General features: G+C 37.1%; 3 protein-coding genes across 8 annotated transcripts; 2 read left to right on the top strand and 1 right to left on the bottom strand.

The window, feature by feature from the left end:
* Window positions 1-44,480: 44,480 nt before the first annotated feature.
* LOC132170594 (exonuclease 1-like) lies at window positions 44,481-49,381 on the top strand. Of its 3 annotated transcripts, none has more exons than XR_009438975.1 (7): window positions 44,481-44,729; window positions 46,244-46,363; window positions 47,422-47,545; window positions 47,712-47,849; window positions 48,000-48,209; window positions 48,456-48,802; window positions 49,321-49,381. XR_009438975.1 is itself a non-coding variant. In XM_059581621.1 (7 exons), the coding sequence occupies exons 1-7, from the start codon at window positions 44,569-44,571 to the stop codon at window positions 48,863-48,865; spliced, it is 1,065 nt and encodes a 354-aa protein (XP_059437604.1). In that variant the 5' UTR covers window positions 44,481-44,568; the 3' UTR covers window positions 48,866-49,116. The 3 variants fall into 3 exon arrangements, 1 of the variants encoding a protein (XP_059437604.1); XR_009438974.1 differs by lacking the exon at window positions 49,321-49,381 and adding an exon at window positions 48,900-49,116; XM_059581621.1 differs by lacking the exon at window positions 49,321-49,381 and having other exon boundaries at window positions 48,456-48,633; window positions 48,732-49,116.
* Window positions 49,382-53,830: 4,449 nt separating this feature from the next.
* Window positions 53,831-59,716, bottom strand: LOC132169656 (probable rhamnogalacturonate lyase B). Its single transcript, XM_059580655.1, has 14 exons — window positions 59,684-59,716; window positions 58,173-58,294; window positions 58,019-58,075; window positions 57,633-57,755; window positions 57,416-57,535; window positions 57,013-57,319; window positions 56,556-56,711; window positions 56,372-56,478; window positions 56,044-56,134; window positions 55,805-55,946; window positions 55,128-55,281; window positions 54,925-55,041; window positions 54,672-54,798; window positions 53,831-54,409 (listed from the first exon to the last, which is right to left on the bottom strand). The coding sequence occupies exons 1-14, from the start codon at window positions 59,714-59,716 to the stop codon at window positions 54,170-54,172; spliced, it is 1,896 nt and encodes a 631-aa protein (XP_059436638.1). The 3' UTR covers window positions 53,831-54,169.
* Window positions 59,717-59,824: 108 nt separating this feature from the next.
* LOC132171341 (pentatricopeptide repeat-containing protein At4g19890-like) lies at window positions 59,825-67,301 on the top strand. 4 transcript variants are annotated; one of them, XM_059582636.1, is made up of 5 exons: window positions 59,825-59,912; window positions 60,545-61,050; window positions 62,306-64,732; window positions 65,421-65,494; window positions 66,972-67,301. In XM_059582636.1, the coding sequence occupies exons 2-3, from the start codon at window positions 60,760-60,762 to the stop codon at window positions 64,403-64,405; spliced, it is 2,391 nt and encodes a 796-aa protein (XP_059438619.1). In that variant the 5' UTR covers window positions 59,825-59,912; window positions 60,545-60,759; the 3' UTR covers window positions 64,406-64,732; window positions 65,421-65,494; window positions 66,972-67,301. The 4 variants fall into 4 exon arrangements, with proteins under 4 accessions (XP_059438619.1, XP_059438620.1, XP_059438618.1 ...); XM_059582637.1 differs by having other exon boundaries at window positions 62,306-64,820; XM_059582635.1 differs by having other exon boundaries at window positions 62,306-65,494; window positions 67,102-67,301.
* Window positions 67,302-72,089: the final 4,788 nt, after the last annotated feature.

Below are 72,089 nucleotides of genomic sequence, written 5' to 3'. Positions count from 1 at the left end.
AGCCATCGTTCTGGTTTTTTTTTTTTTTTTTTTTTTTGACATGTCCACACAAGGGAAGGTGGAGGGGGATTCAAACTAGTGACCTCCACTTCATGAAGCGCGGTTCACAGCCGATTGAGCTACCCCTTGGGGACCACCGTTCTGTTTTTTCCTGCTTCATAGAAAGGAATAATTCATGGGCAAGGATAGTGTTTTCATGAATGGACCTTCCCTTTAGAAAAGCCGATTGAGAAGGAGAAACAATTTTATGCAAAAGAGGCTTAAAGCGATTGGAAAGAATCTTAGAAATGATCTTGTAATTAAAATTGGTAAGGCTAATAGGGCGAAAGTGATTCACCAGAGAAGGATTATCAACCTTAAGAATAAGAGCAATGTTGGTATGATTGACCTCTTTGAGAAGAAAGCCTCCTCTTTCCTTTTAAAGCACTGATGAGCGTCAAATGTTGCACATTCAAGCCCCTTAACTCGCATATGTTAATTCCTTAGCGTTGTTATTTGTTTGAATTTGTTTTAGTTTTGTGTTTCAGGGTCTTAAGTGACAGATGCAATAATTCCAGTGGAAATTAGGCTTAAAAGGACAATTTGGGAGCATTCTGGAGACCTAGGATCGAGCACCCATCAGCAAAGTGTGTGCTAGAGCGCATCATGGCCTAAGCTCAAGCGCACCTGCGCTCGAGCACAATACACTTGGGATCGAGCGCACTTGCGCTCGAGAGCAAGTCCCTTACGATCAAGCGCACGCAGCTTTCCAGATTGTGGCAGGAGACTTTTTCCAGCTTGGATTAGGTCTTCAGTCTCCCACTTGGATTGGGAGAGAAACCTACGGTTTTCCTAGGGTTTCTAGGGTTTTGAGGGTTTTGAGGGTTCTCCTGATCCCTATAAATAGGCCTCTAAACATAGAAGAAACAACCACTGTGACCTAGGGAAAAAATTCATTGGAGCGTAGCAGAGTCATGAACGGCTAAAAACCCTTTGTGGGGGTATCAAGCTAACCCTATCCAAGCATAATGGTTTGATTGTGTTTTATTTTATAGATTTTCAGTTTATGCATGTGGTTGTATAATTATGAGAATTGCTACATATTGACTTTGTTCTTAATGTTTTAATGCAATTGTTCTTAAATTCCAAATTCAATTTTAGTGATTATCTTATCTTAGAAAGTCTTTTACTTTTATTGAACTCAAATCATCCTTATTTTCTGTGATTATGGGGGTGATGATTATACAACAATTTTAATTGACATATAATCAATAGGTTTAGATAGGCCATACCTAGGGAAGACGGATCGTACTACACCCTAGTTTAGTGTAATTTAGGTAGACGGTCTGTGCCAACCAAAGATGGGGTATACTATTCCATTGATTGTATGTATCCTATTAAAGAAGTAGATAATCCATACCTAGGGAAGATGGGTCGTACTGCATCTTAGTGGTTAGGTAGACGATCCGTGCCAACCAAAGATGAATTATACTTATTCTTTAATATGGTATTTTCTTGTTTATTATAACATGCATAGAATGAATTTATGTGATTAAATACGATTAACCATTGATGTGCAGATAGTAGTGAAGTCAATAGTACCCTACACTCTCTCTCTCTCTCTCTTATATTTTAAATCTCTTTACTTTTATGCACTTTAGTTACAAAACCAATCAATCCTCTTTTATTAAGTTACTTTTAATCTTCATAAATTTGATAATAGTGCCCATGCAGTCCTTGAGGTTTGACACCCTCTCTATAGCCTTATCCTACAAGAATTCATCCTATTGGGAGTGGACTTAAATATTTTACTCTGTCCAATTTGCTTTTTATTTAAATCCATCCCTGGCTCTACCTCTCAACCCTCACAATGGCCTCTACTTAAACCAAGTAAGCATATAAATGAGCATGTGTTATATATTGTTTACTTAAAGCCCAAACCAGAACCCAAGAGACATGTCAACTTTCTTTTACCATAAGAAAATGAGTCCATAATATTATAGTAAAATTTTAATGATAATATAACTTTTACTATAAATTCTTTTCAAACTGAATTAATAGTCCATACATCATTAAATGGCTAAGCAAAAAAAATATGAGTTGTCACATCAGTTTGAAAAGAGATTATTGTAAAATACATAGAATTCCAAACATTTTTCAAGTGCTGAACTAATGGCTGATTTTCATTGTCACATCATCAAGTATATCGTAGTAATATAATAGTCTACTAAATAAAGTTGCTTTATTTGAGTAGGTCGCATCGTTAAATAACATGTGGCATATGGTTCATACTTTAAATATTGTCATAGAATACCTTACACCCAATCAATACTAACTAATTTGACTCAATCAAGAGAGAAGTGTACAAGCTTTCCATGCAACTTGGTGATTGATATAGATTTATTGACATCCAATGTAGGTTTGGAAGTCAAATTGGGAGCCCTTGTGTATGAGCCTCCGAGACATGGTCCAACCCTATGGGAAATTGGCATCCCTAATCGCACCGCCACAGAGTTCTATGTACCAAACCCATATCCAACGCTCACTAATCGACTGAACAACCACTCAGAAAAGTTAGTCACATGCATTAACATCACAAATTATTGTTGCAATCTTAATTAAATTTTATTGCTTAGTTTTGAATAATTTATATTTGCAAGTTCAGGCAATATGGTTTGTGGGATCGATATACAAATTTATATCATGACCAAGATCTCGTCTACACCATTAATGTTAGCGATTATCGTAAAGATTGGTTCTTTGCTCATGTTAACAGGTATATATATTTCTTTCACCTTTCTAAACATGCTTTTTTATTTATTTGTTTTTAATGAAGTGTAAATCCTTCAAGGTAGATGTATTTCTGTTGAGTAAACCTTGGATACATGACACCACTCACAAGAACCTGTGTATCAATTGAGTGAGGACTTAAACAGTCGATCTTGTGATATTAACCAAAACGAGTCGACCATTAAGCTAACCCTAGTGGGCATGCCCTTCTTTATTTTCTTTATCATAATTCTTGGTTCTAATAATTGATTACAGGAATATAAATAATGGGACATGTGTGAATCAACAACATGGCAGATCATATTTGAACTTGTTATTGTGAACAAGAACGGAAATTATACATTCCAATTGGCCTTGGCATCAGCCCATTATGCGGTAGTACAGATACAAACACATGTCAGAGCACGTTATCTCATTTACAGAGTCCATCAAATGAGATAACTTTTTTTTTTTTTGGTTAATATTTTGCTTATGATTTGATGATTGGATTGTAAGGTTCGACTCAACGACACATAAGCCAGACCTGCTCACTTTTCAACAAGATCTATTAGAAGGGACAACGCCATCGCGAGGCATGGAATCCATGGGTTGTATTGGCTTTGCAGCATTGATGTAAAAGGCAATCTACTCCATGAAGGAAACAACACAATCTATCTTAGACAGGCAAAAAGTGAAAACTATTTTCAAGGAGTCACGTACGACCACCTACATCTAGAAGGTCCTTTAGAAGCCTGATCATTAATTTACAAGATTCTAGATCTTGCTTCCCCACTTGGAAACGTATAGTCACATATGGTTATCACGTGCAATTGTATGTAGCTATAAGAACAAATTTATTTGCTGTGTTTTAAGGTTAATTAAGCATCTACCTTGATCTCTTAGTTCAAAAATGAAATGAAATTTGTGTGGTTATACTAGTTTTCCACCTGACTTCATATATGCCCCCTACATCTTTTACACCTTTTAAATACTTAATTTCCTTATCATTTGTAACGAACTCATAATAAATCGTGTGATGCGATACAAGAAAATTTTTTTGGGTCATATAATTTCATTTGAGTTCTATTAGTTAGTAGTATTTAATTTTTAAGATTTTTTTTTTTTTGGTGTAATTCAATAATGGATTTACCCCAAAGACAATTAAATTAGAGTTAGATTTAGTCATTGAGTTTATTTAAGTGAACTATTATACTCCAATGGAGACATATTAGAATTGATGAAACATTAGATGGAACAACAAAAGATGAAGGACACAGAGGAATGAGCACATCCAAACCCACAACTCAGATTTCACACATTTCACAATACACACCACCACAGTACAAATATTGGCTTTGATGTAGACAGAAACAACACAAACAAGCTCAACAATGGAAACAAATAAAGAGGAAAGCAACCCACCTTCAACCGAGCAAGCCGATGGAGACCCCAACTCCACCTTCAATCAAACAAGCCTGAGAGAAGAAGGGAGTTTTATGAGAGACATAGAGGAATGAGCTTGCAAGAGAGAGAGAGACAGAGAGAGAGAGAGAGAGTTTCAGACAACAAAAGAGAGATAGTGAGAAGCTATTAAACAAAGGAGAACAGAAGCAACAATGGTAGTTTAGATTTGTTGAATCACTGTAACTTGTGGATTATTCCCAGCCCAAAAGCTATATGATGAAGTAATAAGTGCACATGCTAGTATGTGGAGAGTTAGGATTCTCCATCTTGACTGAGCAGTTTATAAAGGGCATAAGACAAAGAAACATAGATACTTCAGATGGCACATATTGCTAACATTGAAATAACTTTGGCCTTCATTCAACATATCATATTCAACCCAAGTAAGATGTAATCAAATTTCTATAAGAGTCAAAAGAACCAGCATATTTACAATTAACAATCAAAAAATCAATAAATACTGAACACTGATTCTGACACTTCCCCAGTTCAGTACCCACATATCATGGATGTATATGTCCGCTTAGTTGGAACTAGGCCAAGCATTACAACGTGTTCAAAAAGCTTCTCACTCTCTTTCAATCTCTTCTGCCTACAAAAGACAGCAATCAGTGGGGTATCTGTATGAATATTAGGTTGAATCCCACCTTCGACCATCTTATTGAAAAACACCAAGGAGTGCATAGTATCCACCCGTTTACAGTGCTCAGATATGAGGATAGAATACGTGACTCTATCTGCTCGCAATCCACAACGAAAACCCTTCTTAAGCAATTTATAAGCCTCATGAACCCTTCCCCTTTTGCAAAGGCCATCAATAATTGCATTATATGTACATATATTAGGTGTGAAACCTTCATTATTCATTACTTTCATCAACTCATATGCTCTTCCGAAATTACTTGCTTTACAGTGCCCATCAATGAGAGTAGTATATGTGTTGGCGTTGGGGGCCAATCCCTATTCTTTCAATCTCATTAATAACATCTTAGCACGGTTCAACTTGTCCTCTTTGCAATACCCACTAATCATTGTTGTATATGTATGAACATTTGGCTTGTTATTGTCACTCCGGACAAGTTTCAGAAATAGTCTAAAAGCCTTCTCGATCCATCCCTTCTTGTAGAGCCCATCAATCAATGATGTATGAGTACACACATTTGGTTTCCAACCTTTCCTAACCATTTCCTCCAACATTTCAAATGCTTGCTTAATGCTGCCCCTCTTGCACAACCCATGAATCAAAGACGTGAAATTAATCACATTTGGTATCAAACCCATCTCAATCATCTTATCAAAATACCAAGAAGCTCTATTCACAAAAACCTTCTCAGAAAATGCACTGATAACTAATGTAAAAGTCATATTATCTAGAACAAAGCCTCTTTTAAGCATTTCACTCAACCACCAATCTGCCTCCAAAATTCTGCCCATCCTACAATAACCAATAACCATCAACTTATAACTGCAATGATCAGGAGACACCCCTCTTACACACATTTCCTTGAACATGTTCTCGACATATTCAACCAGACCCATTTCACACCCAATGTGAATCACACAATTTAAAGTACAAGTACTTGGTGCCAAACCTTGATTTCGCATCTCAATAACCATATCAACAGCCTCCCTTAACCTCCCAATTTCAACAAAACTCCTTACCATACATTGCATCACTTCATCAGTCCTCTCCATATTCCCATTACCAATCAATGATGTGGTGCATACTATATAAAGCTGCATAAAATGGCGAAACTTGGCAATCCAATTGCCCAGTAAAAGAAACTCAATGCCACCATTGACCCTGCCTCAGCGGTTAGTGAAGCAACGACTATAATGGCATGTTCTTGGGTCAATAAATCAGCATCCTGCTGAAGATTAAGCTTGGGAGGCGATATTCTCACATGGGGTTGTTGGTAGAAAGTAGGGGTGTCAAAAATTACCGGGGAACCAGAACTGGAACCGGGAAACCGAAAAACCGGGGAACCGAAAACCGGGAAACCGGGAACCCAGTTCAGGTTTGGAAAAACCAAAAACTGGGTACCCTGGTTCCAGAACCCGGTTTTTGGGACCCGGTTTTTGGGACCCGGTTTTTACCGGGTTACCGAAACTGGGTGTATATATATATATATAATAATTTTTTTTTTAATATTTTATATATATATATTAAATTAATATATATAAAAACCGGTTACCGGACCGAGTACAAACTGGAACCGGCCAGTAACCCGGGGTCCCGGTTCCTAGTTCTGGTTTTCCAAAACCAAGAACCGGGTACCCCGATTCTAGTTCTTGGTTTTGGCAAAAAACCGAGAAACCGGACAGGGTTGACACTTCTAGTAGAAAGAGTCACAGACCAATGAACAGATTACTCTGACAAGAGAATTGGATTGTGCTGATAATGACGGCGATGAAGAAGTGGGGAGTGCTGGAGTGGTGCCAGGGTCATGAGTAGGGCTGAAATTTAAGACCGCCTAACCGCAACCGCTATAACCGCTAACCGCTAGCCGCCTAACCACTTTGAAAGCGGTTAGTAAAAACCGCTAACCGCCTAGGCGGTTGCGGTTAGCGGTTAGTGGGTTTTGGAAACCCGCTAACCGCTAACCACTAACCGCTTTTTTTTTAAATATAATATATATTTATATTATATATATATTTCATATAATAAATTGCAATGAGGCGTTGTAGCGTAGTGGTACATGTGCAAGTTTTTCAACAAAAGTTCCGGGGTTCGATTCCCCCTAACATCAATTTTAATGTTTTATTATTATTAATTTTTTATTATATAGAAGTGTAAAATGACGTCGTTTTGCACTTCTATATATTCCCTCTTTTCTAACCCTAAAATCCGAAGCTCCTTGCCTCCTTCTCCCTGCATCTGCAATTCTAAATCCGAAGCCTTGCATTTGCAAGCCGCAGCCTCTCAAGTTCTCAACTCTCAAGCCTGCCTCGCCTGCCTCACTCTCACATATTGACTCCGTCTCGCGTCGCTCTCTCTCTCTCTCTCAACTCGCTGTCTCCGACTCTCCGTCGCTCCCTCTCTCAACTCGCCGTCTCCGTCGCTCCCTCTCTCAACTCGCCGTCTCTCGTTGCCAAGCAAGGTAAGTTTAGTAACTTGATTTTGATTTTTACACCATTTACACAAGATTATTAGAGGCTTAGGCCCAAGTAGCTAGGGTTTCGGCCAAAGCAGGTTCTCTTGTATTTTTTATTTATTTATTTTTTTTTTTCTGTTCAATAAAGGGAAAAGGGTACTTGTGCATGTTTGTGTTAATCGAAAGTTTGTTTATTACAATGTGCAAGCAACATTAGATGTATCAGAATTTTGGGATAATGAGAGTTTCAAGTGTGTGAGCTGAGATCGATCGAGAGTTTAGGTTGAATATACTTATATACCAAAAGATCTGGTTTGGGGTGTGAGAGTTTTATGAGTGTAGTTTTTAAAACCATTCATAATTCATTAATAATTATTAAGAGAGAAAATGTTGGGTCTAATGATATAATGTCATAAATCAGAGAGATAGATTCAATACCTAAAGGCTGTTTGCTTCTTTGTCCGAGAGAGAGAGAGAGAAAGGAATGGGAGCTGAAACGAAAACAAGGGAATTGAAAAGGAAAAAAAAAAAACAAAAACAAAAAAAAAAGGTTCAAAATGAGCAAAAAAAATGATTAAAGTGAGCCCAAAACCGGTCCAAATTTGGCCCAAAACCGGTCCAAAAAAAAGCCAAAAAAAAAAGCCCAAAAAAGCGGTTAGAAAAAAGCAGTTATCACAAAGCAGTTAACCGCTAACCGGATAGCGGTTAACCGCTATCCGATTAGCGGAGGCGGTTAGTAATTTTTACTAACCGCCTAGGCGGTTGCGGTTAGCGGTTTTAGCCACTAACCGCTAACCGCAACTGCTATTTCAGCCCTAAGTCATGAGCATGGTGGTAGGAACATAGTGCCCTAAAAGGGGTGTAGAAGAGAGAAATGGGGATTTGTATGGCACACTGTACACCTCTAGGCCCCTACCACAAATATCAAAAAGGTACTTCAACTTCCAAAGTAAAAATAAGAGATCTGTCCATATCGTAGCAATGCAAGCTTGAAATCTCACAAAAAACTAAATATTTGAGCATCCTATTTCATTTTTATAAATTTGGAAATGCGAACAAGCAATACTTTTTTAGTAATGCCACACACACTCCCACTTTCCCCCACTCATTTCCACACTTCCTTAGGAAGCTTTTAAAATCGCTATTAGATTTGGAATAGATCTTTGTTGGATTTAAATCCAATGCTAGTTGTAAAAGCCACCTAAGAGAGTGTATAAGTGGAAGTGTGTGTAGCATTACTCATACTTTTTATATTTTTCAACCACTCTAGATATTTAATGTCTTTCAACGATGTCTGTAGAATTTCCAAAAGGTTGTTATTTGGACCTGAATGGTGACAACCAATCAAATTAATCTAGGATTAAAAACATTATAAATAATTCTAACCAAACCTATGAGAAAGATTATAAGCAAAGGAAAAGGTGCCACTGGATTTCCTTGGTAGAGTATTATGTATATGTGGATCTATGTTAAAGGGCTGCATGGAGAAGAATTTCGACTATGGACAGTTTACGTAAGAGAGGAATATGCATAGTGTATTGCAGTTGTATGTGTTGCAGCTACTAGTTTAGTTAGTAGATCACCTTTTACTCTGTAGGTTGGTAGCTAAAGAGTTGGGTATAATGTGTGAAAGGCTTCTTTTTTTTTAATAAAAAATTCAAGCTAGAGACCTCCGCTTTATGAGGCAATCCTAGCCAGTTGTGCTACCACTAATTCTCAACCTAACAGCTATATCATTCCTCTGTAAAGTCATGTACACTAATTAATAGCAAACAAGAAAAATACTTCCTCTTCCAAAGTTTTTCAAAGTGAACAACTTTAAGAGGAAGTAATCCCTTGTTTCCTATTAATCGGAGCACTTGATTTTATAGAGTGATATAGCTGTTAGGGAGAGAATCAAAGGGGTTTAAATCTATAAGGAAAGTGAACAATAAAATTCAAACTATCAAGGTCAACTCATAATTCAGAATGCAATTCCATTGTGTCTAATGCGGATAATGTGCAGGGAAAGGAAGATTTGGACTTCTGAAGGGGTTGAGCATAACGTAGTTCTGTTTAAATCTTTATTCAAAAAACATACAACGAGATCATATAAAGACATGTAAAAACCCAAACCAAAGCCAAAGGCACCAAACTTTCGTGCCTCAAGGACAGCAGGTAGACATTGGACGTGGTTTAGCCACTGCTTGTGAACTTTACTGGCAACAAAGACAAGAATAACAAGAATATATGTCAGTCCACTCTTTCGAATTTCAAACCCAGTTGTAGTGCCAAGACTGACTTGGCACAAGAACTTGTTGTGAAATGCTCTAGTGCTCATCAGCTCAAGCAAAGTGGTAGCTTGCTTGCCCTGTTGGCAACCACCCCAGAGTTTCAGGCAGCACCCCCTTTTGAAGGTTTCCAAAGTAGTTTGCCCTATCTTCTGCCGCATCATTTAATCAACTTGAAGTACGCCAGGAGTAGGCAGCACTGCTCTCGGATTGCTGAGGACCTGACATAAAGGGTTGAAGGTGGTAATGGACATGATAAAGGTAGATTAGGATGAATGAAGTAGTTCCTTTCCAAATCTAGAGCTGATTCCTCCGATTCTGTTGATCCCAAGTGATGAAATCTTAAATCCAGTCTGGCCCTTTCCATTTTTCAACTCTCCTACATAATATTCAATGACATCTTAGAAAAAAAAAAAAAACAACCTTATAGTTATGGAACTCCATCAAATTACGAGGTTCAAATTTTAAATTGAGCAACATTTGAGTATATACCTATAGAAAACAACAATAGAAAGATAATTGTAGAGAAGAAATTTGTATTTCTGATGTATGAACAATTGTACAATAGAATGACCTATTTATAGTTGAATAAGGCCCTAAAAGAAAGGAAATACAATAATTACAAAATCACATAAAATCAGCATATTTACAATAATGAATTCAGTATCAAATATTGCAATAATATAAGTGGAGAATATTTCCATAATATATTGAGAATATTACGGGAATATTTTGTCACATAAATATTACGAAAATATAATATTCTAACATCCCCCCTCAAACTCTAAGGGGCGAAGCCAACTTGAGTTTGGAGATAAGATCATTGAGTTGTCCCGGTGGATGAGATTTGGTAAAAATGTCAGCTAATTGATCTACAGAGGTGACAGAATGAAGATGTAAAATACCATGCTGAAGGTGATGCCGGATGAAATGACAATCAATCTCGATATATTTTGTGCGCTCAAGGAAAACATCATTATGAGCAATCTGTATGGCACTCCGATTCTCACAATGGATAGGAGAACTAGTGGACTGATGGACACCCATGTCAGAAAAAAGCCATCGTAACCAGGGAAGTTCAGATGTAGTGTCAGTAAGAGCACGATGCTCAACTTCAGTACTAGATCGAGCAACAACAGATTGTTTCTTACTGTGCCATGAAATTAAAGAAGTTCCAAGTAAGACACAATATCTAGTGGTGGAGCGACGATTGGTGCGATCACCAGCCCAATCAGCATCATAGTAGGCCCGGAGCTCAAGAGATGAATGAGAATAGAAGTGAAGACCATGAAACATAGTACCCTTGACATAGTGCAAAATGTGAAGAACAACAACATAATGAGTAGATCAAGGTGCACTCATAAATTAACTCACCAAATGAACAACATAGGCAATATCAGGCCATGTAACAGTAAGATAAATGAGACTACCTACTAGCTGCCTGTAGAGAGTAGCATCTGATAAAGGCTCACCATTCGTGGCTAGAAGTTTGACATTGATCTCAAGGGGGCTGCTCGCTATTTTACTAACTGTCATACCCGCTCGAGAAAGTAGATCAGATGCATATTTGGCTTGAGAGAGATAATAACCATCATTACTCGAAGTTATCTCAAGACCAAGGAAGTAGTTGAGTGTCCCCAAGTCCTTCATTTCAAAATTTTGGCTAAGGAAGGATTGAAGAGCGCGGATGCCTAAAATGTCATCACTAGTAATAATCATATCATCTAAATAGAGAAGAATAAGGATAGTACCAATATCAGTAGTCCGAAGAAAGAGGGCTGAGTCATATGAACTAGAAACAAAGCCTTGTTGAGAAACCACAGAACTGAATTTAACAAACCAAGCACGAGGAGCCTGCTTGAGACCATAAAGTGCCCGACGAAGTCTGCAAACTTTGTGTGGCAGATGGTGATAGCCAGGTGGAGGGTGCATATAGATTTCTTTTGTAAGATCACCATTAAGGAATGCGTTTTTAACATCCATCTGAAATAACTACCAATGACAAACAACAGCAACTGCAAGTAAGGATCTAACAGAGGTCAGTCGAGCAACAGGAGCAAAAGTCTCCTCGTATAAAATACCATACTCCTAAGCAAAGCCTTTCGCAACAAGACGAGCCTTATAGCGTTCCACAGATCCATCTGTACAAGTCTTAATTTTATAAACCCACTAACATCCCACTGAAAACTTCCCAAGAGGCAAATCCACCAAGTCCTATGTATGGGTTTTAGAAAGGGCATCTAGTTCATCTAACATAGCTTTCTGCCAAAGAGGGTTAACACTAGCCTCACGATAAGAGTGAGGTTCGTGAAGAGTAGCAATAATAGAAAAACAATGATAATCATGGAGATGGGTAGGTGGTGCTCTTACCCTATCGGAGCGACAAGGTTCATAGGGAGGCTCGGGAGTGTGTGATGCAGCAAGAGGATCCGTAGTTGAGTCAGGAAAATTAGGAGCAGTCGTAGAAGGTTCGTCCAACGAACTTGAGTTATCTATAGATGATCCAAGAAATAAGACAATGGAGGGGTCAGTGAAGACAGGAGAATATATGGAGGAGGAATGCGGAAAAGACATTTGACTGGTGAACATTTTATGTTCCTAGAACTCCAATGGGGTCATAGCAGCAATAACCTTTTTGAGTGATGTCATAACTAAGGAAACAACACAAGCGAGAGCGGGGTTCAAGTTTGGTACTCTCATGTGGAGGAAGAGTGACAAAAAAAATACAACCAAAGACGCGAAGCAAAGAATAGTTGGGTGTGCTACCATACAAGCGCTCATAAGGAGTTTGGTTCTGAATAATCGGGGAAGGCACACGATTAATCGTGTAAATAGCAGTGCGAGCAGCCTCACCCCAAAAACGTTTAGGAAGTGAGGCAGAGATGAGAAGAGCTCTTACAGTGTCTAAGATGTGACGATGTTTGCGTTCTACACGCCCATTTTGCTAAAAAGTGTAAGGGTAAGAACGATGAGAGAAGGTCCCATTTTGTTTTAAAAAATTTTGAAAAGATTTCTCATTATACTCCATAGCATTATCTGAACGAAAAATTTTGATGGTATGAGAAAATTAGGTTTGTACCATTTGATGAAAATTTTGATAAACCTGAGTGAGTTCAAAGCGATGTTGTAATAAATATATCCAAGAATAACGAGAATAATCATCAAGAAAAATAACAAAATAATGAGACCCTACCCTCTCCAGTGGGAACCAAATATCGGAGTGAACCAAATCAAAGGGTGCAAAAGACAAAGACTCATTTTTATTAAAAGATAAACATGTTTGTTTTCCAAGATGACTAGAAACACATTCACAAGACTTTAAATGTACTGATCATAAATGACCTTGAGATGCAAGAAGTTGGACACGTGGTAGAGAGGCATGACCCAAACGAGAATGCCGTAAGCTGGAAGAGGCATTGAATGTTGTGGCAGCAACTGTCAAGTGAGTAGGAGTCTGCAGAAACGAAAGCTAAAAAAGACAGCCAATCTTACGACCAGTCCCAATTAGTTGACCCGTTTGTGGATCTTGCACATCAACACCCCTGTTAGAAAATGTCAACTCTAGACCTAGTTCACAAAGTTGGCCAACGGAAAGAAGATTTAATGACAATTGGGGAACGAGGTATGTGTTATCAACAGACAAATTAGGTGAAGAAATAGACCCAGTATGACTAACAGGTAACCTAGAACCGTCAGCAGTATAAATGGCAGGATTGGGAGAAAGGGCAGACTTTTAGGAAAATAAAGTAGGATTAGGGGTCATATGATTACAGCAAGCAAAGTCTATAAACCATTAATTTTTAACTGATGTGACGGACAAGGCAATAGAGAAACAAGACAGAACCTGAAGGATTAATGCCTCAACGTCAAATGCAGTGAGAGCAGAGGATTGAAATGGATTCTCAGTGTAAGATGCAGGTGCAGAGGAACCAGATGAAACAACTGTGGCTGTCTGCTGGAAAGGAGCCTGTGACTGACGTCTGTTTTGGAGCTTGTAGCAATTCGCAGCAAAGTGACTAGGCTATTTGCAATAGTTGCAAATTAACTTCTTGAAGGATGACTGTGGTGTGGATCGTCCAGGAGTAAATTTGGGAACACTCTCACGTGTAGCAGCAACAACCATATCGGAAGATTGTAGGTGCATAGTGGACCGTCGAGTTTCTTTAGACATAAGTTCTTTTACAGCAGCTTCTAATGTGGGAAGAGGAGTGTGGTGTAAGAGAGAAGCTCGGATAGGTTCAAAATCCGCACGAAGAGCCATCATGAAATGCATAAACTTCCGACGATCCCGATACTTTGCGAATATTTCAACATCTTCAAGATACTTCAATTGAAGATCTGCAGCAGATAATTGCTCCCAAAGACTATTAGTTTGAGAATAAAAATCAGCAATAGACTGACCTGGCTCCTGATGTGTCTGATAGAGTTTAGTTTCAATCTGAAACTCTAGTGAGGCATCATAAGTGCAATTGTATCGCTTTGCCAGAAACTCCCAGGCAGCCTTTGCATTTCCAAGCTTGGGGAGCAGACTGTGAATGGAAGGAACTGAAGTGTTGATAAGCCAAGAAATAATCCGATAATTTGCACTGTCCCAATCTTCAAGTCGACTGGCAAATTTGTCGGCTGATTCACCTTCCTTTTGTGTGCATGCAACAACATCTCCACAAACATAGCACCATAATCTTCTCCCTCTCAAAAAAATTCCATATTTTGAGCCCACAACATATAATTGGAACCATCTAAAATATTGTCAATAGGATGGACTATATTATCAAGATTGGTAGAAATTTTTTTTTTTTTTTTTGTTTTTTTTGGAAAAGGGAAAATATTAATTAAATAAACTTGAGGGCAGTAATCCGGTGTGGTGAAGGTGCAGGTACAGCCTCAGGGAACGATCCGGTGTGACGTGCGCATAGCAGCTATGGTCCACCAGCAAGCAGTGATCTAGTATGACACAGTACACAACAGGCAATATACACCAGTGGGCAAGGATCTAGTGTGACGCAGTACACAACAGGCAATATACACCAGCGAGTAGGGATCCAATGTGGCGCGGGACTGTAGATCTGGCGCGTGTGGCGCATGGAGAGACTGGGGCGTGTGTGGCCCGTGAAACTCACGGTCAAAGAGAGTGTCCGGCATGTGGCAGCGTGTGGAGGCGCGTGGCGGCTTCGTTTCTTCACAGACTTTCCGATTTTGCGCAATAAGACCTCTAAAATTTCTATCATGTACAAAAACAACGGCAACAAACGTTTGGTGTATTGTTGAAACAAAAAGAAACAGCAAAAAGAATGCTCAAACGGAAAAAGAATACTGTACAGACGAGGAACAGAGGCTTAAAAGAGGCACCAAGAAAACGGTGGCTCTAATACCATGTAAAAAACGACAACAGAAAGATAATTGTAGAGAAGAAATTTGTATTTCTGATGTATGTTCAATTGTACAATAAAATGGCATATTTATAGTTGAATAAGGCCCTGAAAGAAATGAAATACAATAATTACAAAATCACATAAAATCAGTATATTTACAATAATGAATTTAGTATCAAATATTGCAATAATATATGTGGAGAATATTTCCGTAATATATTGAGAATATTATGGTAATATTTTGTTTACGGAAGTATAATATTCTAACAGTACCCAAGAAAGTAAAACATACAATAATCAGAATCCCTACTGTCTTCAAAGCTCAATAGGAAATAAAATTTGTTAAAAGGTATATGAGAAGTGAGCCCGCTAGAAAAAATAGAAATTTAATAACACAAATGCAAACCCAGATAGGAAAACACAAACATTTCATCTAGAAATGTAATGAAAGACCGAAGGGTCTAATACTGAGTATAAAGAAAGAAGAAATATTAAACCCAGAAAGGAAAACATACCAAATGCGCAGCTATGGCAAAAAGAACAAATAGAATACGCGAAAAAAAATGGAAGTTGAAGGCTTATTCAGACAGAACTCACTGGCCAGCAATGGAGGACTCAAAGCAAATCCTCTTGAAGATTCACATGTCCATCATCTACCGGGAATCAAAGAAAGTAATTGACACGCTGCAGAAATGAAAGACCGAGGTCTGAGGGTGAGAAGGAGAAATACACTTGGGAGTAGGGAGAGAATTGGGCTTTGATTTGGACCTCCCGACCCGAAAGCCCACTAAACTCGAATGTGGGCCTTCAGTTTGGGTCGGGCCCGTCGACATTTTTTGGAAAAGGAATGCTAGGCTTACAAACAAATTTTACAAAAAAAAAAACTTTTACAAACTGATGTGGCACAGCATGATTAGGTTTCTCAAAATTTAAATTTATCTCATAGTCAATCATGTTATGCCCTATTAGTTTGTAAAAAAAATTTTGTAAACTTTATTTGTAAGCCTAGCGTTTTACTTTTTGGAATAGTCTTAATCAAATGTGTTTATACGAATGAACAGACATCAACTAGCGGCATTAATTGCATTATTTAGCGTGCGCGCACACACACACACACACACACATATATATATATATATATATATATATATATATATATAGGTAATGTGACGCCCTTTCAAGTATATATGTACAAAAGTTAATTATAATGTAAATAAATAAAATTGTAGATTATTATTATTATTTATTATTATTGTGAGTATAAAATTGTAGATTAGGTGATAGAGTTTATGTGTAGTTTGAATTCTTAAATTGTTTTACGATCATGATTAGGAAATAAAGTTCAAGTATAGCTAGCTTAACTACTTCAACTATAGCTTGGATTCTTGAACTCCTCCGCTATATATATATATTCTAAGATCATAAAACAATATCCCTCATAGTGTTTTGTGAAATTGATTGATTTTTAGGAAAAGAAAGATGGAGAACTGGAGACAGATTTCTTCGCTTGTTGGATTGAGTTTGATGGTTTGCTTCTTCTTCGTTGTAAAGATCCCAATTGATACTTCTGTCAAGATCCCAAGGTTAATTGAATTCTTCCTCATCGATTCTTAATTTGTTGTCTTCTTTTCATCATATATATATATATATATATATATATATATATATATGTCGGTTGTGTTGCCTTTTTTTCATATAATCGTAAGATATGACTTTTTAAAATTCGAATATGACAAGAAAACCACACGTTCTCTCTCTCATGCGTGCATACATATATATTACAGTACTACCACTACAAAAAAAACACTACAGTAGTGATGTGGCAACTGTTCACTAATTATTGCCACATCACCATTGGGTGAGGTGGCAATTTGTCACACGTTATTAAAAATTATAGTAACGTGTTAAGAATGGCACGTTACCAACTAATGATGTGTCATATTGACACGTCATCCTTTGGTAACGTGTCATAATGACGCATAACCAAACTGTGACATGTGAGTCCGACCGTTACAAAAAGATAATGTGTCATGATGACACATTACCAACTTTGTAACGTGTCAATAACACACATTACTAATTTGATTAAATTTGTAATATTACTTTACCTGACAAATCATCATTAAATTTGTAAGCGTTTTTAAGGCTTCTAACTTGAGGGTTTTTAATTGTAGGTTTTTAAGTAGGGTTTTTAAGCCAAGACAAGGAAAAATTTGTATATAAATTATACTTGTAAGGGTAGGTTTTTAAGTAATTTCAAAAGGGCTTCTGCTTCCTCAGTGAGTGTCGTGGCCAATGGAAGATATAATTTTGACAAATTGAGTACGTATGTGACTCACAGAAAAATTTCTTTACCTGTCCAATTTATAATGAACAATTTCTTTACGTAGCCATTCGTTCTAGTATAAGTAGTCACTAATTATCTGTTCTTCCACCGTGAGAGGATCTGCTTGATTAGATTGTTTGATCATATATAGAAATTAGGTTATAAAATAATTTCTATTAATTATTGCTATATCGTATATATAAACAAATCATCATTTAACAGCAGATAACATATATAGTAAAGGTGGAAAATATTTTACAAATGTTATCTAGTAGGGTGTAACGTAATAATTGTAGGAATGTGCCAATTGTAAAGTAATGATTAGCACATCATCTGCTCCAAAACAATACAGTGTTTGTACATGCATGCATTGGTTCGTTAACCTATATACAAATAGCAGTTGGTTTAGGACATAGATCGATATAGCAGATCATTATTGTTATAAGATCTCAATATACAAATTAGTCATCCGATCATTATTTTTTAAAAATTATTATCGGATAGTTATGAAATTTAAAATGTGATTTTTAGTATATATATATATATATATATATATATATATATATATAATACATACATACGGAAATGCTATATATCTACTCTCATAGTATTAAGTAGATACTTTATGCTAAAGAAATACCAAGTTTAAAAAAAAAAAAAAAAAACAAAAAAAAAAAAAAGGGCCATTTTTACAAAATCATATTTTATTAAAATAAGCCTACATTAGTGACGTGCTACATGTGGCATGTTACTAAAAGTAGTAACGTGCTACATGTAGCACGTCACTAATGTAGGAGTAACATGCCACGTGTGGCACATTAGTAAAGTAGTAATGTGCCTCTGTGACACATTACTGCATTAATAACGTGTCATACGTAGCACGTTACTACAGGTAATTAATCCACGCGGCAGTGCCCCATTTTTTCTCTTCCTTCTCTTTTTTTCCCTTCCTCCCGTGCGCAAAGCCTCTTCCTCTCCCTCTCTCTTTTCTTCTTCTCCTTCGATCACTGCGTGTCACCAGCCGTTCACCCTCTTACAAACGCTCTCCGTCGATTTCTCTCTCACTGACTATCTCCTACGACCGTCACCCAGTGTCTTAGTCTCTCCCTCTTAGCAACTCTCTCTCTCCCATCTCCGGCCGTTCTCTCTCTCCCTCCGGCAGACCTCCGGCCGGCCTTCACTCAGCAGCATCATCGATCTCCTCTCCTCAGATTCATTCTCTCTCTCTCTCTCTCTCTATATATATATATATATATATATATATAGTGTATAAAATGCATGTATTGGTTGGGCTTTTTTGCAGTGTATATATGATATGATTATCATTTTTGGTTAGCTAATTAACTTATTAATTTTTTTGAAATATATGATTTTTCGGGTCCTATGTTTGTATATATATGATAAGTACGTACGTGTGATTGTTAAATATGAGCATGCATGCAAAATATATCTATTTGTTTAGGTAATTAGTTTGCAATTAGCTAGATATTTTTTTAGTTGGTATAGGTTTTACAAACCTGATTATATATATAAATGATTAACAAAAACAAAATAAATAATATATATATAGTATGAAAAAATATAATTAACCTGGCTAGCTAGATTAATTTTATTTAGGGTCCCATATAATGTTCAAATTACGTAAATGTTTTTTTAAAAAAAAAAAAAATTGTAACAATAAACTCAACTTAGCTATTGATATTTACGGTCCCCGTAACAAATGCTATTCAAATTTTTTTTTGATATTTAAATATCCGCATATTCAAAACCTAAATTATATATTAACAAAATAAATTATATATTAACATTGTCATTCAAATATTATATATTAACAAAATTTGTAAAACCTAAATAATTTTGCTCATAATTTTTGGTTAATCATGCTATGCTTTTGCTAACCAATGGAAGAATATGGAAAGCAATAATTTAATTTTGACATATCCAAAATATAAGTGGAAAGCAAAAATTATTTAAATTCATGAACCCCATATATGTATGTATTCAATGGTCACAACTACATCCTATCATAAAAATAAATAAATAAATAAAAATAAAAATAAAAAAAATAAAAAAAAATTGTTCACAACTAAATGAAGTATAAGGAGCAACAATATAAAGTGATACAAATAATAGGGGTTTTTTCTCTCTAGGCTCTCCGGCGGAAACCTAGAGGAGGAGTTGTTTTTTTTTTCAGATCCACTGTGGGATTGTGAGGGCGTACTCATTATTTTTGGGAAGGAACTTGTGTAACAATGTGAAGAAGGATGGCTGATGATTTAATGAATATGTGGGGCAATTTTACTCTGACGAAGGATGAGGGCCTGGTCGAGGAGGTTCCTGTGGAGGAATTTTCCGATATTGGGGCAAAGGGCCAATCTTGTTTGGTGGGAAAGTTGATGACAGAACGTAGTATTGGGAAGGATACTTTACGTGCAAAGTTGATTAGGGGATGGAAACCTACGGGTTCGATGGTATTCAAGGCACTCGGGAAGAATATTTTCCTTCTCAATTTCAAGAACTCTTGGGACAAGAGCCGGGTGCTGGAAGGAAGGCCGTGGACCTTTGAGGGCAGTCTCTTCTCGATGATGGAGTTTGATCGTAACACACCCCCCACCCAATTGCCATTTAATATGGCAACTTTCTAGGTGAGGATGTTCAATTTACCATTGGCTTGCATGGGTAGGGTGATGGGTGAAAGATTGGGATCTCTTGTTGGAGAGGTGGAGGAGGTGGAAATGAACGAGGAGGGAGTCGGCTGGGGTGAATTCCTTAGGGTGGGAGTCAAACTCAATCTACATAAGCCTCTACTCCGGGGGAGAATGCTCAAGGTCATGGATAAAACTATTTGGGTGGCATTCCAATACGAGACGATTCCGAGGTTTTGCTTCACCTATGGAACCATTTGTCATGGTGAATTGGGTTGTCTCAAACAAAGCTTTCGAAGGAACACGGTGGAGGAACAGAAGAAGGAGTATGGCTCATGGTTGAGAGTGCCATCACTGAATCGGGGGTGGGAAAAGGAAAGGAGTCGCAGTGATCGTTTCCCCAGATCTTCTGGTAGCACTACGGACTGGGGATCTCGGGGATTCCGACGAACGGAGGAGCAAGCACCGGCTAGAAAGGGGCACTGATCAGAGGAAGATTTCCTTAGCGGGAATTATGGGGAGTCTTTGCATGCAAATTGGGAAGGAAATAAAGGCATTAAAGTGAACGTGCATGAGAATAATGGCATTAAGGCGAACATGCATGAAAATGGGAAAGCAACGGCTAGTAATAATGGTAACGGAGAGCCGAGCCTCGCAGCAGAAGGAAAGAAAATGCCAAAGGAGAGAACTGGAATGGGAAGCGGTGTAGGCGCTACGATTACTCCTGAAAAGGGAAGGAATTTAGGGGGAGGGGTTACAGCAATGAATTCTCAAGAAGATACTTCAACTGTCAAATTTAATTCTTTTTTGGCAGAGGGTGACCTGCCATCTGGTGGAAAGGGAATGAATGACTCGTCAGAGGAGGAAACAAGGGTGGAGGGAATTCTTGATGAAGTCACATGCAAAATGGCACGTGGTATGAAATTTCACGTTACGGATACACATCATAAGGGTACTATGAAATGGAAAAAGCGTGCTAGGATGGCAAGTACCCATACTGAAGTGGGTTTGGCAAGACCTCTGGCGAGAGTTCGCAAAGCAGAGGCTTTGACAACACCAGTCTTAACTGAAGCATGTAGGAAGAAAGGAAAATGGGTGGGAGAAGTCCAAGATGATATGGAGAAAGCAGCGGCTGTCGAACAGCCCCGCCGAGAATTATGAGTATATTGAGTTGGAACTGCCGGGGGCGTGGGAACCTCTAGACAATTCAAGACCTTCACCGTTTGGTGAAGGAGAAGCGACCCAAACAGGTTTTCTTAATGGAAACCAAATTACAGGCCCATTGTATTGAAGCAATTAAAGTACGGTTGGGCTTTCACAATGTGTTTACAGTTGATTGTGTGGGACAAAGCGGTGGTATGGCTCTCTTTTGGTCCACTGACTTAACGGTTGAGATACATAACTATAGCAGGTGCCACATTAATGGTATAGTAAAGTTGGGGGAAAATGGCCAACTATAGAAGCTCACGGGTTTGTATGGACATCCGGATGTGGGCAAATGGATTGAGTCTTGGAACCTTCTCCACCATCTACGTTCCTATGCCCCAGTTCCATGGCTTTTTTTAGGAGACTTCAAAGAAACACTTCATGATTCTGAAAATTGGGGGGCTTGCCACAAGACTAGATGGCGAATGGAGGCTTTCAGGGACACCCTGGATTCATGCAATTTGGAGGACTTAGGGTTTGTGGGACCTAGGTTTACTTGGTGTAATAAGTAGGATGGAGGTCAATTTATTAAGGAGCGGCTGGACCGGGTTTTGGCTAATTGTCATTGGCAAGACCTCTTCCCATACAGACAAGTTGAGATTCTGTCCTCATGTACCACAGAACACGCACCGGTTTATGCTAGCTTTCAACAAAGGAGAGATAAAAGGAGGCAAAATCACCATAGATTCCGGTATGAGGTGGCATGGAATAGCCAAGATGTCAAGGGGGTGTTACGACAAGTGTGGAGGGCAAAGGAAGGAATCCATTCGGGGTGGGGCCAAGTGCTGGGTAGGCTGGAGAGAAGCAAGAAGTCTCTACTCCACTGGAAGAAAGTGAACAGGCACACAACCAAAACAGATATCCATGACATTTTGGTGAAGGTGCAAACTTTACAAGTTGAGGTAGGGCACTGAAATTTGCCGTTGATAGAGCAGCTCCAATCAAATGCCCAAAACATGATGGAACAGATGGATTTGAAGTGGAGACAGAGGGCTAAGGAAGTTTGGTTGGTGCATGGAAACAAAAATTCTAAATATTTCCATGTGTGGGCATCCCAATGTCGACGTACAAACCTAATTACTTCAATCTTGGATGGTGAGGGGGTGCAACGTGATGACGCTACTGGTATTGAAGAAGCTTTTGCTAATCATTTCAAGTGTGTCCTTACTTCTTCAATCCCTATCGGTATTGAGGAATGCATCCAGGTTCTACCCGGGAGGGTCTCAGCAACAATGAACCAGCAATTGCTTGGCAAGGTATCGGATGAGGAAGTCAGATAGGCTTTGCTCCAAATGACTCCTTTGAAGTGACCAGGTCCAGACGGATTCCTAGTCACCTTTTACCAAGATCATTGGAATCTCGTGGGAGAGGAAGTAACCAGGGCGGTAAGGGGTTTTTTTTTTTACTCTGGCAGTTTTGACCCTGAGATTAATTTTACTCACATTGCTCTTGTGCCTAAAAAGATTAATCCTTTGGGAGTCTCTGATTATAGACCGATCAGCCTATGTAACGTAGTTTACAAGATTCTTTCTAAAATAATGGCTAATCGTTTAAAGCTTATTTTACCCTACATTATTTATTGCAACCAATCAGCTTTTATCCCGGGTAGATTGATTTTCGATAATATTCTTGCGGCCTACGAAACTCTCCATACTATGCATACTCGCATGTACGGGAGGGTGGGGTACATGGCGGTAAAGCTTGGCATTAGCAAAGCTAATGACCGGGTGGAGTGGGTGTTTCTTGAAGAAGTGTTAAAGAAATTGGGTTTTGACAACAACTGGGTAGCACTTGTTATGAAGTGTGTGACAATTGTTTCATATTCTATTATTGTAAATGGTTCACCTGCAAGTTTTGTTAAACCTTCAAGGGGGATCAGACAAGGAGACCCCCTCTCTCCCTACCTATTTCTATTATGTGCAGAGGTATTGAGTGCAAGACTTTCACAAGAGGAATCTTCTGGGCGTCTAAAGAGGGTTCCAACCTCATTCAAAGGGCTGAGGATAAATCATTTATTTTTTGCTAATGAAAGTCTCCTTTTCTGCAAGGCTACTGAACAGGAGTGGAACCATTTGAAGGCTGTCTTGGGATCATATGAGGAGGCTTAAGGTCAGAGGCTTAGTAATGAAAAAGCATCCATTTTCTTTAGCCGAAACACGAGTCAGAAAGCGAAGGATTGTATTTTGGCGATTGTAGGTCTCCCAGCTTCACAAAGATTTGATACTTATTTGGGGCTTCCGGCTCTAGTGGGTAAATCCAGAACCAAGGAATTCCAGAGTCTAATAGACAGGGTGAAGAAAAGGGTGGCAGATTGGAAAACAAAACTCCTTTCCGTGGCAAGAAAAGAGGTGCTTATTAAAGCGGCGGTCCAAGCCATCCCCACCTATAGTATGAGCATCTTTCTGCTTCCTAGTGACTTATGTAAGAATTTGAACCAACTTATGCAGAAACTCTGGTGGGGACACAAGGAGAACAACAAAAAAATCCACTGGATGAGTTGGGAGAAGATGGGATGTGCGAAGGATCAAGGAGGTTTGGGTTTTCGTGACCTTGTATGTTTCAATAAAGCACTCTTAGCCAAGCAGTGTTGGCGACTTATGCAATACCCCGAAAGTTTGGCAGCAAAAACCATTAAAGCAAAGTACTACCCCAATGGGCCATTTTTGTCGGCTAAAATGGGGAATAGGCCTTTGTATGCATGGAGGAGTATCATGGCAGGCAGGGAATTATATGAAGAATGGATCTTTTGGCATATTGGTAATGGTAGGTTAGTCCGAATCTGAGGAGACAAATGGATTCCACTGCCTATCACGTACTCACCACAATCGGTTAGTCCCAACATACGCGGGGAGGCGGTGGTGGCTGATTTACTAGATGACAACCTGGTACAGTGGAATAGGTCATATATTTTCCAGAATTTTGGTGAAGATGAAGCAGCTGCAATTTGTAATATTCCTTTGAGTAGATATAACCAAGCGGACAAACTTATTTGGCGAGGGACCAAGTCAGGCAAATTCTCAATTAGAAGCGCTTACCACCTCAAAAAAAAAAGAGAAAAGCTCGGTGGAAAGGGGAAAGCTCCCAGGGAGCCCAATCATAGGCTGTATGGAAAATGATTTGGAGGCTAAGGATTCCGAACGCGGCAAAGGTGTTTTTATGGAGGGCTTGCAACAAGATCCTTCCAACAAAAGACAACCTTAAGAAGAGGAAAGTGTTGACAGATGACACATGTTTTTTCTATTGTAGGGCCACTAAAACTGTCCATCACATTTTTGGGACTGTCCCTCATCCCAGGATGTCTAGAGTGTAAGTGGCAGTAAACTCCAAAAACGCAGGACAGGGGTTGACAACTTTAGGGAGGTGGTGGAGTATCTAATGGATTCCTTATGCAGAGAGGACATGGAGTTATTCGTTTTGACCACCAAGAGGATTTGGAAAAGGAGAAATGGGGTGGTACATGGGAATCAGTTCACCCATCCTTGTGTGATTTCGAAAGAAGCCAGGGATGACTTACAATAATACCGGCGGGCCAACGAAAAACACCAAGAGGACTCTACAATCCCGCAGGTGATCAAGCAGAAATAGGAAGCGCCTCCATCGGGAATCTTTAAAGTCAATTGGGATGTTGCTATTGTCCAAGAGGAGGAACGAATGGGAGTGGGGGTTGTTATACGAGATGAAAGGGGGGCTGTTATTGCAGCGCTATGTAAGCCGGTAGATGGGCTCCACGATCTAGTAGCAGGCGAAGCAGTTGCTGCTCTCAGCACCGTAGAATTCTGCATGGAGGTGGGAGTACACGATATTCTCCTCGAAGGGGATTCATCTCTCATGGTAAAGGCGGTAAGAGATCCGAGCCCAAACTGGCTCCACTATGGGCAGATAATTGATGACATAAAAATTGTTTTGGGGTCTCTACGTCGATGGAGTATTCGACATGTTAAATGTGAGGCGAACTCAACGGCACATGGTCTGGCCAAAAATGCAACCAGAAATCCAAATCCTCAAGTATGGGTGGAGGAACCACCTAATTGTATTCTTGATACGATTATTTTATAGCAATTGGCTCTATCTTTGTAGGGCTTTGGCCCAAACATTTTCTGAATTATGAATGAAGTTTATCATTCCTCAACAAAAAAAAAAATGAAGTATAAGGACAATACTTACATAAGTTCTATGAGTTAGGAATCAAATATGTGGGAGAAAAAATCAAATCCAAATTATGTTTGTCATTAAGCCTATTATCCAAAGCTAGCCAAAATATTTTTAAAGAGAATCTTCACTTAACCCTATTAAACTTTCATCACTTTTGTAAATTAGATTTCGTAAATTACATAAAATATATATGAATAATAAACATTAAAAAAATAAAAATAAAAAAACAAAAAAAAAAACTAACCTAGAGTTATTTCATTAAGTGTCCCCATAACAAATCCGATATTAAAACCGGCCAGAACATATATAGATTTATTTAAGTTAGGGTCCCCGTTCCAAATGCATTTAAATTTTTGGTTGGAATTTTGTGTTTGGGTTACTTGCAAATTTACTTTATGTAAATATTAAGATAAAGAGTAAAAGAGTAACAAAAAACAAGTAATTAACCTAGTTTTACTTATTCCTTTTTAGGGTCCCTCATGTGCCATATCAATGCATCAATGCATCAATGCATTGCATATTTATGCGGAAGGTAATTCTTACATATTTAAGTTTCTAAAGTATGTTGTAGCGCTATGAACAAGAGTTGGATGACGAAGTCTAGGGGTACGAAGGAATACAGAGACTGATGTAGATTGTTTGTGGACTTCGCAGTTTGGAATTGTGTAACTCCAGACAATCTTATTGTGTGCCCCTATAGGATGTGTTACCTTAACAGAAGACACCCCCCAGGTTTGGTTTAGGACCACTTGACAGGAGGGAAAGGAATGTGGCCCCAATACAAAGACTAGAATAATCATGGCGAGAGGCATGTATGAGCTCCCATTGAAGGCTCTAATTCAACTCGTCCGGCCGCAGATGCAGGTACAAGCATAGAACAAGGTGGAAATATGCAGCCATGTTGCGTGATACATTCGGCATGCACGAAGTTAGGGATGAAAACAGTGAGCCTCGGGTTGAGGTGCATGGAGAGGAAGAACACATTGTGCATGACGAATTCAATGGAGGTGACGTACGAAAGTACGAAGAATTGCTTATAAAGGCAGACAAACCGCTTCATAATAAGACCAAACATAGCAAGCTGAATGCTACTGTACATCTGTACAATTTGAAGTGTGTGGGTGGAGTTAGTAACACGATATTCTCGTGTTTCCTCGAGTTCACCAATCAGTTGCTGCCTGTAGATGATGGAGCTTTGCTAGTTAATACATATGAGGCCAAACAATTTCTAAGGAACATGGGACTCGGGTATAAGAAGATCACGGCTTGTCATAATGATTGTATGTTGTTTTGGAAGGGCAACAAGGAGTTAGATTCATGTGTTAAATGTGGAGAATCTAAGTGGAAGGACGAAATTCATTTAAACGAGGATGGCCACCCCATTTCGTCGAGTAAGAGACATCCGGTGAAGGTGTTATGGTAGTTTCCAATCATACCACGACTACAGAGGTTGTTTATATCTCAACATACCACACCCTATATGAGTTGGCATGCAGTCGACCACACAAAGGACGGCGTATTGAGGCATCCGGCCGACGGTGAAGCCCGTAGGAAAAAGTGGGGGAAAATTTAGACGGATGGCGGCCAAGATTATCAAGAGCAGGGCCTTTGTGAGGTTATCCGACAACTGGAAGAAGGTACCAAAAAATACGAAGGAGGATTTACGGGACGCATTGATGGTATGTGTAGATTAGATGTTCTTAATTTATGATATGTAGCATTTGCATTTCATTTTGTAAAACGATTATCTAATGTTGAAAATATAATGCATGGCTCATAAATTCTCAATGTTTAACTAATGCAAAAGCACTTCTACATTTTGCCGGGGTTGGATATGGCGGCAATAAAAAAGGACACGTTCAGAGACATGGGCAAGAAGTTGAAGCTTAAGAGACACAAGTTAAAGAGTAAACTCAACATTCAGCGCGGTGATACTCCAGCGACAGTGGTGACGAGGCAAACCATTGCAAAGTACAATCCCGCAGACGTGGAAAATTTGTTTGAGAAATGGTGTGATCCCGCATATCAAGTAGGTCACAAGTTTAATTTTATTTGTGTAGTTTCATCAATTGTAATTGTTAGATGGCTCAACTATTTATAATGTCTACATGTTGTGTTCGTAGGCCTATGCTTAGCATATGAGAGAGATACAAGCACTAAATAAAACACCTTACTACACTGGCTCGAAGAGCTTCGCAAGGGTGTCACATGAGGAAGTTTGTCATTTACCATATGTATATGTATGTCTTTTGCCGAGTAATATATATACGAGTGTTCCATTTATGCTTTGGATTTTTGCAGGTAATTACTTTGGGCAAGGCTCCTACGCGAGCGAAAGCTTACATCATGACCCATAAGAATAAAGAGGGTAGATGCCCAAATCCAGAGGTCGCGGAGAGAGTTGTATATTCCTTACACCTTGTCCTGCATTTTTATTTATGTGATAACTTATTTAAGATTAACACTTCTATAATTAACGATAATTGTGTGTAATGTAACGTATAGGCACGAATGGAGGAGCTGCTGGAAACTGAACCTGCGGAATTGGTAGATGGGCCCGAGAGGATGATTTGGTGGGCACCGAACGACACGTACGCCCAGGCGCACGACAATATGCCTGAATATGCGGGTCGTGTTTGAGGGGTTAGTAAGAATATACTACTTGTACGCGGCAACATCCACTCCTATTATACACCGTCCCAAGCAAGGTCACAGAACCCTGGAGGCTCGATGGTCTCGCATGCTGAACTTGAAAGAGCAATTCAAGCTGAGAGGGAACAGCACAAGGAGTAGATGGATGCATTGTTGGCCCAACAGAGGGAGGAAATTACTGCGGCAGTGACCGCGGAGGCTACTAAGCAGATGGCTGCGTATGATGCCCAATTTCAGGTGCTTGAGGGCTTGAGACATGTGAGCTCCGAGCCGGAGGTGACTACTGTTAGGGCTGCGCACGACGCGGAGTCCCCAGCCCATGTGATTGTGAGATCCTCAGCGGATAGCCGATCAGGTAACACTATATTCTTATTTGTTTCTCTTTTAGTAACAAGATTATTTTACGAGAGGACTATGATTTTAATGGCTAGTAATTTTGTTTGATAAATACACTTTGTTCGTATCTTTATGCGACACATGCATCTATATAACACAATTACAACGTAATATGTGTAGATGACGTAAGAGTAGAAGCTGAGGACGACGATCACAATGAAAGCCAACACTGGACCTCGGCTGGACAGAAGTCTCATTTGTCAAGACATTATACTCATCATTCAGCAACCCCGTACGTATATCATACTCAATAAAAATGCAATATATAATAATCGAATAGCGTATGTAGTTAACTCAAAATAATTTACTTTGTTGTTCTTGGTTGGTTTGGTTATGGTTGGAGCTTTGCATATTTAATGTTACCATATTTGTTGAAGCTGCCTCATTGAATAAACATACATATGTTTATGCGTAGGTAGTGTATATTTATATGCTGAAGTTGTTTATGCGACATTCGATTTGTTAAACCTGAATATTAATTATATTGAGTATGATGACTTTAATTGGATGTAGCTCATTGCTTAGGACTTTATAAGATTCTATCATGTTATTTTGACGATTGATTGTTTATTTTATCATTTGTAGTTAGTGCGGAGAAGTCGGGAGATCATGACGATGTTCACTCGGATTTCGTTGGGGTGTTTGTTCGGGAGTTTTTGTGTATAACTCTTAACTTAACTGAAGTTTCTTATATTCGTGTATAATGTAAGTTGTGTATTTCCTATGTTTTGTTGATGTCTATATATATATAATTGGATTATTTGTGATAGGTTGTGATGTATATATATATTTGTGATAGTTGGGTTATTTGTGATATTTGTGATGTATAGTTGGATTATTATAGTTAGATTGATAGATAGTTTGTGATAGGTTTTGATAGTTAGATTGATGTAACTCGTATATCAAGTGTGGCGGCTCCTAAATTCGGGTATAACGGCCCGATAAAATTAAAAAATAAAATTAAAAAATAAAAATAAAAATTTCCTGCCATCATTGGTGACGTGTCAACTCTGACACATCATATGGTGACGTGTGACATAATTGACACGTCACGTAATAGTGACAAGTCAAATTTGGCATGTTACCAATATTAATAACGAGTCAATTTGACATGTCACCAAAGAGTGACGTGTCAAATTGACACGTCATCTAAGTAATTGTAACGTGTCAATTTTGACACGTTACTAAAAGGTAACGTGTCATTAACTGACACGTTACAAATTTTTTGGTAACGTGTCAACTATGACACGTGACCAAATGGTAATTGACACGTTACAAAAATAGTAGTAACGTGTCAATTTTGACATGTTACTAAATCCCCAATAGTTACGACCAATTTTTTAACCCGCCATACACGTTACTAACCGTTAGTAACATGTCAACAGCCTTGACACGTCACTAATGACCTGTGACACAAAAAATAAATTTTTGTAGTGAACATGCATGTACATGTTATTGAGTTTTCATATATTAACCTTTCTTTTTCTTTGACTACTTACCAAAAAAAAAGCTTCCCTTCCTTTTACTAATTAATTAAATTGGGGTATGTTTTTGTTTTTTTATATATAATGCAGGAAAATTCTATTGGACGTTAAAGACAAAGAATTTAGTGATGTTAAGCTGCATACCCGCCACCGTCAGGTAAATGCATTAATGGCTCCCACATTCTATATATATATATACACACACACCACACATGTAGGGACGGAACCAAGAAATTTTATGGGAGGGGGCCAGCCAATTTTTTTATGAAAAAAAATATATATTTTGGTTCTTTTTTATGAACTAAAGACTACCGTAAGAGCCAAAAAAGTGGGCATTTGAAAGTAAGGGCAAAAAATAAAAAAATAAAAAATAACCTCACGAGAGGGACTAGCAATATGTAAGTTTGGGGTGTGATAAGTGCCAAAATATTCATATTTTAAGCCCTTAACTTATATCTGTTAATTCCTTAGTTTTGTTAGTTTGTGCAATTTTATTTCCTTTTTCTATTTTCTTGGTTTTATACGTTTTTGGAAGAAAAAAAAAAAAAGCATTTCTGGAAGTATCGGGCTTAAAGAGCAAATTTGGGAAAAGCTAGAGGTTCTGACAGTGCAATTGATCGGAGGGTTACTACGCTTGAGCGCACTACCAGCGAAATGACCAAACGAGTGCAGCCTTGCGCTTGTGCGCACAAGAAGAAGGCTCGATCGCAGACTTGCGATCTAGCTCACACAGGTCGCGATCGAGCACACCCATGCATGAAGAGCAAGGCAGCAGCGCCCTATTTCAGAAAGTCCTCTTTTTCAACCCTTCAAAACCCTAGGCGAACTAGAACGCAAAAGCTACAATTTTTAGGGTTTCTAGAGTGTTCCCAAGGCCTATAAATAGACCCTTAAGCCTTTAGAATAGACACACAATTCCAAGGAGAAGAATTGGAGGCTCTTCAAGCTCAAGTTTCGGGTTTATTATTTTCCTTTCTATTTTATTTAATGAAGATGTTTAACATCAAACTCATGTGTAACTAAACTCCTTAGTAGGGCAAGATTGGAGCCCTAATTATGTTTATTTAATATTTCAATATTGGCACCTTTGTGATAATCATATTGTGATGCTTAACGTGATTAATTCTTGCTTTACTGAATTCCTCATATGTGTGTGACTGACCATTATATGCATATGGTATGAATTAGTTATTTAAGTTAATTTAGATGATCGGGTCTTGGACTTAATAAAATAACAAAAGAACCTCACCACGGGTTCTTGGGTTAATCAACATGGGGAATCGGGAGTAGACACCCATGCCCTAGGCCTCATGTGTTTGTTGATTTTCACAGATTTATGCTTTCTTAAAGAACAACTTAGTAGACACCCATGTTAAATCCTTTGAGAAAGAAAAGAATTAGAGTAGACACTTATGCCTAATTCGTTACTTAGGGAAATCAATAGCTTAAGGAGTTGACACCAATGCCCTTAGGTTGGCAAACATTAAGTATTCATAATATGATTAGATCATTGGCATATTGTTATATTATCAAAGTGCGATTAGTGGTGAATATCAAAGCCCTACCTTTTATCATTATTGAATCAACATCAACCTTTTATCTTTTTTTGTTTACTGAATTTAATTTTAATCAAAATTTACCAATCTTCGTGGGAATGATCTTGTACTTGCACTCTAGGCTACTGTTTGGACCTTGTGCACTTACGAGTTTAAATGTACATTTATTTACCTATTAATTTAGGCAGATATTTGCACAACAGTGCACAACATTAGATACAGCTCCAACCCAATGTAGAAAAGTATACTTTGATATGCTAGAAATGTAAACAAGTATTAGATAGAAGAAGGTAACCTTTTGAAGCGCAGCTCAAAAAGCTTCTCTTTCTGCTTCCTGTTGTTGCCACTTCAGTTTTGCTTCTACCTTATCAACTTCAGCCTTTTTCATTTGGGCTTTAGTCTTAGTCATCTTTGCAAGTAAACATTCAATCTTGTCAATTCAAGAGAAATGGTAGATGGATGCCACCAATATAATACAAAACAAATAATAATGCTAATAGGTAAATAATACCTACATTTATTTTTGTTTCTGAGCATAATATACATGAGGTTTAGAAAATGAGTTCAAAAGAGAATTAGGAAACTGAAAAGAGAATTAGTTTGATAGCATAGTATTGAAGTATTGATAGTAGTATCTTCCCACAACAAAATTGATTATTATACCTCCTTTGCAGATTTGTATCCATAAGAATTATGAAGAGAACATGATAATGAAAAGTTCTGCAAATGAAATAGCTTATATGTGTGTGTGTGTGTTGGAAATGCTCATAGATAACTATCAAAACCCTAGCACTCTACAGTGTAAACAATAAAAGTATCCACTATAGGGCATTAATAGTATGAAAAAGGGTTAAATAAAATAAAGGAATTTAAAAAGGTAGACTTTTAAGCTGAATAACTTGACTTGACTTTAAACGAGTGAGTGGTTTCTAAAATTAGCTTTAGAAACCCGACCAAAATAGCAACTAAAATTAGCATTTTGCAATCCTAAAACAGCAATATACTTTTTGCAACAAACAAAAGCTAGAATGTATTTCAAAAAAGCTCTTTTTGACTTTAATCCAACGCAATCTCAAACAAACCCTTTGTAATAAAACCCATTATTCTATATTAGATATACGTCCAAAAGTTGAGCAAATAGGACAACTTTCTCCTTTTTTTTCCCATTTCTTTTGCCAAATTTATAAGAGAAAAAAAAAAAATTACTTTTACTGAAAAAGATATAAAGGTAAACATCATTATTTTTTTTCACTCCCTATGTTTGCCAAGTGAAAAGTATTAATTAATCCCATCACATATAATTGTAAGATCCCAAGTCTTTTACATGGAAACTAATTTCATTTTAGTTTTTTAGTTGGTGGTGAGAAAACGTTCTAGTCATAGAAAGTTGAATGTGACACAACAAGAAAATATAGTATACATTGTACTACATATATAATACATCAAGAGCTTGTCTTGCAAAGTCGAAGTAAAGCACTTGCTCCTTGGGATCCTTACAAACAGATATATCATATTGCACTTGCTTTTTTGTAAGTAAAGGGAGGGTTACATGGGTGGGAGAAAATATTGAGTTGCTTAATTCACCTTCACGCTGTATACTTTTAAATCTTTCCTTTTCCTGCTGTATCTTCAAAGGATTTGCTTTACCCTAATGACAAACAAGAAGATAACATATATTAGCAACTAAGAACCAAAGATATCCAAATGCTATGTCATGATAATGTCATAATAAAAATCTTATCTTACATGGTCAAAAAATGTCTTATTTTGTGCTTTCAAAATAGTTTTTGCAAACCGGGTCTTCATCATTGCCGCATGGAGAGCCTTCTTTGGTGACTGCTGTACATCAAAAACTAGACATCCTTGGGGAGCAACAACATCTGTGGCAGCAGGTGTGTGCTGAGAACTAAGGCAGGAGTTTTCATCATCCAAACCATGATGAAAAGATGATATGTTTATATGGAATATACTATTTCTAAATGGTATGAGGCCTTTTGAGGGTAAACCCAATAATAAAATCGTGAGGGCTTGGCCCAAAGTGGACAATATTATACTACTTGGAGTAGGGGTGTTACATATAGTATCAGAGCCATAGCCCAGCCTGAGATGGGGGGAGCGTGCACAAGCCCATGAGAGTCGCCAGTGAGGACGCTGGGTCCTAAGAGGGGGTGATTGTGATGTCCCACATTGTCTGGGCATGAAAAAGATGATGTGTTTATATGGAATATACTCTCTCTAAACGGTATGAGGCCTTTTGGGAGTAAACCTAATAATAAAACCGTTTGGGCTTGGCCCAAAGCGGACAATATTATACCACTTGGAGCAGGGGTGTTACATAACTTGTAACGACCCAGGGAAAAGCGCTAGCCATAACTGCGCTATTACTCCAAAAGGACTAGTTAATTTGGAGCTTCCTTAGAATTCATTATAAAGCTCAGTTTCACCTAGTAACTAGGCAATGTGGGACTTAGCATGCATGACTATCTTTATAAACTACTCGCTCTATGTGGGCTTCTTCTCATCTTCCCAATATGGGGCCGGGGTGTTACAAACTACCCCTCTTAAAATTCCTAACATCTTCGTCAAGGCCACGTCATGCAATGCTTCAGTGCCACATGACCTGGAGTTACTAGGTGGCTCTGATATCACTTGTAACGACCTAGGGAAAAGTGCTAGCCACATTCGCGCTATTACTCCAAAATGACTAGTCAATTTGGAGCTTCCTTAGAATTCATTATAAAGCCTAGTTTCACCTACTAACTAGGCAATGTGGGACTTAGCATGCATGACTATCTTTATAAACTACTCACTCTATGTGGGCTTCTTCTCATCTTCCCAATATGGAGCCGAGGTGTCACACTTGTATCCCCTACACATCATCACTGACAGCAAGCCAATAATTAGATCATGGAGAAAAACAAGAAAATATGACATATTTATGGTAAAATAGAAACAGTTAATCACCATCATAATCTAGGTCCGAATTACTCATTTGGGATACTGACAAGTGTTCTGTCAAACATGTTTGTCTGGACACAGGTTGGTTGAAAACCCAACCAACTAGATGAATCCTCTGTTGTTTCAAATTGGTGGAACACTCTGAAGCCAAACTACGATCAATCCTTTGCTTCTTCACTATTTGATACTTCATCAAGTTTGGAGCCCCACGCTTGTGAGACCTCGGCATAGAGGATTTTTCTTTGAAATACTTCACATCCAACTTCTTTCCACTATCAAACTCACTAGGCATAGAATTGTGCCGCAGCCCACATGATCGCATACCATGAGTGGCTTCTAGTCGTTTGGAGGAGAGTTTGACCAAGATCTTCTTTAATTCTAAGGCTTCACTTGTACCCATAATGACAAACTGCAATAATACAAGGCCAATTTTCAGGTGTTGGGCAAGGCAACAACCCCTGCAAAAGATTTTTCAGCAGATAAGCAACACAATAAATTATTTGTGAAATGAGTATGCAATTAATACTCTTGTTTAGAAGAAAATAATAATAATAATAATAATAAAGAAAGAGATAAATAATGAAATGTGATAGCATAATTAATACAAGCAGAAAGTATGAGATAATAGTGTTCAATCTATGATACCATTAATGATGATAAGCAATGGCTTCACTAATCTAAATGATTTAGGGAAAAAGATATGCACACACAATATATAGAACATACCAATGGCTCCACTAATCTAACTAATGTGCCTAAACAAAAGTTTTAATTTAATTAAGGTCCACTAGACCAGCCTTAAACTCTGTCTGATCTTTCCTTGTCTTTTGCTGACTGTTAGGTTATGTTTTGGCACATTCGGTTTACATGTAAGTTGTTGAAAATGAAGCATCCCAGCATGTCCAGAAAGTTGATTCTAGAAGGCCCTGTCCGGACCGCCAGAAGCCAGGTCTGGACCCAAGATCCAGAAAACTCAATCTGAAGGGCCTGTCCAGACCGCCAGAAGCCGGGTCCAGACACAAAAACCAGCAAGCTTGTTTGAAAGGGCAGGTCCGGACCGCCAGAAGCTGGGTCCGAACCTGATTTCCAGAAACCGCATTTTGAAGAGGAGGTCCGGACCGTCAGAAGCTGGGTCCGGACCCAATTTCCAGCAAGCCCTTTTTATATGGGCTGTCCGGACACAAGAGTTGGATGTCCGGACACCACTAGGTTATGCATATGTAACCCTAGCCATGTCCGGACACCAACTTATCCATGTCCGGACATGGCTGCTGATTTGTTAGTTTATTCTCTATTTAAACAAACTATTGTGCCTAATATAGGTACGTATTTTGAGAGTAAAAACAAAGAGCTTAGAGAGAGATATTGTTCTAGTTTTATGTGAGTAAAGATTAAATACGTGAAGCCAATCGAAGTTCCGATGAAAGGAAATCTTATAGAAGAATTGTACCAGATGTTCTGGAAAGGGCTACTGCGGTAGAAGTCAAGTGGGTCGCTTGTCGTGTACAAGGAAGAGTAAATTGCAAAGGTTTTGTAATTCTTCTTGTATTCCTTATTCTTCTTATAGTGGATTGATTTCCTGGGTTTGGCTGCCCCGGAGAGGTTTTACATTTAGAGAGTTCTCTAAATGGTTTCCTCTTCGTAACCAAATATCTGTGTTCTTGTTTTTCATTACATATCCGTATTTGGTTGATTATTAATTGTTAGGTCAGATCTTATTCCGCTTAATATTTGTGAATCACCTAGACATTTGAATAGGTGTCGTTTGGAGTCGTATTAGAATTTTCAATTGGTATCAGAGCGGGTTCACTCTGTGAAGGAATTATTTCCTGAGTGTGATCCGAGACTCCATATCAAATGTCTCATACGGTTGCTCCTAATTCCCTTCCCGTCTTTGACGGAACTAATTATACGCTTTGGAAAATACATATTAGAGCATACTTTAAATCCATTAGTGTTTGGCATATGGTTGAATCCGGATGGACTCGTCCAGACAAAGCAATAGCTGAATGGACAACGGAGGAAAAGAATAATGCTACTGCTAATGACAAAGCTATAAATGCTATTTACATATCTGTTTCAAATGAGAAATTTTCAAGAATTTCTAGATGTGAGATAGCTAAGGAAGCTTGGGAAACTTTAGAAATCACACATGAAGGAACTAAGGTTGTTAGAACTTCAAAAATTCAAATGTTGGTTTCTCAATTTGAGGAGATTAGAATGCAAGAAGATGAAACATTTGATGAATTCTACTCAAAACTTAGTGTCATTAGAAACTCTACAATCAATTTAGGAAAGAAAATGGATGATGCTAAAGTTGTGAAGAAAATCTTAAGGTCTTTACCTGAGAGATTTATACCTCAAATTGCTGCCATACAACAGAGCAAAGACCTAGACACAATGAGAGTAGAAGAACTTGTAGGTTCACTTCAGACTTTTGAGCTAATTCTTCCTAAACACAAGAACACCAAGAATATTGCTTTTAAGGCAAAAAATGTTAAGGTTGACTCTTGTGGTTCATCTGATGAGGATTCTGGAAATGAGGAAGAAATTGCTACGTTTGCTAAGAAGTTTAGGAAATTCTTTAGATCCAAGAAAGGAAATTTTATAAATAGCAATTCACAATTTTTTGAGAAATCTAGAATTGAGAATGTTGAGAAAGGAAAGTCACCTAGAGGTATCAAGTGTCACGAATGTGGAGGACATGGGCACATTCGTGTTGACTGTGCTAACTTGAGAAAGTCAAATGACAAGGCATTTAATGTGACTCAAAGTGATGAGTCAGACAAGGAGGATGCTGAATAGGGAGTTAATTACTTAGCATTCGGAGTTAGTTATGAGAGTGAGCATGAGAATAGTGAGTGTAATTCTCAAGACAAACAAGGTGTGTCCGATAATGATTCGGAAGAAGAAGATGATCTGCAAAATACTTATAATAATCTCTTTGTGGAATGCACTAAACTGAAAAAGCTGAATATGCAACAATTGAAGAAACTCAAAGAGGTTAATCTTGAAAATGATCAACTTTCTGTCACCTTAACTGATTCTCTTGCTACTCATAATACTTTGATGTCTGAAAATCAAATGCAAATTGCCAAAGTGAAATCCTTAGAGAATGAACTGAATGAATCAAAGAATCATTTAACAAAATTCTCTAGTGAAAAGTTAAATCAAATGCTACATAATCAGAAACATTCGTTTGATAGAACTGGATTGGGTTTTGATAAATCTACTATTTTATCTACTAATGTTGCTTCTTCTTCAAAGATGATTTTTGTGAAACTAATGAACAAAGAAGTTAGCTTGGCTGAAAAGAAGGTAATTTCTCCTCAAATTTTCAAATGTGGAAAAGGTAAGGGAACTCTAACTGATTCCTATATGTCTAGTTATAAGTCGAGAAGTGTGCATATGTTAAGGAACCAACCTTCTCAAAGGTTTATTCCTACGTGTCATAACTGTGGTAAGATTGGACATATTCATCCTAAGTGTTTTCAGCTTAACAGTCATGAGCCTAAAAGAGAATATTTCCATTTTAAAAATAGTTATGAGAAATTATTCAACATGATGAGAGATGTAGTAACACCGTTAGATGTCTTGAATAAGAGTCACACAGTTGTCCCTAATGTGAAGAAAGCTTGGGTCAAGAAGATTAATACCAGTCACCCATTGAAGGGGAGTGGTAATGGACTCACATAGATTAGGTGGGCACAAGACATGCCTAGAAAAAAGCGTATTGATAATTTTTCGTTCCTGTTCCAGGGCATTTTGGTTTTTTTTTTTTCTTTTCTTTGGTTCTATTATTTTTGTGATATTTTTTCTTGTTTGGTAGTCAGTTTCTCATGTGTTGGTTTCAAATGAATATTTTACATATGAGTGGGGTCAATACTTCTACAATTTACATCTAATGCTTCATATGTTTTATGATCTACCTTGTTCTTCTGAAGACTGTTGAAGGAGTAAGAGTCAGTTTTTCTCATGTTCAAGTTGTGCACTATATGCCCCCATTAAGTTTGTATTTTTGCTATGTGTTTGGGAATTAGGATCAAACATTTTTTTGGAAGATAGGTATGTCATTTCTATCCACTTGACCAACTAGTTAGTTGAACCTAGCTCCTAAAAATTCCGACATTTTCTTCAATAAAAAAAAAAAAAGGGAACATAAAATATGCTCAAATGACTTAAGTTTTGCTTCTATATGTCCCTATAGAAAGAATCAGTGATAAAATTATTGCGGAAATAGATGATTACTAAAGGACATGGTGAAAAACGAATGAGTAGTCTCAGGGGGAGTGTATTGGATGAGGGATTCTAGGTCCTAACATTATAAGGTTTGACTATGGTTTGAATCAGACTGTTTGTCTTTCATTTACTAAATGTCTGTCTCGATTTACCTTCACTGATGAAATCTTATTTAATGGGAGTATTTCACACACTACACCGTCGCATGAGTTTTTCTGATTATTGCCTACTTGACTGAATTCACAGAACAAGGATGTGTCATGCATCTGGTACATTTATGGTGTGAGTGTAATTTGTTGATCACTCCAGACTGTTAAGATATTCATAAGGACATGCATGGTTTATTGGATATCTATACAAGTTGTGTTTTCCTTTAAAAAAAAAAAAAAAGGTTTATTGTTTATTTTGTTTTAATATTAAGGGGGAGGATGTCTGGACACGACACTCACCTGTCCGGACACGCCTGTTGAGTTTTTTTTTAACCTGAAATCCCTTCTTTTTCACATTTCCTCTTTTTTCTTTCTCGGCTGAAGCATTTCTTCCCTACAATTTTTTTGTGTGTTATTTTTCTCTTTTTCTTTCTCTGTGATTCCATCTTTTCAACTTAAAGGATCAAGACTCACTCACCCAAGGTATGTTTTCTTCCCTTCTTCGTTTCAGTTTTGGTTTCGAATCTAATTCTAGGATGTGAACGTTTGGGTTTCAAAGTGCCATTCCAAATTGCTTGATTGCTTGATAATTTTTCTTCTATCACAGAAGTGTAGCACAATCCATACGACTTTGGAGAAAGATGTGAAGTATATCAAGGACAGTTTTTGGCAAAAATAATCTTCCTTTCTGTTTGCTTTGTTTTCCTTTTGGCAAGAATACTCTGTTTGGTTCCTTGTGTCTACTTATTTAAGATTTAATGGGTTGTTGTTTTTTTAAACTCTAGAATTTCATTTCTTTTGTGCTTCCTTTTGTCCTTTTGCAACAAAAAGGGGAAGTTGATTTTGATGTGTCATTTTCATGTACAAATTATTTTTGTCCCCGAATGGCCAAAAGGGGGAGTTTGTTAGGTTATGTTTTGGCACATTCGGTTTACATATAAGTTGTTGAAAATGAAGCATCCCAGCATGTCCAGAAAGTTGATTCTAGAAGGCCCTGTTCGGACCGCCAAAAGCCAAGTCTGGACCCAAGATCCAGAAAACTCAATCTGAAGGGCTTGTCCGGACCGCCAGAAGCCGGGTCCGGACACAAAAACCAGCAAGCCTGTTTTAAAGGGCAGGTCCGGACTGCCAGAAGCTGGGTCTGGACCTGATTTCCAGAAACCGCATTTTGAAGAGGAGGTCCGGACTGTCAGAAGCTGGGTCCGGACCCAATTTCCTGCAAGCCCTTTTTATATGGGCTGTCCGGACACAAGAGTTGGATGTTCGGACACCACTAGGTTACGCATATGTAACCCTAGCCATGTCCGGACACCAACTTATCCATGTCCGGACATGGCTGCTGATTTGTTAGTTTATTCTCTATTTAAACAAACTATTGTGCCTAATATAGGTACGTATTTTGAGAGCAAAAACAAAGAGCTTAGAGAGAGAGATTGTTCTAGTTTTATGTGAGTAAAGATTAAATACGTGAAGCCAATCGGAGTTCCGGTGAAAGGAGATCTTATAGAAGAATTGTGCCAGATGTTCTGGAAATGGCTACTGCGGTAGAAGTCAAGTGGGTCGCTTGTTGTGTACAAGGAAGAGTAAATTGCAAAGGTTTTGTAATTCTTCTTGTATTCCTTATTCTTCTTATACTGGATTGATTTCCTGGGTTTGACTGCCTCGGGGAGGTTTTACATTTAGAGAGTTTTCTAAATGGTTTCCTCTTCGTAACCAAATATCTGTGTTCTTGTTTTTCATTACATATCTGTATTTGGTTGATTATTAATTGTTAGGTCAGATCTTATTCCGCTTAATATTTGTGAATCACCTAGACATTTGAATAGGTGTCGTTTGGAGTCGTATTAGAATTTTCACTGACCATAGGATATATCTGATCACATCATTTTCTTAAAAAAAAAAAAAAAAAAAAAAAGTCTTCCTCAGTTTCTAATTGAAAAGGGAAAAAGATATAGACAAACACATATATAATCATTTACATATTGTTGCCTAGAAATGCAGGATAAAGAGAGAAAATGTTTCCTCACTCAAATCCCGCAATACAAACACATGGCATTCAAATTGTTAGTGCTTTGTTGTTAAGACTTGAGACACAAGTAGTCGTAGAGGAAGGCTTTTATCCACGCGTCAGGCAGTGATTGGGTAACGAGTTATTGGAGCTTCGTAGCTTTGGTCCGAAACACCCAGTTAAATGACTACGCGAGAAAGAGCTTGGAACGTGGGAATCCTCGTCATTTTTCCTAAATTTAAGGATTCAAACTACTTTTTGCTTCCCTATATCAAAATACACCCCAATAGCTTCCCTTACTCATTCCCTATAACATTAAAATATTATTTTTATTTTATTTTACTTTTTTATTTTATTCTTTTAATTTATTAAAGAAACTTTCTCTCTCTCCATCATATTTTCTTCTCTCCGATGGTTCCGTTTGATTTTTTTGGATTTGATTTTCAGAATCCAAAAGAGGTAGAGATTTTCAGAATCCAAAAGAGGTAGATTTGATTTTTTTGGTTTCTTTTAATTTTTTGGATTTGATTTTCTTCTCTCCGATGATTTTCCGTTCTGTTTCATTTTTCTTTCTCTCCCTCAGTTTCGTTCTCTCAGATGGGATCGGCGGTGATGGCCTTTTCTGCTGCCGAAGCTTTCTCCTTCATAGGCATCGACCCAGTCTCGAGAATCCGAAGCAAAGGACCCAGACCCCGTCTTTGAACACGAAGCAGAGGCCCTAGACAATCGAATTGTTGTGGTTGAAATCCAGCAAGTGAATCCTTCTTTGGCGTACTGCGAGAAATCTTTGATTCTGATCTCGTTAACCAGCCTTTTCACTCGATGAGGACGAAGTGGGTGCTCTTCTTCGTCTTCATTGCCTGAGGAGTCGGTAGCGTCACCGTCCGTGACGGAGATCCGAACAATTTTTGGTTTGTCGGCATTGGGCACCAGAAACTGTTTGGCCAGAGATTTCACAAGGAGGTGAAGCAAGGACTCCAGAGATTTGTTCTTGAACTCAATCCCGCCGATTTGCAACCCGGTAAAGAGGTCCCTGATCGAACACCAAGTCTTTTATGGAAGAGCAAGGACTTGGGTGAGAGAGAACAATGGTGGAGGACCCTGGTGTTGTCCGGCCGTTTGGTGAGGTGGGAGAAAGAGTCGTGAGAGGAGAGCGGAGAGAGGAGAGAGAATTTTTTTTTCAATATAATAATCATATGGATCGCTACAGTTGAACCCAAAACATTGGGTTCAACTGTAACAGCTGATGGTTTAAGGTACCATATAAGGAATCTGCTGTGGGACGTTTTTTGTGATTTTTTGGACATATTCCTTAAATTTAGGGAACAGACTCCCTTATAGGGAGTCTACTGGGAATGCTCTTAAATGACTACGCGAGAAAGAGCTTAGAACGTGGGAAGTGGGAACCCAAAGGGCCTATGGAACGACATGTAGTTTTAAGAGCATTGCAAATTTGCAATCTACTCTTCAGGGAATCTTTATTAATAACAGAAAAATAGTCGTTTAGCATTTTTTTTTTTAATTTCAAATAGTATCTATAATTCTCATTAAAAAAAAAAAAAAAAATTAGCGTCTAAATAGATTTTTAATACAACTTAACTATTGTTGTTACTTTTAATTAAAACTCATAAATAGGTCAACAATTTTAAAGATTATAGGTTAGATATTGATGTAAGTTAGATCAAAATATGGAGTATACTTTTCCTTTTTTTTTTTTTTTTCTTTTTTAATTCACTAAAATTGTCTACTTCTCCCCCTAAATACAATATGAAAAAAAAAATACCACCTTTTATTATTATTGAGAAATGATATTTTTACATTTTTTGTACATCTTCGGTGCATCCATTTTTCTGATCAACCATTAAATCTGTATGACCTATATGTGAAAAATGTTCGAAAGATGTACATATAAAGTCTCTTTTTTTTTTTAGTAAAATTAATGGGAAGCAACAACTATGATCCATTACTCTTTGTGCTTTGTTAGTAGACATACGTATATATTTACATAAAGCACATACTTATGTATATGAATTCTTTTTTCTTTTCTTTATAATAAAAGTCACCTATTTCTTTCTTTTTTCTTTTTTCTATTTTTTTTTTTAAACGAGTTCTTCTTATAAAAATCAATCTAAAAAATTTTGCTTAGCAAGTACAATATTTTGTATACACATGGAACAGTCAACATTGTATACACGTGAGACAGTCCTCCATCCATACCTAGTCTAAAGATTGCCCAAGGGCAAGTTAGTCACCTCTTACTAATGAAAGATAAGCATCTATATTTACATTATTTTTCATTTTTATTTTATAACTTTTAACAACGATATCTATTATCTTTTTTTGTGTGTCCTTGAAAATTTAGAGTATGTACGAATTCTTCCAATTTATGCCCTACCATACGATCTGTTATATAAATGGACAAAGGCATATTTTCATTATATATATAACAAGAGAGTCCCTAGTCCCTACTATCAGGATGGGTTGTAAAACCTCACTTTTACAATCTCCAATAAAAGATTAACACATCATTTCAAAACATCAAATACAATAGACATGAAAGCATTGGATATTATTAAAAAACACACACACACACACAATCGACAAGGCACTTCCGGTTAGCCATTTCCACTCAGCGTCAACGTCCTCTTCATTGCATATCAAAACACGCACAAAAAAAAAAAAAAATGCTTATAAACATTACATCCAGTTCAGCAAGCTATGCTAGAACAACTCCACATAAAGAACTCAAAAAACCTAGTTCTCTCTCGTGAACTTTTCTTTTTCTGTTTTTGTTTTCATATAATTAATTTTATTTAATTTCATGGTTTGCTTTAATTTTTTGGAAAAACTCCACCTAATACCCCTGAATCACAATGCATTTTGAGAAGACTCCCCCAAATTTTAAAAACTCACAATTTCACCCCATAAACTTTCAATTTGATGCAATATACCTCCCTCGGTCAAATTTAAAATGTTAAAAGTGATAAAATGACCTTTATACTCCTAAATTTTTTTATAAAATTCCAAATTTACCCTTAATTTTCAAATTAAAAATTTAAAAAAAAAAAAAAAAACGAAAAAGTTCAGGGAGTTAAATTGAGAGTTTTTAAAATTTAGAGGGGTCTTCTTAAAACACGTGTAGTTCAGGAGTTTAAAGTAAAGTTTTCCTTAATTTTTTAGAAGATCAAAGAATTTAGAAGCAGCCAAAAAAAAGGAACGAAACAAACCTCTCAAAACTTACAAACAAAACCAACCATTGGAAAAAAAAAAAATAATAATAAAAATAAACACCCAACCACAAGCAATTTCGCCACCCAGAAGCAATATCCGGCTTGAAACACACAATATTTCTATTACCCATTTTCTCTAAAAGACAATGGCTTGGGGCGGTGGTCTTTTGCGGTAGCATTGGACAGTAACGTTGGATTGAGGAGGGCTTGGGGTTGACGTTGAGCGGAAAGGGCAAACCAGAAGTGCCTTTTTTTTTTGTCAATTGTGTTTTATTTTATTTTTTTATAATTTTTGTGAGAGAGGGCTTCCTACCCGAACAACTTTTTCGAACAATAAGCCCATGCTCGGCCAAGGAGGCCTATCCGGACAAAGAGGGCTCCTCAATTGTTTTTGCATATGCTATACTTGGTGCCAAACATGCCCTATCTGGGACCCCACCACAATTGTAGACAAAAATTTCCCGCCATGTTAACTCTTTTGGGGGGCACAATCACTCATATTGTTTCGCTTCATAAAACCCTCTCTCTCTCTGTCTCTCTCTCTGTAAATGCTCTGGTCTATAATCCAAAATTAGGGGCAGTTTGGCAGCTCAAACCTCGTACAGGTTGAGAAGCAACATGGGGATTCAGGGGCTGTTGCCGCTGCTGAAATCGATCATGGTGCCAATCCATATCAAGGAATTGGACGGCTGTTGTGTTGCGGTCGACACCTATTCTTGGCTCCACAAGGGTGCATTGTCTTGCAGCAGAGAGCTCTGCAAAGGTCTACCCACCACCAGGTGTATTTATATATATAGCTAGATTTCGTAATTTAGATGAACGTGTCAATGGTTTGTCAAATTTTCGGATATGGGTTTTCTTGGTAAGTGCTCAAGTAATGAGAAACGTCTCTTTGAGTAATGTAGTCGAAGATTCGATGATTTTATTGAATTGGGGTGATTGTCTTCTTGTCTTGGGCATTTGATGCATTTTCAAATGCCCCAAACCTAAATCAACTCTCGCACAAATCTCTCTGCTCTTTATGGGTTTGGATTATCTGCCAAGAGGGCTTGGGGGGAAGAAATGGAAAATGGGTTCTGTTGAAAAAGACAATTTTGTTAAATTTTTTATGTGTTTCTTTGGTTGAGTTGCTAAGAGGGTTCATTCTTTATTGCCCTGAAACGCAGTCTCTGGTGATTTTCACTACAACCAGTTTTGCACTTAACTCAGTTAAGCCAACCACTTGCAATTAGGGGTGTAAACGAGCCGAGCTTGGGCTGTCCAGGCTCGGCTCATTTATTTTTGGGCCAGGCTGGAGCTCGAGCTCGAGCTCGACTCGAGCCCGACTTTGCTGCTCGAGCTCGGCTCGACAGGGTTGGAACCCTGTTCGAGCTCGAGCTCGAGCTCCTCAATTTTGCTTGAGCTCGACTGTTTGTTTTTTTTTTGTTTTTTGTTTTTGGTAATTTAAGTGTATTAGATTACAAAAATCATCCATACAGAATATTTTACACCTTAAAATACTAAAGAACATTAACAAACATAACGGATTAATGTCAACCTTACAATTAAAACTAACAAAATCAACTAAAATGCTAAAGAACATTAAACAAACATAACAAATTAATCCCAACATTACAATCATCCATACAGAATCAACTAAAATGTTAAAGAACATTAAACAAATATAACATATTAATCTCCACCTCACAATTCCATACATAAAGAACTAACATAATCAAATTAATGATAACACATATATATATACACACATATGCATAAATATTTTTTTTTTTTAAAAAAAAAACAAAGCTATATAATATATTTGTTATTATTGAGTAAATGAGTAATGTTGATTATATATTATTATTTGTTACTTGATAAAAAATATACGAGCCGAGCCTAATAAGCGAGGCGAGCCTTATACGAGCCGAGCTCACGAGCTTAGCTGAGTCGAGCCGAGCTTGCTTCGTTTAATATTCGAGCCAGAATTTGTGTTCATGAAGCGCTTCATTTAATATTCGAGTCGAGCACGAGCCGAGCTTATGCGAGCTGAGCCCGAGCTTGCTCGCGAGACGCTTCGCTCATTTAACAGCCCTACTTGCAATAGGTTACATATGAACTTCGGAAAACTTATTTTCGATAGTTTCATTTAAAGGAGATAAAATATCAGTGTTATCATCAACCTAGAGAAATGATCTATAATGCATCTGGCAAGTAATTTTATAAATCAACAATTGATACGAGTCAGTGTTTCACTCATATTTTCGATATCCAATGTGTGTAATTCTTATGCATGTTGTATCTGATCTTTCAGGCACATTGAATATTGCATGCATAGAGTGAACCTGCTACGACATTGTGGTGTTAAACCTATCCTTGTATTCGATGGAGGTCTTCTGCCAATGAAGGGCGAACAAGAGAACAAGCGTGCCAGGTATGTTAGATATCTTTTGAAGTTTCACCCCCACCTGCACTGGTAGTGTGCAGCTTTTTGGTCTTCGCCTAACTAGATGGCTGACTTTAGTAGTGGACAATGCAACAAAGTCTTATCCTAACTGGTTGGAATTGGCTTCATTATTTCTGCAGCTCTTTTTAGATTGCTAAGTATCCAACTGTTGTTGACATATTATTTTTACTGTTGTATCAAGTTCTCCACTCGAATTAAAATTTGTTTGTATAGTTGAACGTGACTGATATATGATATTCTTCCTAACCTAAATAAGACAGACAGAGTTCAGATTGGTATTTGTTGTTTTTGTTAAATTACTAATTATTCCAACAGGTTAAGATAGCAGGAAGAGGTAAATTTAATCACTTAACCATTACTTTAACATTCCCCCTCACATGTGAGCTCAAACTCTCTTTTAATAGATGAGGCCTAACACGTGGAATATTTAGTTTAAATGGGGGGTGATTTGACGGGGTCAAGGTTCAATCCCATGACCTTTGGCTCTGATACCATGTTAAATTATCAGTTATCTTAAAAACTTAAGCTAATAGAAAAAGGTAAATTTAATCATTTAATCATTACTTTAACAGTTTTGACATTTTGTTGTTTAGGTATGTGTTTAAGTACTAGCAATGGTTGATGAGTTGGACAATATGTAGTCACAAACTTGAGCTATAGCTGTTCTGCCCTCATTATCACTTTCTTGTATGGGGTTGAAACACTTAATTAAGCCATTTCATTATGAAAAAGCTTGCTGTACCTGTAATACCTTCCACCTCCTCTAATGAAAAAGTTCCCATTGTTTTAGATGTCTCCTTGATCTGCCTCCAAAATATACAATATAGCTTCTCTGCTGTTTGACACCTCTTGTGTTGTTTCTTTACTGCTCTCTGTACTGAGATCCAATGGGTTTGGGCGTTTGATCTTAAAAAAGACATGGATTATTTGACTGCGAAAAGGTTTGTATTTACCTTTTGAACACTGAAATTTGAGTAGTCATTAAAGCCTTCAGCTAAAGAATTTTTGTCTACCTACACATGCAGGACGAGGAAGGAAAATCTTGCACGCGCTATTGAGCACGAGTCAGGAGGAAATTCTTCTGCTGCATATGAGTGCTACCAGAAAGCTGTTGATATTTCACCTATGATTGCACGTGAACTAATCCAGGTAGGATAAAGGCTTTTTTGAGGCACAAGTGTAGACTAATTCTTCAAAAGGTTCACATCATGAAATAGATTTATATTTCTAGATGCTTCTTCATAACGTTATCTCCTTTTCTATTGAAATGGTTTCTTGTTATCTCCTTTCCTATTGACATTGTTTCATATGGAAGGTGTTAAAACAGGAGAATGTGTCTTATGTTGTGGCTCCTTATGAGGCAGATGCCCAAATGACCTTCTTGGCAATCAGCAAACAAGTTGAAGCAGTTATCACTGAGGATTCAGATCTTATACCATTTGGTTGTCCCAGAGTGAGTTAAATAGAAGTCGATTAGTTTAATTTCCTATCTCATTACAATTTCTGCTATGATCCATAGAAAAATCTTATTCTCTTCCTACTGTTTTTAGCTCATTATTTTAACTATTTGTTTGGGACGCTTAAACTTCTTTCTTGAAACCAGATCATCTATAAAATGGACAGGTTTGGGCAAGGAGTTCAGTTTCAATATTCCACGCTCCAACAAAACAAGGATCTCAGTTTTGCAGGTTTCACTAAGCAGATGCTTCTTGAGATGTGTATTTTGAGTGGATGTGACTACTTGCAGTCATGGCCAGGAATAGGCCTGAAAAGGGCTCATGCATTAATTAAAAAGTTCAAAAGTTACGACAAGGTGAGTTTCATTGTCATTGCACTTGGTAACGGCATATGTTTAACTAGATAGGCTCGGAGTGTATGCATGGAAGCACGCATAAACAAAAGAGAACAGAAAAAAAGGAGAGATACCAAGAAATGCTTTTGTTTGTGAGCAGAAATAAGTTTTTTGGTTTCAACTGGCTCACAGATTTTTTTTCGTCAGAAGTCATTAAATTCAGTTGGTGAATTATTGATCTTTTTGATGTTGATTGGCTCGATATAGGTGATTAAGCACTTGAGGTACAGCACTGTTTCTGTCCCTCCATTATATGAAGAATCATTCAAGAAAGCAACATTCACTTTCCAGCATCAACGGGTTTATGATCCTATCAATGAAGAACTTGTACATCTATCCAACATATCTGATAATGTTGGAGATGATTTGGACTTCCTCGGCCCATATCCTTTATTTACAACTCAGCTTTTTAGTCTAATTCTCAGAACATTTTTTTCTCTAATAGTTGAAATGCTAGAAGTCATTTCTTGACATGGGATACATTGATATCACAACATACAGCGAAAGGCATAGCAGAAGGTGATCTTGATCCATTTACCAAAATGCAGTTTCAGGTACATCCTCTCTCTCACTCTCATTTTCAAGGGCAATTGCTTTGGGATTCTTTGTACAATTAATTAGGTGACCTGCTTTCGCTTGTGCTCCAATTAGCCTATGTTGGAAAGAGAGAAGAGAAAAGCATAAAGGGAAAATTACTCAGAATAGAAAAGGGAAGATTTTAAGGGACAGTTTCTTATGAACCGTATTCACTAAGGGAGAGTTTGTTAAAAATCATATTTAAGTAAGTACTTATACATGTGCATTCATAAACACAAACACATTATATCTTTAATTAATCTAAATCCATACTGGTACTTCAAACTTTATGACCGGGCTTAATCTTATATCCTGGTCTATATAATCCAATATAAGTGAATCAATTAGAAAGTGCAAGTCTTGTATCTTGTGTATGATAGTTAATCTTCTTTTCAGTCTGTCGATATCCTTTGTTTGCCTATAATCTCTGTTTTATCCATCTGCATGACTTCATGACTTCTTTTCTTTTTCATTTTTTCATACTTCAATAGTTTAGGTTGATGTTTCTCAAGCACTGAGGTGTCACCAGACTCTTTTTTATTCTCCGTGGGTATTAGAATGCTGTTATATATCCATTTAATTCTCATCTCTCAGCACATTAGTTAGTTTTATCTTAATTACAATTAAGAAATGTTTGTTGAACAAGTTACGAAAATGAACTATTAAGTGTGGATGTGTAGTTTATAAATGATATTAATATGGCTAAGCAGAATAGTGAGAACTTAAATCTGAAGGATCTATGTTGGAATCGATGCCAGAGCATAGGCTATGATCAGTCTAAAGGAAAGATAATTTCGATAGTTCTAAGAGTTAAGTTGAGTAGCCATTCCTGAAGGGTCTAGCAAAAGGTTTGGATTATGCTAGTCATAGGCCAACTTGAGGCTTGGAAATAAAAATGGCTGCCTGAGTAGAAGGGCTTGATACTTAGTGTCACTTTTAAGGTATAGTCATGAAATAATATTTTTGGAGACATAAATTGCTGAATTTTGATGCTTATTACTTTTACAGATTTATGGAATGATAAGATTGATAAATTAGATAGGCACTTTATTGCTGCTCCATGAGTATATAGAAGAAATTTTCCCTACTTCTTTGATTTTCCATTGTGGGAGCAACTTTAGAATCAAGAGATTGAATATCGAGATTTTAATATATGTTTGATAAACTTTGGAGAATTAGAGAAAAATATGTTATTGAGGATTAATGATTGGAAACTAGCTTGGTGAATGGGATTTAAATCAAAGGTTTCCTAGTGCACCAAGAGCTTAAGATAAATAATATTAAGAGTTTAGAAATATGATATACTTGGAGTGAGTTTCTCAGAAAGAATCTCTATTATAAGGATAAACATTTTGCCTATCATGGTTGAGGTACGAGTAAAACATAGACATGTAGGATTAAAAATAGGTATTTCATTATTTTATATCTTGAGGATTATAGTATTTATGCTTAAACAAGAAACAAATCATATAAGGATTGGTACCTAGATATAAATTGAGGAAATAGAAGTTTGGATAATTATGTCAGCAGTGCATGATCTCGAATATTAAAAGATAGAAAGAAATATATGGAAATATTAGTTTACACCTTGTTGATAAGGTTGATTAAAATAGTATTGAGGACACTTAGTAAGATCAGGTGTGAAGTTTTAATTTAAAGGTATAGTTAAATATTTCAAGTTATGCTGCTAAGAACTGCAAAAGAAATGATAGTAGGACTTGTAAGAGATAGACAAATGTATATGAAAGCATGGAAGTCGCCTTTCATATGTATAAAGTACAATCAAATGCCATTGAGGTTAGGCAAATATTAGATTTATTGGCTAAAAATTGACTTTGTGGTAGTCAATTTAGCAAGAGAGATTAGAAAATATTATTGATAATAGGTATATGAAATAAAGTAGCACGACTATCATTTAATCCTCGGATGAGGGTGATACTATGATCCATCAAGCACCTTGGAGATAAGCCTCTTGATGTGTACAAAAAAAGAAAAAAAGAAAAAAAGAAAGTGTAATAGGTGTATGGTGAATGACTTGATACACAACATGAAGGTACATGATTGAGACAGTGCTCAAGGAAGTTTAGTTGTCACAATACATGTCGCATAAGAATTGGAGACCATAGAATAGAAGTTGCGATACAATAGGGTGATCTCAAATAGGATGACAAGATGACAAAAGTCGGCAGGAAAAAAATTTATGATATTGTGATATGCAGTATATTAGTCAAGGGATTGATTTGACATGAGACTTAGTAGTTTAAGTGTTCTCAAGTTATAATTTAATCAATATGTCTAGAAAATATATTTGATGTCTAAATCATACATCCTTAGTTTGAATTAAGAAGTGATTGGTTTAGGCTAAATGATTTAACATTTAAGATTCTATTAATTTGAATCAAAAAGAGATAGATTAAATAGAGATAGTATGAAAGTTGTGTATGTAGTTAGGATTGTGTACGGTGATGAATTAGTGATTTATAAATAAATTACTAATAAAAAGATATAATAAAAATTTAAAATTAAAAAAAAAAAAAAAAAAAAAAAAAAGGGGAAAAGAGAAGAAAATCTACATACAAAGCATGGAATGGAATCTTATCAAACTCTTAAACATGGAATAAAAAATATTGAAAACTGAAAAGCGAATAGGTTAACTTTAGTGGTCATCAGTGAAGCACTCTCTGCCTATGTTGATGTCTAATTGATAAGAGCATCTCCAACATATGCTTTAAATGGATGTGATGTGATCGTGTAAGAGAAGGGGATTATGGATGCTCTAGGTTTGTTTTATGATTTCACTATGGGTTGGATGTCTTGTTATTTTAATGGGTTTGTTTTGTGATTTCATGGCCGCCGATAAAACATAGGAGGTTAACTGGTTAATGGATGGGCCACAGTTGAAAATTTTGAAACTTTGATGGGGTACATTGCAATTTTTAAAACATTGGAGGTTAAATTGAAAATGGTTTAAAACCTTGGGGGATAAAGTGTAATTTTTCCTACTTAAAATGAATGGAATGGCACGAATGAATGAGCTACACATCAATTTGCTAAATCTTGGAGGTTTAGCAAAGAGATGAGAGGAACGATTTAGGCGTTGCTAAGTTTGTTGGGTGTGGTATGATAGAGGTTAACAAAAGATGGGTGATTTACCATGGCTATCACACAATGATAAAAGTTGTCATAAAGAGGAAATTTATCAGGATTATCAAAATCATAGGCCATGTCTTTTGTTTGCCCCTGTTCTCACATCTTAAAACAAAGTAGTTATTATTTGTCCTCAAATTCAATCATGTTGCCTCCGCATATTTTTGATGGTGCCTCCCCCTTTAGCCAAGAGCTGGCCGGTGGTGCCTCCAAGGGTTTCACTTTTTCTTTTTTTCTTTTTTTTTTTTACAAAAATAAAAAGATATATTTTTTAAAAAATTATTATTTTAATTTGATGTATCAAAAGAGTTGAGGTGAGACTACCAGACATTTCAAATTTTAACGAAGAATCTATTTCACCTTTTCGAAAAACATATGTAGTTAAAACTAGAAAAAGAAGAGGAAGAATCTCACTACCAATGTGGAGTCACACCCACTAAAAAGAGGAATAGGATCCTCTCCAATCTATTTTGGATCGGAGAATATTTAGTTAATGGTCAGGATTTCTTTAGAGAGATCCTAAGGTTATAAATGGGACACCTGTCCAATTTATAAAAAAAAATAATAATAACATAATATATATTTTAAAAATAATTAAAAAAGAAAATAATAAAAAATATTTAAAAACTAAGGGGTGGCTGGCCACCCCAGTTGGGGCTGGGGTGGCCGAAGCCACCCCCATGGCCCTTGGGTGTGGATCGGTCACCCCAAGGGCCAAATATTAGAAAAAAAAATAAAAAAATAAATAAATTTATTTCTTTGGCCACCCCAAAGGCTCTATTTGCATGGTCTGGCCAGAGCCACCCTATGTGGCCCTGGGGTGGATCGGTCACTCCTTGTTTTTTAAAATTATATATATATATATATATATATATTGTTAATAAACTTGTGTCTCATTTATAGCCTCATGATTTTTCTAAAGAGATCGTGACCATTAACTAGATATTCTCCAGTCCATTTTAGATTGGAGAGGATTTTGTTCCCAGAAAAGAAGAGGAAAAAGATGAGGCACACTTCAAATAAGATCTAGGGGTAATTACCTTTTGCCCCCAAGAACTACAGCGCCTTGGCATTTTCCCCTAATGAACTACCAAACATGACACTTGACCCTATCAAACTACCATTTTATGATAAAAAGCCCCCTTCCGTCAGTCAAATGGGTTAAAATTGACGGTCAACGGGCATATGCAAGTCATGTGCCATTTAAAATTTTTTTTTTTTCAATTTTGGCTGAATTTTAAATTCATTTCATGTGTTGGATTAGGGTTTAGGAGGGTATAAGCGTCATTTTCTTGGTCTGAAGTGAGGGCAAAAGTGGAAGAAAAAAATTTAAAATATCGCATGACTTGCATATGACCGTTGATCGTCAATTTTAACCTTTTTGACTGACGAAATGAGATTTTTTGTCATAAAATGGTAGTTTGATGGGGTCAAATGTCATAATTGGTAGTTCATAGAGGGAAAGTGCCAAAACGCTATAGTTCATGAGGGGCAAAAGGTAATTACCCCTGAAATTTATTTAAGTATTCATCAATTATAATAGGGAAATGCTAGGTGTCCTCCTAACTGTGATGTGACTTTTAAAATCACCAATAGATTAAAAGTAAATAATGAAAATCTCAAATTTAACAATAATTTTAAAAGTCACATCACAGTTAGGAGGACACCAGGAAAACACTAGAAGAACACCTAGCATTTCCCATTCTAATATGTCTCCATTGGAGTATAAAAGTTCACTTAAATAAGCTTAATGACTAAAGCTAACTCTAATTTAATTGTCTTTCGGCCAAGCCCATTATTGAATTACAAAAAAAAAAAAGGAAAAAAAAAAATCTTAAAAGTTAATTACCACTAACTAATAGAACTCAAATGAAATTACACGACCCAATAAAATTTTCTTATACCAGACCCATATTAAATCACAAGGCTTCTTATGAATTCATTACAAATGATACGGAAATTAGGTATTTAAAAATGTAAAAGAAGGATGGGGACATATCTAAATTCATGGAATACTAGTATAACCACAAAAATTTCATTTCATTTTTGAACTAAGAAATCAAGTTTGATGCTTAATTAGCCGTAAAACACAGCAAATAAATTTGTTCTTATAGCTACATGCAATTGTACGTGATAACCATATGTGACTATATGTTCCCAAATGGGGAAGAAAGATCTAGAATCTTGTAAATTAATGATCAGGCTTCTGAAGGCCCTTCTAGACGAAGGTAGTCGTACATGACTCCTTGAAAATAGTTTTCACTTTTGGCCTGTCTAAGATAGATTGTGTTGTTTCCTTCATGGAGTAGATTGCCTTTTACATCAATGCTGTAAAGCCAATACAACCCATGGATTCCATGCCTTGCGATGGCGTTGTCCCTTCCAATAAATCCTGTTGAAAAGTGAGCAGGTTTGGCGCGTGCGTCGTTGAATCGAACCTTACAATCCAATCATCAAATCATAAGCAAAATATTAACCAAAAAAAAAAAGTTATCTCATTTGATGAACTCAGTAAAGCCATCGGATCCAAAACAAAGATAGCCCCACATGAAAGTAGGAACAAACCCAATCCGTTCTGACAGTTGTTCAATCACCTGTCAGAGCAAGTAGAGCCTATTCCCTACTTTCACATGGATTGCCTTATATATTATAGTGCAACAGGAAAACTTATTGTACTAGATCGAGATCGAAGTTTTGTACCTGTACTACTGCATAATGGGCTGATGCCAAGGCTAATTGGAATGTATAATTGACGTTCTTGTTCACATTAACAAGTTCAAATTTGATCTGCCATGTTGTTGATTCACATGTCCCATTATTTATATTCCTGTAATGCATTATTAGAACCAAAAATTATTATAAAGGAAATAAAGAAGGGCATGCCCACTAGGGTTAGCTTAATGGTCGACTTGTTTTGGTTAATATCACAAGATCGATTGACAAATGTATATACCTGTTAAGATGAGCAAAGAACCAATCTTTACGATAATCGCTAACATTAATGGTGTAGACAAGATCTTGGTCATGATATAAATCTGTATATCGATCCCACAAACCATACTGCCTGAACCTGCAAATATAAATTATTCAAAACTAAGCAATAAAATTTAATTAAGATTGCAGCAACAATTTGTGATATTAATGCATGTGACTAACTTTTCTGAGTGGTTGTACAATCGGTTAGTGAGCGTTGGATATGGGTCTGGTACATAGAACTCTGCAGCAGTGCGATCAGGAATGCCAATTTCCCATAGGGTTGGACCATGTCTTGGAGGCGCATACACAATGGCTCCCAATTTGACTTCCAAACCTGCATTGGATGTCAATAATTCCATATCAATCACTAAGTTGCATGGAAAGCTAGTACACTTCTCTCTTGATTAAGTCAAATTAGTTAGTATTTGGTGTAATATATTCTATGACAATATTTAAAGAATGAACTATATACCACATGTGATTTAATGATGTGACCCACCCAAATAAAGCAACTTTATTTAATAAACTATTATATTACTATCGTACAACTTGATGATTTGATAATGAAAATTAGTCATTAGTTGAGCACTTGTAAAATGTTTGGGATTCTATGTATTTTACGACAATCTCTTTTCAAACTAATGTGACAACACATGTTTTGCTTAACCATTTAATGATGTATGGACTATTAATTTAGCTTGAAAAGAATTTGCAGTAAAAGCTATATTATCTTTAAAATTTTACTATAATATTATGGACTCATTTTCTTTTAGTAAAAAAAAGTTGACATGTCTATTGGGTTATGATTTGGTCTTTTAAGTAAACAATATATAACACATGCTCATTTATATGCTTACCTGGTTTAATAGTAATCTTGGTGTCATATTTGTAATCCCCAATAACACCAGGGACCCATGCATACAAATTATAGCCCCCGGGTCTGACGTTTTTAATCACGAAATGTCCCTCATCGTCAGCTTGGGTCCAGAATTGATACCCCTAAAAGAAATAAACAAAGAAACAAAATTTATAGCTAATTAGTGCATGATCAACATTCATAATTAAATGAAAGTGTAATTATGTAGGAGAAAAATACCTTGCTTTCTCTTTGCCACGACCCTACCTCTCCAGGAGCTGCCAAACCAACATAAGCAGATCGCCCCTGAATTAAGCTCTTGCTGATATACCTGCAAGATAATTAAAATCATCTTATGTATAAGAATGATTTAGCTCATGTTTAATTTTAGCTGGAATTGAAATTATTGGTATTGGAACACATGTTTCTTGTGTTTTGTTACAAGACACGTGGTCCTTTTATTTTGAACAAGTGTTTCAATACCAAAGAATCTAGATTCAACTAGAACTTAATACAAGCTTAAGCCGTCTAAAATAAAAAATTATGTACAAGTAGAGACGGGACATACTGGTCACTAACTAGCAATTGACCCGCAACAGTTCCACGTTGATCAACAGAAGGGAAATCTCTTGACTCAGTGAAATTATATGGCCAGCTATCAACCTCAAGCAACATCTAAATAAAAATCAATTGTGAATTATTTCAAAATTTAGTTAAGATTCAGAGAAAAGAGTGCCTTAATTTAAACATACCTTCTCCTTGGCGTCTACCCAAAGCTTTTGGTAATCATTTTGATGAGAAACAGAATTCATATAGACGAATATAGGTCCAAAGACCTTTTTCCACGGCTCTCCATCTTTGAATTTCATCTCAAGGTCCATTCCCGAATAGTGTGCACTCATAAACACCTAAATATGAATAACAAATTAGAAAGTTGACTATTCTATTAATTATAAAAGAAAAAAAAAAATTGTGAACGCCTAACTGTTTTTACTGCAAATAGAGTTTGTGCTTAATTTTGAATGTTGTTAGGAGTATTACAATATTTAACATAAGTCCGTTAAAAAATCGATGTGAAAGTATTTGTTTAAACTTTAAAGAGTAATCATATTTAGTAGATTATTATGACTATCATATAACTTGACGATGTGGTAGTGAAAATAAGTCATTGAATTAGCACTTATTTGGCGTATGGATAGGTGGACTTACACAGAGGGCAGTGGGGCCGACATGAGAGGTGAGTTCTTGCTTGGTGGGCCCACCTGAACGAAACTCTTCAGAGGGTGTTATGATCCAGAATCCAACAGGTGGGTCAAGGGATATCCACCCATGAACTTTGGTGTCTTTTACATCCGACGAGTACTGGTACTTGTCATCCACTTCTCCTCTAATTGTAGGATTGGTTGCATTTGTCAAAAGAACTGCCTCTGGGTAGGCAAGGGCGTGACTCTTTTCCCGGTCCTTTTGCGTTGGCATGATCCTCTGCTTATCATCTGATAGTGCCATGTAGTGAAACCTGATCATTAATTTTCAAATATAATGATTATAATTATTCACTTTGATATTCAATTTATTTTGTATAAAATTAAATGAACATCTTTTATTTACTCACTTGTCCTTTTTGAGCTTATAAGCAGCCCTAATATAACCCAAATCCACCTTGGGCCATCCTTTAAGGCGCTCAAATATTGCGTATGTATAATATCCCGAAGTGCCGCGGCGAAATATGTACCTACAAAATTAAATATATATGTAATTTCCTATTAGCATTACCACTAGTTAATTAGTTCCAAAATTGATGAAAGGAAAAGACTTAATTGCATATGTACCTTTTGTCTACGTTTAAGGGAACACTTCCACTTTCATGGGACGAAACCTTCCATGTCCGAGTAAATGAAAGTTCTACTTGGTCCTTGTTGTTGGTTATAATCCTAAATTTTGTTCCTGCTATTCTGCAAATAATTCATATACATATATTAGCTTGGGAAAAATGTATATATTTTTTTTATGTAGATCCTACAAATTCATGCGAGTAATTAATGCACCATTTTATCTCACTTATCTCACATCTGTTGATGTGAGATATAACGTGACGTGTTTTAATTAACTTTACATGTCAGCTACTTAAAATACATTATATCAACTTAATTATAATGTGAAGTAGGTGTAATAAATGATTGAGTATAAATAGCAGTATTAGATAATTGATTTTTACCTCTCAACGGCACCCTTAGGACCTTGATCTGGCTGATTCCAAGCTACATCCCAATAACTAGGATAGAAGAAAGAATAATATATAAGGGAAAATCTAAAAGCAAGAATATTTAATCCGGCGATCAAATTTAAAAGCAAGTGATATCTATACGTACCCCCTGTTTTCTCTTTTATTATGATCCTCAAGTAAATTAGTGATACCATTATACTCTATTTGCAACACATCACCGTCCGGTCTCGACAATATGACACGCACGATGCCATTATCCACCACTACCTGAGAATGTAATTAATGTTTAGAGATATTTATAATAACATTTTAGGATTGAGAAAAAAAAAATGTAAATTCGATTGCTTTTATAAAAATAAATGTACAATAGAAAATCTTGTATTTTTCTAAATTAAGAGATTTAAATTATTTGAATTAGGGTTAAATACTTTATTCACCCATGTGGTTTAACTTCTTTATTTTTTGTCCCGTATGACTTATTTTTTATCACAGGAGATACCTCTAGTTTGGTTTGCATAAAGATGAAGATTGTACCTATCTAGATTCTGTCCAAAATTTGACGGAACGCCCAGTCAACATCAATCACAAATTGATACGTGTCCTTCTAATTAATTTTTTTTAAAAAAAAATTATAAACATTTAATTATATATCAAGGGGTGCTACCGTCACCCCACGGCCGGATGGGGGTGGCTCGGCCACCCCAAGGAGCCACCCCCATCGAAATAAAACCCTAGTTTCATCAACCACATGTGTAAATAAGGCATTTGACCCTTTGAATTATTAAAATTTAAATCTCTTAATTTAAAGAATCTATTTGTATGTGAAATTATTCAAATCACACACGTGTGTGTATATATATAAAATGTGGGAGCCATTAATACATTTACCTAACGGTGGCGGGTATGCAACTTGACATCCGTAAATTCTTGATCTTTGACATCCAATAGAATTTTCCTGCATTATATATAAACAATAAATTTTCAAACAAAAATATCCCTCAATTTAATTAATTATTAGTAAAAGAAAGGTTTGAAAGGTTAATATATAACTCAATAATATGTACGTGTAGTATGCATGCATGAGAGAGAGTGTGTACGTGTGGTTTTCTTGTCATAGAATTTTACAAATTCTTTACTTAATTAAAGAGTAGGCGGACAACAAAACCGATATATATATATGAAAAGAAGACTACAAATTAAAGATTGATGAGGGAGAATTAACCGTGGGATCTTGATAGAACCATCAATTGAAATCTTTGTAAGGAAGAAGCAAAGGACCAAACTCAATCCAACAAGCAAAGAAATCCGTCTCCAATTCTCCATTCTTTCTTTACCTTAAAATCAATCAATTTCACAAAACACGTACAAGGGATATTGTTTTATGATCTTAGAATATACATATATATAGAGGAGGAATTCAAGAATCCAAGCTATAGTTGAAGTAGTTAAACTAGCTATACTAGAACTTTATTTCCTAATCATAATAGTAAAAGAGTTTAAGAATTCAAACAACACATAAACTCTATCATCTAATCTTTTGAACGTCACATTAAATGATGCAATTAATGCCGCCAGTTGATGTTTTGTTTTGTTTTTTTGTACAATCGTACAAACACATTTGATTAGGACTATTCAAACAAATGTCCATGGGCCAACCTGCCCGACCCAAACTGGAGGCCCACGTTCCATTTTAGTAGGCTTTCGGGTCAGGGGGTCCAAATTAAAGCTCAATATTCATTAAGCCCACGAAAGTGTATTTCTCCCTCTCACTCTCGGTCTATCATTTCTGCAGCGTGTCGATTTCTTTCTTTGATTCCTGGTAGATGATGGGTTTGGCGAGAAATGTGCTTTGAGTCCTCCGTCACAGCTCTACCATTGCTGACCGGTGAGTTCTGTCAATAAGCCTTTAACTTCCATTTGTTTTCGCATATTCTATCTGTTCTTTTGCCATAGCTGCGCATTTGGTATGTTTTGCTTTCTGGGTTTAATATTTCTTCTCTCTTTATACACAGTATTGGACCCTTCGGTCTTTCATTACATTTCTGGATGAAATTTATATGTTTTCCTATCTGGGTTTGCATTTGTGTTATTAAATTTGCATTTTTCTAGCGGGCTCACTTCTCATGTACCTTTTAACAAATTTTATTTCCTATTTGAGGTTTGAAGACGGTAGAGATGCTGATTATTGTATGTTTTACTTTCTTGTGTACGTCATACGTGCTCAAATGTTGTTGGCTTCCCGGTTCCTTTTAAGTGTCTACTTATGATTTTCATTTTCACAGCTCGTATTAGTGTCCATTTGTTTTAGTTCTATATTGTTGTTGTCCATTTGTTTTATATTTGTTAATTTAGTGTGTAACAGTCATCATGTTTCTTTACTGTATAATTTGTTGGCATAATTCAAAAGTATCCTCTGATAGACTCGATTGCTCAATTTAAAATTTGAACCTCGTAATTTGATGGAGTTCCATAACTATAAGGTTGTTTTTTTCTAAGACGTCATTGAATATTTTGTAGGAGAGTTGAAAGATGGAAAGGGCCAGACTGGATTTAAGATTTCATCACTCAGGATCAACACAATCGGAGGAATCAGCTCTAGATTTGGAAAGGAACTACAGCATTCATCCTAATCTACCTTTATCATGTCCACTACCGCCTTCAACCCTTTATGTCAGGTGCTCAGCATTCCGAGAGCAGTGCTGCCTACTCCTGGTGTACTTCAAGTAGATTAAATGATGCGGCAGAAGATAGGGCAAACTACTTTGGAAACCTTCAAAAGGGGGTGCTGCCTGAAACTCTGGGGCTGTTGCCAACAGGGCAAGCAAGTTACCACTTTGCTTGAGCTAATGACCATTAGAGCATTTCACAGCAAGATCTTGCGCCGAGTCAGTCCTGGCACTGCAACTGGGTTTCGAATTCGAAAGGGTGGACTGACATATATTCCTGCTATTCTTGTCTTTGTTGCCGGTAAAGTTCACAGGCAATGGCTCAACCACGTCCAATGTCTACCTGCTGTCCTTGAGGTGGGAAACTTTGGTGCCTTTGGCTTTGCTTTGGGGTTTTACATGTCTTTATATGATCTCGTTGTATGTTTTTTGAATAAAGATTTAAACAGAACTACATTATGCCCAACCCCTTCAGAAGTCCAAATCTTCCTTTCTCTGCACATTATCCGCATAAGACACAATGGAATTGCATTCTGAATTATGAGTTGCCCTTGATAGTTTGAATTTTATGGTTCACTTTCCTGATAGATTTAAATCCCTTTGATTCTCTCCTTATTTATGTAAAATCCCCCAATTCTCTCCCTAACAGCTATATCACTCCACTATAAAATCAAGTGCACTAATTAATAGGAAGCAAGGAAATACTTCCTCTCAAAGTTGTTCACTTTGGAAAAACTTTGGAAGAGGAAGTATTTTCCTTGTTTGCTATTAATTAGTGTACATGATTTTATAGAGGAGTGATATAGCTATTAGGGAGAGAATTAGGGGTAGCTCAATTGGCTAGGGACCGCGCTTCATGAAGCGGAAGTCACGAGCTTGAATTTCTGATTAAAAAAAAAAAAAAAAACCCTTTCACAAATTATACCCTACCGACCTACACAGTAAAAGGTGATCTCCTAACTAAACTAGTAGCTGCAACACATACAACTGCAATACGCTATGCATATTCCTCTCTTACGTAAACTGTCCACAGTCGAAATTCTTCCCCATGCTGCCCTTCAACATAGATCCATGTATACTCTACCAAGGAAATCCAGTGGCACCTTTTCCTTTGCTTATAATCTTTCTCATAGGCTTGTTTCGAATTATTTATAATGTCTTGAATCCTAGGTTAATTTTATTGGTTGTCACCTACTATTTAGGTCCAAATAACAACCTTTTGGAAATTCTACAGACTTCGTCGAAAAACATTAAATATCTAGAGGGGTTGAAAAATATAAAAAGTATGAGTAATGCTACACACACTTTCACTTATACACTATCTTAGGTAGCTTTTACAACCAGCATTGGATTTAAATCCAATAAAAATCTATTCTAAATCGAATGGCAATTTTAAAAGCCACATGAGGAAGTGTGGAAATGAGTGTGGGAAAGTGGGAGTGTGTGTGGCATTACTAAAAAATTATTGCTTGTTCGCATTTCCAAAATTTATAAAAATGAAACAGGATGCTCAAATATTCAGTTTTTTGTGAGATTTCAAGCTTGCTACGATATGGACTGATCTCTTATTTTTACTTTGGAAGTTGAAGTACCTTTTTGATATTTGTGGCAGGGGCCTAGAGGTGTACGGTGTGCCATACCAATTCCCATTTCTCTCTTCAACACCCCTCTCAGGGCACTATGTTCCTACCACCATGTTCATGACCCTGGCACCACTCCAGCACTCCCCACTTCTTCATCGCCATCATTATCAGCACAATCCAAATCTCTTGTCAGAGTAGTCTGTTCATTGGTCTGTGACTCTTTCTACCAACAACCCCATGTGAGAATATCGCCTCCCAAGCTCAATCTTCAACAGGATGCTAATTTGTTGACCCAAGAACAAGCCATTACAGTCGTTGCTTCACTAGCTGCTGAGGCAGGGTCAATGGTGGCGTTGAGTTTCTTTTACTGGGCAATTGGGTTTGCCAAGTTTCGCCATTTTATGCGGCTTTATATAGTATGCGCTGCATCATTGATTGGTAATGGGAATATGGAGAGGGCTCATGAAGTGATGCAGTGTATGGTAAGGAGTTTTGCTGAGATTGGGAGGCTAAGTGAGGCTGTTGATATGGTTATTGAGATGCAAAATCAAGGTTTGGCACCAAGTACCTGCACTTTAAATTGTGTGATTCACATTGGGTGTGAAATGGGTCTGGTTGAATATGTCGAGAACATGTTCAAGGAAATGTGTGGGAGAGGGGTGTCTCCTGATCATTGCAGTTATAAGTTGATGGTTATTGGTTATTGTAGGATGGGCAGAATTTTGGAGGCAGATAGATGGTTGAATGAAATGCTTAAGAGAGGCTTTGTTCTAGATAATGCGACTTTTACTTTAGTTATTAGTGCATTTTCTGAGAAGGGTTTTGTGAATAGAGCTTGTTGGTATTTTGATAAGATGATTGAGATGGGTTTGATACCAAATGTGATTAATTTCACGTCTTTGATTCATGGGTTGTGCAAGAGGGGCAGCATTAAGCAAGCATTTGAAATGTTGGAGGAAATGGTTAGGAAAGGTTGGAAACCTAATGTGTATACTCATACAGCATTGATTGATGGGCTCTGCAAGAAGGGATGGACTGAGAAGGCTTTTAGACTATTTCTGAAACTTGTCCGGAGTGACAATTACAAGCCAAATGTTCATACATATACAGCCATGATTAGTGGGTATTGCAAAGAGCACAAGTTGAACCGTGCTGAGATGTTGTTAGCCAGAATGAAAGAACAGGGATTGGTCCCCAACACCAACACATATACTACTCTCATTGATGGGCACTGTAAAGCAGGTACTTTCGGAAGAGCATATGAGTTGATGAAAGTAATGAATAATGAAGGTTTCACACCTAATATCTGTACATATAATGCAATTATTGATGGCCTTTGCAAAAGGGGAAGGGTTCATGAGGCTTATAAATTGCTTAAGAAGGGTTTTCGTTGTGGATTGCGAGCAGATAGAGTCACGTATACTATCCTCATATCTGAGCACTGTAAACGGGCGGATACTATGCACGCCTTGGTGTTTTTCAACAAGATGGTCAAAGGTGGCATTCAACCTGATATTCATACATATACCACACTGATTGCTGCCTTTTGTAGGCAAAAGAGATTGAAAGAGAGTGAGAAGCTTTTTGAAGAAGTTGTAATGCTAGGCCTAGTTCCAACTAAGCGGACGTATACATCCATGATATGTGGGTACTGTAGGGTTGGAAATGTTAACTCAGCTGTAAAGTATTTTCATAGGATGAATGATCATGGCTGTACACCGGACAGTATTACATATGGTGCTCTTATAAGTGGGCTTTGCAAAGGGTCTAAGTTGGATGACGCCCACCGGTTATATGACACCATGATAGACAAGGGGCTATCCCCATGTGAAGTTACTCGGCAGACCTTGGCTTATGAGTATTGTAAAATAGATGATTCTGCTACGGCCATGATCATATTAGAAAGGCTAGACAAAAGGCTCTGGATCCAGACAGTTAAGACCTTGGTCTGGAAGCTTTGTAGTGAGGGGAAAGTGGGCATAGCGGCATTGTTCTTTTATAGATTATTAGATAAGGACCGTAATGCGGATCGTGTGACTTTGGCAGCATTCACGACTGCATGCTACGAGAGCAACAACTATGCTCTTGTTTCTAACTTGTCCGAGGGGATCTCTAAAGGAATTGCATAGTTGTTGTTGCTTAATCATGGTGGGTGAATTCATTTGTGTTGAAAAGCTGAGCTGCTGAAGCAAGTTTTGTAGTTTGATTCCTCTTCCTACTGTTGATAACTTGAAGACTCAGCTGCCTAGCAGCATGATAAGCCAGTGATTCTCATTATGTATTTTGTAGAGTTCCATTCCATATAACGTCTTCAGTCATTTCTGAATAACAACCAAAACGTATTGCAACTGCATTGAATAATTGAAGGGATTGGCCACAGGTGTTTTCTTCTCTTGACGAGTTCACGTTTGAACTCCCAACTTTTCTCTGCGTTTGACTGGGAGATCTTCATTAAGGTCAGAGCGAAAAGAAAAAGAAAAATTCAAGGGTCTGAACTGGGGAAGTGTCAGAATCAGTGTTCAATATTTATTGATTTTTTAATTGGTAATTGTACATATGCTAGTTCTTTTGTCTCTTATAGAAATTGGATTACATCTTACTTGGGTTGAATGTGATATGTTGAATAAAGGCCAAGTTATTTCAGTGTTAGCAATATGTGCCATCGGATGTATCTCTTATAGAAATTGGATTACGTCTTACTTGGGTTGAATGTAATATGTTGAATGTAGGCCAAGTTATTTCAATGTTAGCAATATGTGCCATCTGAAGTATCTATGTTTCTTTGTCTTATGCCCTTTTACAAACTTCTCAGTCAAGATGGGGAATCCAAACTCTCCACATACTAGGGCGTGCACTTATTACTTCATCATATAGCTTTTGGGCTTGGAATAATCCACAAGCTACAGTGAAAAATTGTTGTGATAAGGCTGCTACCTGCAGCTTCTCTTCCTGTTCGCCAAATGCAACATTTCGCTACAGTGATTCAACAAATCTGAATTATCATTGTTGCTTCTGTTCTCCTTTGTTTAATAGCTTCTGACTATCTCTCTTACCCTCATCTTTTTTTGTCTGAAACTCACTTACTCTCTCTCTCTTGCAAGCTCATTCCTCTGTGTCTCTCATAAAACTCTCTTCTTCTCTCAGGCTCGATTGATTGAAGGTGGAGTTGGGGTCTCCATCGAAGCCAGGATTCCTCTCTCTCGCTTGCTCGTTTGAAGGTGGGTTGCTTTCCTCTCTATTTGTTTCCGTTGTTGAGCTTGTTTGTTTTGTTTGTGTCTACATCAAAGCCAATATTTGTTCTGTGGTGGTGTGTATTGTGAAATGTGTGAAATTTGAGTTGTGGGTTTGGATGTGATCAGCAAGTTTTGGAGGGTCCCCTCTGTTCAGCAGCTGTGCAGCGATCTCCCTCTCTGAACTCTTCAGGACCCATGTTATTCCATCTAATGGTGGTTGTGGATAAAGTATTTGGTCTTTCAGTCTCTGTGTGGTGTGGGTATCAAAAAGAATGACGTAAAAGGGTTGGGGATTGATTAGAAGTACTTAGATGGATGGAGCTAATTTTAAGCATCGTCCTTTCCTTTCATCCATAATCAGATTTATAAAACTTAGGATTAGTGCTTCGCCTTTGTTGGAGATTTATCTGATGTGGGGTGTGAGTGTGCGATATTTATCGGTCTGGTGGGTTGTGGGATATGTTTATAATGTATAAATGCTTGGAGAAATGATAATACACTAATAGCTGTATCGAGCAGGTGTGACAACTCGATGTATTATCCCAAGTTAAGGAGCTTCCTTGCCATCCCAAAGTCCGCTATAGAGCTGAATAGTCATACTTTTATTTCATTGTGCACTATGGTAGTTTTAGGCATTGTTGGCTTCTAGATAAACTCCTTTCTTAGTTATTTATTTCTTTTTCCATCATTAATCAGGCATTTGATGCGTATGTGGTTGGCAAAGAAGATGCTCCTGGCTATATTAACATAAGTTGCTTTAGCTATACTGAAGTGAGAGAATTTGGTTCTTGTATATAATGTGACATGTTGTGCATTAAAAATCTGATTGTTTTTTTCTTTGGCAGAAAGGTTGCATGGAACAAGATGAACTTTCAGAAATGTGATAAGTTTTGTTTATAGTATGTCCATATTGTGGGTTTGACTCCCAATGGACATATGCATTACCTGCTTTGACCTTGCAAAGGGCTTAAGTGCCCAAGAGTTGCGATTTTTTGGGTTACTGGAACAGTTGGATTCATCATCTGCATATGATTTTGTTATGTAAATATAACTATTCTGTATCAGTTTTGGTCATAATTTGCTGATTGTAGGATTGTAATGAATTTACTCTGGTTGTAGTTTGTGTTTGTTCTGCTTTGGAGTGTCTACGATTTGTGGGGTTTAGTAATGCAATGCCGCATTGCCTGTGTCTGGGTGTGCATCCTTTCTTTTTGTTGTTGTCTCCACAATTAACAGAGCTTTGTTTGGATTAATGCTTTCATATGATAATTTATTTATTTATTGTTTGACATAAAACAAACTTGATTATATTGCCTTATTTTGCCCAGCTTTACAGGTTAATAAAAGGAATGATCTGGTTTTATGTCTTTATTTCATTTTCATCATTCCTTTTTTATCAGATTTTGCTTTTCACCAGTTTGAATTTATACATGGATTCCTGAAGTGATATTTAATTTTGCAGGTTTCAAATGTGCTATACAGGAGAGTTTAAAAATACTTGTTGCTTGAATCAATGAAATCTAATGTTTTACAAATTTCTCCGAGTGATAAAGAAGTTTCTGTCTCATGATGATTATTCCATTGTCATGTAGGTAATTCTGCTACTTTTCTTGATGGAGACAAAGCTACACCAGATAATGCTGATGAACTGAAGAAATGGTATCATTCCTGGCTGTTTCAAGCAATTTTGGTTGTTTGAGAGAGTATATTGTAGAAACATATTGAGGACACAAAATAACTTTATATTGATAGCAATATGGAAGAATGCCCACTCCTTATACTTTTTGCTGAATTAGTCTGCTTTTCTTGATGGGGCAATATGGAAGAATGCCGCCAATGGGTTTGAAGTAGCTCGAGTTTGTTTTTCAAGAGTTGTCCATTTTAGCTATTGGCTTGTCTGGTGGTGGTGTCCATCTAGACTCAATGATAGACCAAACGTCTATGGATTTTAGAAAAAATCTCATACGAGATTTTCAATAGCCATAATTAGATCCGTCAAAAGATGGAACATAATTAAGAGCTTGAGACGTCTTATGAGGAGTCTAAGATCACACTTAGGAACTTAATCCTTCATAAAGTGAACATGTTCTAATACCAATTGAAAATATAAAACAAGACTCCAAACACACTTAGAATGGGGGTTGAATAGATGTTTACCAATTAATGCGAAATTTAAAACTATTAACAACACAAACAATCACAAAATATATGAAAGCGATAAATCAATCAACCTAGATATTTTGGTGACTTTGTGAAAACCTTTTAAAGAACTCTTTAAAAGTAAAATCACTCCGGTGTAACCAAACCCAAAAAATAATCAACTATAAAAAAATAAGGATTACAAGAAGTTTACACTTATAAAACCTTTGAAGTTGACATTCTCATACATAAGACAAGCGACCCACTTGACTTCTACCGCAGTAGCTCTTCCCAAAACGTCTGAAATAATTCTTCTTGATCTCCTTTACCAGAATTCCGATAGGCTTCAATTGTTGTTGATGAAAGACTCTGGTTTACAATAAATTCCCTAAGAGAGATGCACAGCATAAAAACCTAAACTTTCTCTCTTAGCACAAGGAGGAAAAAAATTCTATTTTCTTTGGAAATATTGCCTCCAATCATTACAAAATTCATGCTCCAAAGGCCCTAAAATATTCTTGAAAAAGTAGCGCGAAAATCACAAAGTCGGTTTCCAATTTTCATTAATTCAGACTAGATTTTTCATATTCTTTCCATGTCCCGTTTTAACACTGAAAAAGTTGGAATTGAAAACTTTTCATGAAATATAAATTGTATAATTTTTAGTTAGATTTCCAATGACACCAAATTTGCTTCAAAAGGAGCTCGGAATCAAAAGTTATGATCATTTTAGTCGGGTAAGGTCAATGTTGACAACATACACAAATTTGAGAAATAATGTCTTTGATTAACTTTTTCACCAACTTAACCCTAAACTTAAAACTTACACCCAAACATGTTTTGGCACTAAATTTGCCGACACTAAAAACCTAACACAAACTATGTTAAATCTTGTATCGTGTCTAGTTGAATTATTTCACCATTCACTTTTCTATTTCTATGGGATCTTAAAATTTATTTTATCACACCATTAACATATAATTAGCTCTGTATTTTTCAACACAAGACGACTTCCTACGTTAAATCTTGTATCGTGTCTGGTTGAATTATTTCACTATTCACTTTTCTATTTCTATGAGATCTTAAAATTTATTTTATCACAACATTAACATATAATTAGCTCTGTATTTTTTAACACAAGACGATTTCCATGAATAAAGAGCCTTGCGGTTGAGTGGTAACAGGAGATGTGGGAAACTTGGGATATCAAAAAAAAAAAAAAAAAAAAGGAAAACTCGCTAGATTATCTACATTTAGTGGCAAGTATTTGTGCAAAATTTTGGTTACAGTAGGATGGGCAAACAACATTAACATGTTAAACGCCAGAAAATTCTCAAAAGAAAAGCTAAAAAAAGATTTTTAGATTATATGCAGATGCTAGAGAAATAAAGCTTGTTCATACTTATTTAATATGTGAGGTTGCATGTCCTCAAAACTCACAAAAAATGCATGCCCCCACCGGTGATAGTAGTATTTTTTCTAATATATTAGGGAGTAAAATATCTTGCAATTATGTAAAGGAAAGGAGGTGCATGTGAATGCTGAAGCATCGTCAATTCCCCTCCCTTAAATACAAGGATGAATGAATTCTAAACAAAGCTTAAAAGGAAGCCTACTCTACCCACATGCCTAACAGTCAAAGGAGATCCTCCCATGGATGAAAAGGGGTCTATAGCAACTCATTAAGATAAAATAAATTCAATCTAGAGATTTTTTTGACAGAGGATTGATATAAATCTTAGGTAGAATTCATTCTTAAGCTGTATACGACATTTAAGGATCGTAACATATCATTACGCTCCGCAACCAACGTCTACGACAACTCACTCTATCTAGACTGATCCGATGGTAGGCCTTTCTATTTTGACGGTTCTCTTCATCTACCAGTATTCAATGAGTTAATATTATATTCATCCATAGTACCAAGACATTTTAATCCATCTTATAAGTTGCTCCCCATGACTCGGCCACAAAGCCGTAACACATTCAATTTCATAAATTAAACCTTGGTAGGCAATAAAGAAGGTGTTGGAATATCGTCATTTTTTAACTAATCCTAAAACTTGGTTAAATTAGGTGATGACATAGAATGTGTCATTTAGTACCTTAAGATGCAATGTATTTTGGAATGTCAAAGGTCACATGCACAAAGCTCCTGATTTCTTGTTAAATTATTTTGTGTGATTATGACACTTATGAAATTTTATTTTGGAATGTTGAATTGGACATTACCATCCTCTATAATTCATAGGTCATTTTACAAAGGATATAAATTTCTTACAAACTTGATTGTAAGAATTTCTCGAACCAGTATCTAAAAATGTCATGTATTTTTTGAGCAGATGAGAAGAATATGCAATTTTTTTTTTTTTTTAGTTATTGCTATTAAAAAGCAAGCGAAATTTTAAAAAAGACAAATCTAGTACCTCAAATTTTGGAAAAAACCGAATCACCACCTCCAACTTAAAAAATTCTACAAATTAAAAAACCTCAAAACCCAGGTACCAAAAAAGTTATTAACCTTACATAATTTTAAAATCTACTATTTTTTACTTAAGTTTTCGAGTTAAATGTTTTGAGAGTATAGGTACAAAGTGATAAGTAGTCCTTTGTCTACTGCCAAAATTTTATGAGAAGGGTGGGAGAGAAATGCTCACTGTGTTTGCTAGACAGCCGAAGGTATAGTGACCCAAATAATTAACTAAGCTTAGATCGCTTAGTTAGGGGGTTAAATTAGGCTTTGAGTCACTAAGGACACTAGAAGGATAATTTGGACTTTTGGACCAGACGTACGCTAGGGTTAGCGGACGTACACTTCTGTTTGTAGTTCGGACGTACACGGGGAGACCACCATACATACGCTCTACAAATAGTACACGGACGTACATGGGACCACATGGATGTACGCTACTTTTTTGGAATACCCTTTGGATAATACCTGGACATACGAGGCAGCCTTTAGACCGCTGTGGAAATAGTACTGGACGTACTATCATGAGGCAAATTTTTCACACCAAACAAGCCACGTGACGGCCCATAGCAAAGCACCAAGCAGTGCCAAGGCAGCCAACATACCAATAGAGGTTAGGGAAAGGTAATCACAGAATAACAAAGATTTTACAGGAGCAACACCTCCTAACTTTTACACTCAACCAAACCAAATATACAAAGATACTGACCAGGGCCCTTACAACACAATGGAACCCTAAGCCACAATATAAACACAACCACCAAGGCTTACAACAGAAAACCAGAATACAAATCACATGCACTCAGTGTTTCCCTCACAACAGCTCCCTCACAAGACTCACTCTCAATGCAACTTCCAGCCTGCTTCAATGAGAGTACCAGCAGCCTTTTTATAGCCATCAGGAGGGAGAGCTTTGCTGCAGTGGGCTGCCACCTGGCTCCAGCCCACTGCCTAGTGCAACATGGTAACTTCCAGCAAGCAACCTACCACCTGGACCATACTCCATGGTCCATTTGAATTTAGCCAACGCCCTTGCTTAGCTTGGTGCCACAAAGCAGCCCTTGTGGGCTGTCCTGTAAGCATCCAACTGCTCCATTGAAGCCCAACAAGCTTCTTGCCACTTGTCCAAGTCCTGCAGGCATGGTAGAGCACCATTCTGCCCATTGTAGCAGGCAATCATTAGCCAGGGGGCTTGGCCAGTGCCCCACACAAAACCACTGCCACATTCAAGGTCCTTCTAGCTTCCCAACTCCATGCAAGAGCCTGCAAGGCAATCATGGAACTCTAACACAACAGGTCATCTTCAGCAAGGCAAAGGCACCATGTGGCTAGTGCAACAAGCCACAACATGTCCATCCAGCAACAAGCTTTCAATAGGATCTTCAAGGGCTGGGCCATGCACAGCACAATCAGCAATCGTGCTACCAAGGCTAAGCACTTTGACAGTGCATGGGCCAATGTCCACCCAAACAACCAGCAAGGCTGGAACAAGTCCACCCTTCATCTTAGCCCAAAGCATGCCTCCCTCATGCCAGGGCATGGCGGTCAGTAAGGGTGTTTGGCAAACCTATGCAGCCACCATGATAGCCATGTCACGGCTGTGACAAACCACCCGCACCAGATGAAGTCAACGCCCTCATCGACTGGGTGGCCAAATACTCTCGGACCTTGTCCTCAAACTGCCATAGGGTAGTGTCCCTCTCCCATGTTGCTTTTGAGATGGGTGAGCCTCTCCACTGAACCAAATAATATATTCTCAAATTCTTCTTGTGTTGGTCTTTCCTCTTGTAGTCCAAAATTTTCTCCACTTTCTGCTCAAATTCCTTCTGAACATTAGGTGGTGCCCTCTTTGGTTTGCCACGGCTTGACTCCTCAACATCTTCATGGTATGGCTTGAGGAGACTCACAAGGAAGGTAGGGTGTACCTTCAGTCTTCCTGGCAGCTTCACACGGTAGGCTACATTGCCTACC

The sequence above is a fragment of the Corylus avellana genome, chromosome ca2 (assembly GCF_901000735.1).
Source record: "Corylus avellana chromosome ca2, CavTom2PMs-1.0".
Lineage (NCBI taxonomy): Eukaryota > Viridiplantae > Streptophyta > Magnoliopsida > Fagales > Betulaceae > Corylus > Corylus avellana.
This window is presented reverse-complemented; position numbering and strand designations above follow the sequence as displayed.

Excerpts from the sequence above, each read along its gene's own strand:
- LOC132171341 (XM_059582636.1), top strand. The coding sequence starts at position 60,760 with ATGATGCGGCAGAAGATAGGGCAAACTACTTTGGAAACCTTCAAAAGG. Across the intron at positions 61,051-62,305 it reads GTCTACCTGCTGTCCTTGAG|GGGCCTAGAGGTGTACGGTG; the intron begins GTGGGAAACTTT and ends TATTTGTGGCAG.
- LOC132169656 (XM_059580655.1), bottom strand. The coding sequence starts at position 59,716 with ATGGAACGTGGGCCTCCAGTTTGGGTCGGGCAG. Across the intron at positions 55,042-55,127 it reads TTGTACAACCACTCAGAAAA|GTTCAGGCAGTATGGTTTGT; the intron begins GTTAGTCACATG and ends TTATATTTGCAG. Across the intron at positions 54,410-54,671 it reads CCCATTATGCAGTAGTACAG|GTTCGATTCAACGACGCACG; the intron begins GTACAAAACTTC and ends TTGGATTGTAAG.
- LOC132170594 (XM_059581621.1), top strand. The coding sequence starts at position 44,569 with ATGGGGATTCAGGGGCTGTTGCCGCTGCTGAAATCGATCATGGTGCCA. Across the intron at positions 46,364-47,421 it reads CAAGAGAACAAGCGTGCCAG|GACGAGGAAGGAAAATCTTG; the intron begins GTATGTTAGATA and ends CTACACATGCAG. Across the intron at positions 48,210-48,455 it reads AGTTCAAAAGTTACGACAAG|GTGATTAAGCACTTGAGGTA; the intron begins GTGAGTTTCATT and ends GGCTCGATATAG.